Source organism: Hordeum vulgare, chromosome 1H (assembly GCF_904849725.1).
Source record: "Hordeum vulgare subsp. vulgare chromosome 1H, MorexV3_pseudomolecules_assembly, whole genome shotgun sequence".
In the NCBI taxonomy this organism is placed as follows: Eukaryota; Viridiplantae; Streptophyta; class Magnoliopsida; order Poales; family Poaceae; genus Hordeum; species Hordeum vulgare.
In genome coordinates this window covers 70,865,431-70,937,519 of record NC_058518.1, presented here as the reverse complement: position 1 = coordinate 70,937,519, position 72,089 = coordinate 70,865,431, and the positions used below count along the sequence as shown (strand labels likewise).

At 45.9% G+C, this 72,089-nt stretch overlaps 1 protein-coding gene across 1 annotated transcript; it reads left to right on the top strand.

Moving 5' to 3' along the window:
* Positions 1 to 44,164: 44,164 nt before the first annotated feature.
* On the top strand, positions 44,165 to 49,997 carry LOC123424653 (general transcription and DNA repair factor IIH helicase subunit XPD). Its single transcript, XM_045108305.1, has 11 exons — positions 44,165 to 45,093; positions 45,217 to 45,299; positions 45,398 to 45,801; positions 45,885 to 46,078; positions 46,287 to 46,467; positions 47,095 to 47,219; positions 48,121 to 48,210; positions 48,417 to 48,495; positions 48,605 to 48,681; positions 49,299 to 49,407; positions 49,762 to 49,997. The coding sequence occupies exons 1-11, from the start codon at positions 44,270 to 44,272 to the stop codon at positions 49,870 to 49,872; spliced, it is 2,277 nt and encodes a 758-aa protein (XP_044964240.1). The 5' UTR covers positions 44,165 to 44,269; the 3' UTR covers positions 49,873 to 49,997.
* The last annotated feature ends 22,092 nt before the right edge of the window (positions 49,998 to 72,089 follow it).

Below are 72,089 nucleotides of genomic sequence, written 5' to 3'. Positions count from 1 at the left end.
TTTGGCAAATTAGCTTTGTCGTCCTCATTGGGATCTTTGGTGTCGTCCGCTTCAGCGTATCTAGTGAGGGTATCCATTAGCTCCCCCATGTCTTGGACCTTTAGTCGCCCCAACTTCTGCACCAGGGGTTCGTAGTGGCAATTCTGTTCGAGGATCAACATAGCCTGAGCCGCCGTAATACCATCTGATGAATGGATAATTTCCGCGACCCGCCGTGACCAATGGTGGGCCAACTCATCGGGGCGCTGAACGTAGTGCTGCAGATCAACAATCGTCATTGGACGTTTGCAGGTTCCTCGGAAGTTTTTGATGAAGCGCTCTTTCACTTCAGCCCAGGTCTGGATGGAGTTGGGGGGTAAGTTTTTTAACCAAGTACGTGCTGACCCCTCGAGCATCATCGTGAAGTATCTGGCGCAAACTGCTTCGTTTACGTCGAGCATGTCCATGGCGATTTCATAACTCTCGACCCACGATGCCGGCTCAAGGTCCGGGGTGTAGTTAGGCACCTTTATTGGTCCCTTAAAATCCTTGGGCATTCGTTCGTTGCGAAGGGTGGGGGTCAAGCATGGCACCCCCACTCGTCCACCGCTCCCGACGAGAGGGGCTGGGGCGACTTGGATGTTCGGGAGATCCCGGCCCGGCGGGTTTTGATGATCAGGCGGGTTGTCCTGGGGGATGAGTCGCGGTCCGCTGTTTACAGCGGGCTGGTCGTCTGGCCGACTCCTGGTGTGACTCGCCTGGGGAGTGGAATGCAGCCTATCTAGGCTATGTGAGAACTGGGCATTTTGAACCACCGCCGTCTTCAACATCTCAATGGCGTTCCTTGCTTCTATCTCGGCAGGAGTATTGCCGTGAATCGGAAGAGATTCCAAATGGCGAGTTGCAGCAAGGACGTTATCCACTGGGTTGGAAAAGTGACCTTGAGGTGTCCGGAATCGGGGAATGCGATCCTTAATTGGCTGAACCAGCGGGTTAGGTGGCTCGCCCGGTCCTCCCCCTCTGGCGGCTCCGGCCACGGGAGTTCGCGGAGTATCGAACAGGCGGGTCGGGTTGAGATCAGGGGCAGGCGACCCTAGTGCCTCCGCTGATGGACGACGTCGGATGCGCGCTGGTGTCTTTCGAGCCGCCAGTTGTCAGTATTTAAGCGAGTTCTCTCGGTGGTAATTTGAGCTTGCCGGATCTCAATCCTGGCGGACTCCACCCTGGCATCCCGATGAGCCTTTGCCACTGCTTCTCTGAGTTTCGCCAATTCCGTGTTTACTGCCTCCTGGTTTTTCGGTGTGATGGGAGTCGCCATAAGCCTTGTAATTTCCGCTTGTAATTCCACCAAGACGGCGGCCGGTCTTCTAGATGTCTCGCCAGTTCCGTCGCCTCCTGTCAGGTTTTGCGAGGGTTGAGTCGCCCCAGCCATATAAATGGCGATCTGGCGGCGGGTTCGGTCAAGAACTTCGGGGTCCATGGCCAGCGACAAGCCCCCAGGACAATCCCCATGTAGAGACCGGATTGAATCTGAATCGCCCACGAATGATTCGTCATCAGTGTTGATCGGTGTAGTTTCCTGGGTCGCTGAGTATTCTGGTTCCTCTGATCCCTGCGTGAACCCAACAAAGACCGAGCGAGTTAAACTTGGCGTTGTTACTGAGCGGACGTACCTGGCCGGCTCGACGACGTCGGTGGAGATGTCCGTCTCATGCACGGATGATCCAATCATGCCGATGAAGACATTGATCTTGCCGAAGGGGACCCTGTAACCAGATTCTATCAAATCCGCCTCGGGCCCCCATTGCAGGTTGTTGATGTAGTACTTCCCACGGCGGCTCCGAGTCATGAGCCCCGTTGCGTAGCTCCCAAACCCTGGTAGGGCGCCCTTGGAGAACTCAACTCCACCGTGCGCAGGCCCCACGGTGGGCGCCAACTGTCGTGGTTTTGTCACGGCAGATGTCCTCGTGAAAGGACTTAGTATTGGAGCCATCGCACTTTGGTGGCGACTCAAAGGGGTTGAACGGGAGTGAGACGGCGATTTACCCAGGTTCGGACCCTCGTGAGGAGGTAAAGGCCTATGTCCTGCTTTGAGTTGTATTGATGGAGTTTCGATTACAAGGAGGGCGTAACTCGCCAGACCTAGCACTCGATGATTTCTAACCTGCCTTCTTCTTCCCTGGGACTCGCCTTTATATACAGGTCGAGTCCCTAGGGTTCACAAGGGTACTTTCCTTTCTACAAACCGTGACTCTTACGATCTCTAAGTCGCCATCTTCCAAAGCTTGGAAACCTTCCGGAAGTTGTAAACCGCCATACAACCTTCGGTCTTGCCAGGCCAAGGCCCATACCATGCTTAGATGGATCGCCTGATTTGGTGACCCGGCCCAACTAGGGCGCGTTATCAATAGATAATATCCCCAACAGTTCCCGACGATGGAATGCGAAGGACTTGATCGTTCCTCCGCCAGAGTTCCTCCCGCTGCTGCTCGATGAGCGGGTGTGGATACGGCACCTATGGCTGCCGGATCAGGACTCCATGCGCTACTGTGCTGAAATGCGACGTACCTCGCGCGGGGAGGAAGTCGGAGTCCAGTGGCGCATCCTGCAGCCACGCGGAGTCATCGACGATGAAGCTGAGGGAACCGAAGAGGATCTCTCCGTCGAGTGTCATCATGTTGACGAAAGTGTGAAAAATCTCCAACTGCGCTGGATGTGCTAAACACGCAGCCCCAAGGTGGGCACCAACTATCGTGGGAATGATCCTGACAATAGTACCAGGGGTACGAACTAAGGGCGAAGTCTAGCTAGGCGCAGCGGATGAACTCGAATTTATGAGTTCAGGCCCCAGACTGAAGTGGTAACAGCCCTACGTCTCGAGCCCTGAGGCTGATGTTTTCTCATGGGGGTGTAAAAGACTACAAGTGTGAACCCTTGAGATGATGCCCGAGAGTGGCTTATATAGTGGTTAACATGACCGGCCAAGCATCAATACAAGGCAATAAATGGTAATTAAGAAGTAAGTTACTAGAAACGGCAGCCTTAACCCTTGGTGTTACTGGTAACGCGGGTCTTCACTTCACTTCATGTGGTGGATTAAGCCCTTAGCCGTTGCTACCTCTTCTGTGCCTTCACCTTGCTGAGGACCGAGTGATGAGATGCGTCCGAATAACGCCAGGATGTCCGAGTGACTCTGAGCAGGTCGAGTGATGGTTGTCGAACCGAGTGAGGTCGAGGCTTCAACGGTGACTTGTAGGATACGGATGTCCGTAAGGGCTCCTAGGTAGGCCTAAGGACGCGGGTCCATAAGCCTACCCATAATGTACAACCCCATCAGTTGTTGCTCGAGCTGGGTTGCTCCATGCCACGCGGTCATCGAGTGACTCCTGGAGCCGCTCGAGCCGCTCGCGCTCGGCCAAAGTGGTTTGGTGCGTGGCCTCCAAGGCCCTGGTCTGAGTGCTGGTGTGTGTCCGACTGACTTGAAATTGGCCGAGTGACTCCATTTGTCCGAGTGAAACCTGAGTTGCATCGGTGGATTTGGGACTTCAATGACTTTGTGGGGCCCTAGGTGGGCCCTAGATGGCAGGTCGATGATCCTACCCTTAGTAGGTTACCCCATCCCGACAGTCACCATGATGAGGAGGGAGTAGTTCACCCTTGGGCTGAGGGTATGTACCAGTAGCTATGTATTTGATCTCTATCTCTCTCTCATATTCTTGAGATGGCACGATCTTGATGTATCATGGACTTTGTTGATATAGTTGAATCATATGGTGTTCTTACCTTGCTATCTTGATGTGATGAATTGAGTCTTTCCCTTTAAGGTTATGTTATGTTGGATAGAATACTTTGGATTTGAGAACACTTGATGTATGCCTTGCATGTGGATACCTGTGGTGATAATGTGGTTCTCTATTGATTCACTTGATATATGTTTTGGTAATCAACATGCGGATTTCCGGGGTGACAATGGGGCAATCTGCGCATATGGATTGATACACATTTTTTCATACTTTCTCCGATAGAAATCTTAGGATACTCTTTGAAGTTCTTTGTGTTGAATTGAATATGATGAATCTAAAATTGTTTGACATGTCAAATAATCAACTCACGGATACTTGAGGTGACATTGGAATATCTAGGTGACATTAGAGTTGATTGATGCGTATCATAGGTGTTACTTTAGTAAGGACTCTAGGGTTGTTTGTGACACTTACAGGAATAGCTCAATATATAGATCGAAAATGATAAATTTGAGGTGGTTCCACTACCCACAATAATTTCATCTTGTGTTCTCCGCTAGATAGGAACTTTGCAGTGACTCTTTATCACACGTTGCGGGATTTTTATATGATTCAATTACGTTAGGACTGTTGAGAGATTGCACTAGTGAAAGTATTGTAAGTGCATCTAGTGCCCCTTAGTGATTTTGGTGGTTTGAAGACTTATAGGTTAAGTATCTAATGTGTTTGTGAGTGTACACAGGATCTATAAGTCATTGAGGAGTTTGAGATATTTGAACAATATCGACCCCTAAAAATATATGTCTTCAATTGAAGAAATTGATCTGAAGCCAAAGAAATGAATCGCGAGGAATCAGCGATGAAATTGATATTCCTCATGAAGATACTGATATTGAGAAGACCGGTGGTTCCTGAAGAAAATCATTCTGAAGAATTTGAAGCATGAAGATTTACACTTTCTGTTTACTTTCTTCGCATTTGAGTAATAGGAACACCGTACTGTTAAAGGGGGTCGAAGTTACACTATGGAATGAATTTCCTCATGATGCTCAACCCAAGCCTAATCCTACCAAAAGCCTCAAGTGAGGAATATGAGTGACATGAGGACTCTCACAGTTGAGGGTTCTGACCGTTTCGATAACCACGCCAAGTCATTGGTCTTATCCACTCCAACGGTCATATTATTTAAGGGCATTAGTGTCAAATCATGTCGGGATGCTCCCAGGCTATAAATAGCCACCCCCACAACCACTAACTGGTTGGCTTCTCCGTTAGAAACTGACACTTGTCATAAGAGCAACCCAAATTCCTCAAAGTCTTCGAGAGTAATTCATCAGTGAGGAAATACACCATCCACCGAAACAACAAACCAAACCTAGTGATTGAGCATCACTGAAGAAGTTGTTCATGTGTGGGACTGAAGCCTTTTACCTTTGAGGACTGTGCATCCTCCAGACGGTTAGGCGTCATGGTCTAGAACGTTCCAGCAGTTAATTGTGGATCGTCGAGTGACCCAGTTTGTGAGGGTTTGGAAGTCTGCCCTGAAGACTTACCACGAGTGTTGGACGAGGAATGTGTGTCCTTAGCTCAAGGAGAATACGGTAGGAACTGTGTGTCCCGGGACTGGATGTCCTTTGGTTTCAATACCAAGCCGCTCCAAACCAGATGTACGACTGTCACAGCAGTTGGAACTGGGTCATCAACGACTGTCTTCACTAAGAAACGGGTTCTGATTCCTCAAATCTTTACTTTCCCTGTATTATGTGTTGATGACTTTCACTGTGACTGTTTGAAGAATTTGCTGAAGACTTTCTCTGAATTTCTTCAACCCCAAATTCTTCAGATAGTTAATCATCATCTGTATTCTGCATGCCTGCTTACTGTGCAATCTGTTTTCACATTCTTCACTCTGAAATACTGTTGTTGTGAACGTTTGCACATCTGATCCTTTACTGTTTCCGCTGAAAGTTAGTCATCAGTGAGGAATTTCCTCAAAAGGAATTTCCTGAGTGATGAAATTCTAAAAATCTCCTATTCACCCCCCTCTAGTCGATATAACGCACTTTCAAGTATGAACCCTATGCCTTATTTTTGAGCATTTATATACCTTTTTCTCGATGTTTAGTACTTGTTACATTGCTATTTTTATTTATTAAGATTGTAAAAATATATTTCTACTATCCATAGTACATTTGTATCACCATCTCTTTGCCGAACTAGTGCACTTATACAATTTTCCATTTTATTGGGTGTGTTGGGGACACCAGAGATTTCTTGTATTTGATTGCAGGGTTGTTTGAGAGAGAGCGTCTTCATCCAACACCTCCCATGGATTGATAAAGCTTAGGTCATCCACTTGAAGGGAATTTGTTGTGGTCCTACAATACTCTACATGGAGGACCAACAACTTCTACAAGAATAAAGTTGTGTAGTAGACATCATTAGGCACGCCCTGATGCCTTGTGGGCCCCATGTGGCTCCGTCTGACCTAATTCGACCTCCATAAATTATCTAGAATCGTGAAACCAACAAAGAGTCATCTGAAACACTTTTTCCGCCACCGCAAGTGTCTGTTCCGACAGGAGGCCATCTGGAGACCTTTTCTAGTGACCTGTCGGAGGGGGAATTAAATACGGAGGCCATGTACATCAACCATGCTTCCTCCATGATGATGTGTGACTGGTCCACCATAGATCTACAGGTCCAAGGTGCTGAACAACGGAGCATACAGACTCTACAACATTCAGAGGGAGACAGACGAGCCGCACGCATGGAACGGAGACCTCCTCAAACGCTTCTATACGTGATCGTCGACTGAAGCAGTGTAACGAACAAGTTTTGATGAATAATATACAACAGATCAGTTTTTTGCAGATTCAGAGTTCTTCCACGGTCGCAGACTCCGGTCACACACACACAAAAAAAAACTTAGCTGTGGTCAAGAATCACCTAAGTAATAACTTCCTCCGAGTGTGCACTACACGTCGCACTCGGGAACTTAGCTGTGATCAAGTATCACCTAAGTACTAACTTCCTCCGAGTGTGCACTACACGTCGCACTCGGAGACTTAGCTGCGATCCTGAATCGCCTAAGTACTAACTTCCTCCGAGTGTGCTCTAAACGTAGCACTCGGAGACTTAGCCGCGATCCTGAATCGCCTAAGTACTAACTTCCTCCGAGTGTGCACTACACGTCGCACTCGGGGACTTAGCTGTGATCAAGAATCACCTAAGTAATAACTTCCTCCGAGTGTGCACTACACGTCGCACTCGGAGACTTAGCTGTGATCAAGAATCACCTAAGTACTAACTTCCTCCGAGTGTGCACTACACGTCGCACTCGGGGACTTAGCTGTGATCAAGAATCCCCTAAGTACTAACTTCCTCCGAGTGTGCACTACACGTCACACTCGGGGACTTAGCTGTGATCAAGAATCACCTAAGTAAGAACTTCCTCCGAGTGTGCACTACACGTCGCACTCGGGGACTTAGCTGTGATCAAGAATCACCTAAGTAATAACTTCCTCCGAGTGTGCACTACACGTCGCACTCGGAGACTTAGCTGTGATCAAGAATCACCTAAGTACTAACTTCCTCCGAGTGTGCACTACACGTCGCACTCGGGGACTTAGTTGTGATCAAGAATCACCTAAGTTCTACCTTCCTCCGAGTGTGCATTACACGTCGCACTCGGGGACTTAGCTGTGATCAAGAATCACCTAAGTAATAACTTCCTCCGAGTGTGCACTAAACGTCGCACTCGGGGACTTAGCTGTGATCAAGAATCACCTAAGTATTAATCTTCTTCGAGTATGCACTAAACGTCGCACTCGAAACAGCATTCAAACAAAAGAGTAAACGCTTTCATTCCGATTCCAAAAGTCTAGAAAGGATAGCAAACTCAGTGCGGATCAAGCTTACCCACACCGATTTAAAAGTATGACAGCCAACAGAAGTGGCCAAAGTACCTTACAGATAAACACTCGGCATAGCGAGGATAATGTTTTATTACGCGTCAGCTGGGCTGGCGTCAGGACTGGAGGGCTCCATGAAGGTGTCCAAGTCGATTCCATCGGCGATGCTGGTAGCACTCTCAAGGAACGTCTCCATGAAGTCTTCGAATCGAAGCTTCTTCGTGTTGGCGACCTTCAGTGTCTTCAGCTTCTCTTCCCGCACCTCCTTGCAATGGACTCGGACCAAGGACAGGGCAACATCAGCACCGCAATGCACTGCCGATTTCTTCCAAGATTGCACTCGGCTCGGAATCTCCTCCAGTCGCGCCATCAGGGTCTCCATCTCCTGCCGCGACTCGTCTTCTGGCCAAAGTTCCTTGTCAATTCGGCCGACGACTTCTCTCAGTCGACCGATGAAAGGACCCACTTTGCCTACGCGGATATGCGCCCGGAGCAGATCCCGATTGGCGTCCTCGCCGAGTGGCACGTTGTCCTGAATGGACCGCTCAACAGCCGCCGCTTCAGCTTCAGCATCAACACAAAAGTCTGCAACAAAAGGGCAAGTATACAATAAACACCGAGTGTAACGCACACGGTACAAGCCCTCAGCAAAACATAAGACTTACCAGCCAGACGAGTCATCATCTGCCCAGCCCAGTCGTTGACATACTTCTCCTGAGCTATGCATCGTTTGTTCAGGACGGCCATCTGATTGTGCAGAGCAGTCCTCTGTTTCTTCATTCTTTCCACCTCCTCCGTCAACACCTTGTTCGCCTCCCGAGCCTCCTCCAAGGACTTCTCTCGTCCCTCCAGAGCATCCTTCATGCCGGCCATGGCGAGCATAGCCGCATCAAGTTCACCAGTGAACTGGTTCCTCTCCGCTCTCAGGGCCTCATAGGCCGTCCCCATTTCACAAGTTTTCTACCACCAAGAAACAAGGGACAATCAGAAAGTTCAACAGTTAACAGTTTAAGTTCTTCAGACCCCTGCCGACGCAAGCAGTCGACAGCGGTCTCGGGGACTACACCCAGTGGGTTCACTAAGAGTGACCCCACTGGCATGCACCTCAAGCAGGTCTGCTCTATTGAGATGCATGTTATCACCTACGCATCCGAGGCTAATACTACCCGACCTGAGTACAACTTACTCTCGGGGACTTTGCCGTAAGTGCACTCCGACTGCAACAAATACTCGCACTCGGTAATCCTATCTACACACACAACCAAACTCAAGGCAAAATGTATAAAGACAACTGTCGGTGCAAGCACTCGACAGAAGTATCGGGGACTACACCCACTGGGTTCACTAAGAGTGAACCCATTGCAAACAACAGCTGCTATTCAAGAACACCCAGTGGGTTACAGGGGAAAAGTAAATACTTACTAGACCACTTACTCAGATATCATCGCGCAGCTCCAAGCTCCGCTGGTACAAGGTCGCAACGGAGTCATAAGCCCTCTTGGCTTCTCCAGCCATCAGCTCCGCCTGCACCATAGCCCCCTTGGCCGCTCCCACCTACTCCTCCGGAAGACGCCGGATGCTGAATTCAGCATTCAACGAACCTGGAATCGTCGGAGGTTCCTGGGGCATCCCAAGGTCCGCCCCAGTCGGCTCCTCCCCCACCAGCACTAGTTCAGTCAGTGGCAGCGCCTCAGCGCCCCAGTCGGCTCCTCCTCCACCAGCATTCAACCCCCGTTACTCCACCCCTGAATCAGAACCGTTGTGGAGGGCAGCGCACTCTATATAAGCCACCCTCCTCCACTGGTAAAGGGGTTAGCAAATCATTGTATTCCATATTACACTCGACATCAAGCTCCGAGAGCACTGAGACGTAGGGCTGTTACCTCCACCGCAGAGGGGCCTGAACTCATGCAACCTCGCCATAGCTAGGACTCTGCCCATCTCATTCGTACCCTACACATCTACTGTCAGGCTTATACCCACGACAGTTGGCGCCCACCGTGGGGCAGGCGTCTAAGCGACTTCCGACGAGTTTGCGACTACTTCCTTTCGTCATGTCGACCGGTGGGGATTCGAGCATGGGTCACCTGATCTTCTTCGGCGCTCTCTCCTTCACCGTCAACGATTCGGCGTGGCTTCGGGAGGCACCTCTCGACGTCGAGGCGCTTCCCCATCGCGGGGCCACGCACTTCCGTGCTGGCGCCCGCGGCGTTCTTCTTCTCCAACAATCGGCTCCGTTGTCGACTTGCACCTCCGTCATGCGCCGCAACAAGCGGTCCCGCAGTCCGCGTCTCCAACGTTGGGTGCAGCATGCCCGAGCGCGTCAGATCGCGTCTTCTCAAGTGGCAGTTCTGGAGTCTGTTGTGGTTGCCCCGCGTTCCCAGTGCTCGGGCTCAGTTCCGACTGAGTTCCCTTCCGAGTATGCGGGTCGCGGGCCTGCAGCAGAAGTACACATGGCCAACTCCCATGAAGATCCCCGCCAAGCTGGCCGGAGCGAGCGCGAGATCGGTGAAGCATCCGGTGCACGCCGTCCACCTTGCCGTTCTGCCAGTCGGCACACTCGACGGAGCAACGTGGGGTTGTACCGCACACCTCTCCTCAACTTGGCTGCGGCTGCCAAGATTGCAGATTCCCTCCAGCCGACTGATTCAGAGGCAGGAAAGGGAATCGAGCAGATCCGAGCTCTGTTGCACACGGCGCAGCGGTAGAATTCGGCAGTCTCCCAGTCGCACAACCGGATCTACAATAGTTCCGTCCATGCAAACACGCATCGGTCGGTCCACGCCCTGGTTCCCATCAGCACCACAAGGGAGGCAGCCGTTCCATGATCCGTGAAGATCGCCGCCGCTCACGCACCCCTCCGCGGGGTGGGCCCTATGGGTCCCGGCATCATGATGATCAGCGTTCAGTCGGCGACACTTACGACCCAAGACCCGACGCAAGAGGGCGAATCGCCCAGTGAAGGGTCGACAGGGGTTGAGCCCACCGCGATGGTCACGATATGGACCGTCCAAGCGGAAGCAGGACCATCGTGTCCGGTCCCGGGTGTTTTAGTCGAGCCATCCGCTCGGCTGACATCCCGCCCAACTTCCGATTGGCAGCGGGAATCAGTAAATTTACGGGGGAATCCAAGCCTGAAACATGGCTAGACGACTACCGAGTGGAAGTCCAGATCGGAGGAGGGGACGACCATGTCGCTATGAAGCACCTCCCTCTGATGCTCGACGGCTCGGCGCGAGCGTGGCTGAACCAGTTGGCCCCCTCGAGCATTTACAGTTGGGCAGATCTGGCCCGAGTGTTCATCAGGACTTTCGAAGGGACGTGCAAACGCCCTGCAGGCCTTGTGGAGCTCCAGCACTGTGTCCAGAAGCCGAATGAGCCCCTGCGCGACTTCATCCAGCGTTGGACAACTCTCTACCACACGGTGGAGAACGTCACCGAACACCAAGCAGTCTGCGCCTTCAAGCCAGGCGTGCAGTACAGAGAGTTGTACCTAAAGTTGGGTCGGACAGGCGACATCTCCATGAGCAAGATGATGGAGATAGCGGCTCGCTATGCAAATGGCGAGGAAGAAGACCACATCCGGAGCGGCAAGCACAAGACAGTCGGCGATGTCGACGGAGGTAACACTCGGAAGCAGAAACAGAAAGTTCCGCCCACACCGCAAGCAGAAGCTGTAGTCGTGACCAGTGCCAAGTTCAAGGGCAAAGGGAAGGCGCAGTTTACCCCCAAGAAGAAGCCGTTCAACAATCCCATCCTGGACCAGCCTTGTCCAGTTCACACGAAGATGGACGAAGAAGGCAACCCCATATACGCAAAGCATACCACCCGACAGTGTCGTCTCCTGATCCAGGGGTTCAGCGAGGGACAACCGAGTGAGAAGGATCCTGAACAAGATGAGGAGGATAAGGAGGATCCGTTCCCCCAAGTCCATGCAACCCTCATGATTTTTGCTGACATCGAAAGCAAGAGTCGACTGAAGCTGGTGAACAGGGAGGTCAACATGGCCGTTCCGACCAACCCCAAGTTCCTTAAGTGGTCTCAGACTGCGATCACCTTTGACCAGTCGGATCATCCAGCGCATATTCCCACCCCAGGAAGACAGGCTTTGGTCGTCGACCTGGTGGTGGAAGGAGTCCGACTGCGCAAAGTCCTCATGCACGGCGGTAGCGGGCTGAACATCATGTATGCCGACACTCTCAAGGGAATGGGCATTCCGATGTCCAGACTCAGCGAGAGCAGTATGCAGTTCCACGGAGTCGTCCCTGGACGGAAGGCCAAGTCACTCGGCCAGATCGCGTTGGACGTCGTTTTCGGCTCCGACAAGAACTTTCGCAGGGAGAAGCTCACATTTGAGGTGGTGGATTTCCAGAGCGCTTACCACGCAATTCTGGGCCGTCCAGCATATGTGAGCTTCATGGCACGTCCATGCTATACATACTTGAAGTTGAAGATGCCAGGCCCGGAAGGCGTGATCACCATCACAGGCAACCGTCAGCGAGCCGAAGAGTGTCTGCAACAGGGATCAAGAATCGCCGACCAGCAGATGGCTGTACTCGAGCTCGACGAGTACAAGAAGACAGTCGACCCTGCCGACCTGATGCGCTCAAAGAAACCAGCTTCTGAGTCCGCGTTTCAGTCGGCGGGGGAGACGAAGAAGGTCAGCATCCACCCGACGGACGACTCTGCCGCCCCGACGAACATCTCCACCACCCTCGATCCCAAATAGGAAGCCGAGCTCACCCAATTCCTCCGTGAGAACTGGGACATCTTCGCATGGAAACCCTCTGACATGCCAGGTGTGCCCAGGGAGTTGGCTAAGCACCGACTGCATGTGGATCCCGTCGCTCGGCCCGTTCGAGAGCGCCTGCGCCGGTCCACCGCGCACAAGAGGAAGGCAATCGGAGAAGAGGTGGCCAAGCTGTTGGCCGCCAACTTCATTCGCGAGGTTCACCACTCCGAGTGGCTCGTCAATGTTGTCATGGTGCCCAAGAAGGACAAATCGCTCCGAATGTGCATCGACTTCAAGCATCTCAATAAGGTCTGCCCGAAAGACCATTTTCCGCTCCCCCGCATAGATCAAATTGTCGATTCGACTGCGGGATGCGAGCGTTTGTCGTTTCTTGATGCCTACTCGGGCTATCATCAGATCCGTCTGTATGGTCCCGATGAGTTAAAAACAGCCTTCATCACCCCATTCGGGTGCTTCTGCTACATCACTATGCCTTTCGGTCTGAAGAATGCAGGAGCTACCTTTATGCGCATGATCCAAAAATGTCTCCTCGACCAGATCGGTCGCAATGTGGAGGCGTATATGGATGATATCATAGTCAAGTCACGCAAAGGTTCTGACCTGCTGACTGACTTGGCAGAAACGTTCGCCAACCTTAGTAGGTACGATATCAAGCTCAACCCAGCCAAATGTTCATTTGGTGTTCCCAGCGGAAAGTTACTCGGTTTCTTCGTTTCCGAACGAGGGATCGATGTCAACCCCGAAAAGATCGGGACCATCGTCCGAATGGAGAGGCCCGTCAGAATACACGATGTTCAACGGCTCACAGGTTGCCATGCGGCTTTGAGCAGGTTCATCAGTCGACTCGGCGAAAAAGCACTTCCTCTGTACCGACTCATGAAGAAATCAGATACCTTCGAGTGGACAGACGAAGCCCAAGTCGCATTCGACGACCTCAAAGTCCTACTTTCCACCCAGCCGGTTCTTACTGCTCCGCTCAGTAAAGAGCCCCTTCTTCTATATATCGCGGCAACAAATCAAGTCGTCAGTACTGTTCTTACAGTCGAGCGAGAAGAAGAAGGCAAAGCATACAAATTTCAGCGGCCAGTGTACTACGTCTCCGAAGTCCTGACTCCTTCCAAGCAGAGGTATCTCCATTATCAAAAACTTATCTATGGGATCTATATGACTGCGAAGAAGGTGGCTCATTATTTCCAAGACCACTCGGTATCTGTCGTTTCTGATGCTCCGTTGTCGGAAATTCTCCACAATCGAGACGCATCAGGCCGAGTAGCGAAGTGGGCAATGGAGATGATGTACTGTGACATCAAGTTTGAGGCCAAGAAAGCTATTAAGTCTCAAGCCCTGGCTGACTTTATAGCATAATGGGTAGAACAACAGCAACCAACCCACATCTACTCGGCTCATTGGACAATGTTCTTCGATGGGTCTAAGATGTTGAATGGCTTCGGCGCTGGTGTTGTGATCATATCACCAAAAGGCGACAAGCTCAAGTACGTGTTGCAGATACACTTTGATTCCTCCAACAACGAGGCAGAGTATGAAGCTCTCCTCTACAGATAGCGCATGGCCATCTCACTCAGCGTCCGTCGCTTGATGGTCTACAGCGATTCGGATTTGGTGGTCAATCAAGTGATGAAAGAGTGGGACGTCAGGAACCCCACCATGACCACATACTGCAATGCAGTGAGGAAGCTGGAGAAGAAGTTTGAAGGTCTGGAGCTTCATCATGTTCCGAGATTGAAGAACCAAGTAGCTGATGAGTTGGCAAAACTCGGATCCACTCGTAGACCAGTCCCGAGTGATGTCTGCCTCGAGCACCTCCACCTTCCCTCAGTCAAAGAAGATCCCTTCACTGAAGAACCGGTACAACCCAAGAGCTCAACAGATCCGACTGAAGTCGATGTACCTGTTGTGGTTGATCTGGTCATGGAAATTCTGGCTGTCATTCCCGATTGGACTGTGCCGATCATTGCATATATCCTGAGGCAAGAACTTCTAGAAGACGAAGTCCAAGCCAGGCAAATAGTCCGCAGGTCGAAGGCATTCACTGTCATTAATGGTCAATTGTACAAGGAGAGTGTTTCAGGCGTTCTTCAACGTTGCATTTCCCCGGAGGAAGGGCAGTTGATCCTAGAGGATATTCACTCGGGAACCTGCGGTCATCACGCTTCTTCGAGAGCAATCGTCGCCAAGGCGTTCAGAGCTGGTTTCTTTTGGCTGCAGACAAACGAGATGGCTAAAGCTATGGTCGACTGATGTGAAGGCTGTCAGTTCTACTCCAACAAGTCCCACAAGCCAACATCTGCATTAAAAACGATCCCTCTTGTGTGGTCGTTTGCAGTTTGGGGATTAGATACAGTCGGACCATTCAAGACAGGCCAAGGAGGCTACACACATCTGTTGGTGGCAGTCGACAAGTTCACAAAATGGATAGAAGCCAAGCCCATCAAGAAACTCGATGCCTCAACGGCTGTCAAGTTTGTCAGGGACATCATTTCCAGATTCGGGGTACCTCACAGCATAATCACGGACAACGGGACAAACTTCGACTCGGACAGATTCAAAGGCTTCTATGCGAGTCAGGGTATCCGAGTGGATTTTGCTTCCGTAGCACATCCTCAATCCAACGGACAAGCTGAGCGGGCGAATGGACTTATTCTTCAAGGTTTGAAGCCCTGACTCCTGTGAGAGGTGGGACACGCTGCTGGTGCATGGGTCACCGAGTTACCTTCAGTGCTTTGGGGCCTCCGCACCACTCCGAACAGATCACCGTTCTTCCTCGTTTATGGAGCAGAAGCGGTCCTTCCGAGTGACCTACTCCACAATGCCCCGCGAGTCGAACTCTTCTCCGAAGCTGAAGCACAACAAGCAAGGCAAGATGGAGTCGATCTTCTAGAGGAGGAACGCGAGATGGCACTCACTCGCTCAACAATTTACCAGCAAGATCTGCGACGCTTTCATGCGCGTCACGTCAGGAGTCGCACATTCCAAGCAGGCGATTCAGTGCTCCGAGTGGATCAGCAAAGACCCCACAAGTTGGCTCCGGCCTGGGAAGGGCCTTTCATCATCTCCAAGTTGCTGAACAACGGAGCATACAGACTCTACAACATACAGAGGGAGACAGACGAGCCGCGCGCATGGAACGGAGACCTCCTCAAACGCTTCTATACGTGATCGTCGACTCAAGCAGTGTAACGAACAAGTTTTGATGAAATAATATACAGCAGATTCAGTTTTTTGCAGATTCAGAGTTCATCCACGGTCGCAGACTCCAGTCACACACACACACAAAAAAAAAACTTAGCTGTGATCAAGAATCACCTAAGTAATAACTTCCTCTGAGTGTGCACTACACGTCGCACTCGGGAACTTAGCTGTGATCAAGAATCACCTAAGTACTAACTTCCTCCGAGTGTGCACTACACGTCGCACTCGGAGACTTAGCTGCGATCCTGAATCGCCTAAGTACTAACTTCCTCCGAGTGTGCTCTAAACGTAGCACTCGGAGACTTAGCCGCGATCCTGAATCGCCTAAGTACTAACTTCCTCCGAGTGTGCACTACACGTCGCACTCGGGGACTTAGCTGTGATCAAGAATCACCTAAGTAATAACTTCCTCCGAGTGTGCACTACACGTCGCACTCGGGAACTTAGCTGTGATCAAGAATCACCTAAGTACTAACTTCCTCCGAGTGTGCACTACACGTCGCACTCGGGGACTTAGTTGTGATCAAGAATCCCCTAAGTACTAATTTCCTACGAGTGTGCACTACACGTCACACTCGGGGACTTAGCTGTGATCAAGAATCACCTAAGTAATAACTTCCTCCGAGTGTGCACTACACGTCGCACTCGGGGACTTAGCTGTGATCAAGAATCACCTAAGTAATAACTTCCTCCGAGTGTGCACTACACGTCGCACTCGGAGACTTAGCTGTGATCAAGAATCACCTAAGTACTAACTTCCTCCGAGTGTGCACTACACGTCGCACTCGGGGACTTAGTTGTGATCAAGAATCACCTAAGTTCTACCTTCCTCCGAGTGTGCATTACACGTCGCACTCGGGGACTTAGCTGTGATCAAGAATCACCTAAGTAATAACTTCCTCCGAGTGTGCACTAAACGTCGCACTCGGGGACTTAGCTGTGATCAAGAATCACCTAAGTATTAATCTTCTTCGAGTATGCACTAAACGTCGCACTCGAAACAGCATTCAAACAAAAGAGTAAACGCTTTCATTCCGATTCCAAAAGTCTAGAAAGGATAGCAAACTCGGTGCGGATCAAGCTTACCCACACCGATTTAAAAGTATGACAGCCAACAGAAGTGGCCAAAGTACCTTACAGATAAACACTCGGCATAGCGAGGATAATGTTTTATTACGCGTCAGCTGGGCTGGCGTCAGGACTGGAGGGCTCCATGAAGGTGTCCAAGTCGATTCCATCGGCGATGCTGGTAGCACTCTCAAGGAACGTCTCCAAGAAGTCTTCGAATCGAAGCTTCTTCGTGTTGGCGACCTTCAGTGTCTTCAGCTTCTCTTCCCGCACCTCCTTGCAATGGAATCGGACCAAGGACAGGGCAACATCAGCACCGCAATGCGCTGCCGATTTCTTCCAAGATTACACTCGGCTCGGAATCTCCTCCAGTCGCGCCATCAGGGTCTCCATCTCCTGCCGCGACTCGTCTTCTGGCCAAAGTTCCTTGTCAATTCGGCCAACGACTTCTCTCAGTCGACCGATGAAAGGACCCACTTTGCCTACGCGGATATGCGCCCGGAGCAGATCCCGATTGGCGTCCTCGCCGAGTGGCACGTTGTCCTGAATGGACCGCTCCACAGCCGCCGCTTCAGCTTCAGCATCAACACAAAAGTCTGCAACAAAAGGGCAAGTATACAATAAACACCGAGTGTAACGCACACGGTACAAGCCCTCAGCAAAACATAAGACTTACCAGCCAGACGAGTCATCATCTGCCCAGCCCAGTCGTTGACATACTTCTCCTGAGCTATGCATCGTTTGTTCAGGACGGCCATCTGATTGTGCAGAGCAGTCCTCTGTTTCTTCATTCTTTCCACCTCCTCCGTCAACACCTTATTCGCCTCCCGAGCCTCCTCCAAGGACTTCTCTCGTCCCTCCAGAGCATCCTTCATGCCGGCCATGGCGAGCATAGCCGCATCAAGTTCACCAGTGAACTGGTTCCTCTCCGCTCTCAGGGCCTCATAGGCCGTCCCCATTTCACAAGTTTTCTGCCACCAAGAAACAAGGGACAATCAGAAAGTTCAACAGTTAACAGTTTAAGTTCTTCAGACCCCTGCCGACGCAAGCAGTCGACAGCGGTCTCGGGGACTACACCCAGTGGGTTCACTAAGAGTGACCCCACTGGCATGCACCTCAAGCAGGTCTGCTCTATTGAGATGCATGTTATCACCTACGCATCCGAGGCTAATACTACCCGACCTGAGTACAACTTACTCTCGGGGACTTTGCCGTAAGTGCACTCCGACTGCAACAAATACTCGCACTCGGTAATCCTATCTACACACACAACCAAACTCAAGGCAAAATGTATAAAGACAACTGTCGGTGCAAGCACTCGACAGAAATCTCGGGGACTACACCCACTGGGTTCACTAAGAGTGAACCCATTGCAAACAACAGCTGCTATTCAAGAACACCCAGTGGGTTACAGGGGAAAAGTAAATACTTACTAGACCACTTACTCAGATATCATCGCGCAGCTCCAAGCTCCGCTGGTACAAGGTCGCAACGGAGTCATAAGCCCTCTTGGCTTCTCCAGCCATCAGCTCCACCTGCACCATAGCCCCCTTGGCCGCTCCCACCTGCTCCTCCGGAAGACGCCGGATGCTGAATTCAGCATTCAACGAACCTGGAATCGTCGGAGGTTCCTGGGGCATCCCAAGGTCCGCCCCAGTCGGCTCCTCCTCCACCAGCACTAGTTCAGTCAGTGGCAGCACCTCAGTCGGCAGGACGTCCGCGGCGGGAGCAGCAGCAGGAGGAGCAGCCTCAAGAACAGGCTCCACAGCGGGGTCGGCTCTCCCGTGGCCGTCCTCGTCCAGGCAAATCGCCCCTGACAGGCTGAATGACATGACGTCTCAGAAAGAAACAAGCCATATGATAGAATTTGAGACGCGATGGGATAAAACACTCGACGCTCCTATAACGCACCTGGCTGGGACGAAACGACGTTGTCCGTGTCCATGGGGTCGTCCCCTTGGCGGGCCGGAGAGGTGGCAGAGGTAGCGACCCTGTCGAGTGAAATCCATTCGGCCAGTAAACAGAAGTTCACTCGGATAACAGAAAGAACCGAAAGCTGGATACACTTACGTGGAGGTGATAGGGATAGCAACCCTCATTCGCGGCAGAGCCTTCCGAGGCTTAGGCCCACTCGGTTTGGGCGCCTTAGAAGACTGGCTCGCGGGCTCAGCAGCGGCGTCCCTGGCCCTCTTGGTGCTTCGGACACTCGTGACCACCGGAGCAGTAGGTGGAGCACTCGGCGACGCAGGAGGAGCCGAAGGGACGGCGGGCTCGTGTTGGCGCTTGGTCCGATGCTCTGGTCGTGGAGGTGGCGAGTCTTGCTCCTCGTCCTCTTCCTCTTCCTCGCTGTCCTCCTCCTCCGATTCCCTGCTGTCAGAGACGTACTCGGCGCTCTCCATGCTGCCCTCCTGGCTGCCTTCCTCCTCTTCCTCCTCCGGATTCCCATTCGAGACAGGGGAGAACCAGTTGGTCCACGCCTGCATAAAGTTCAGTCGGAAACATTAGACATCACACGGAGATATAGACAAACGACTGGAATTAAGACAGTTCAATGCACTCGACAAGTGCCACTCACCTGATTCGGTGGAGGATGATCCGCGCTGTAAGGCTTCACTCGCCGAGCTCCTTTGGGGTTCTCACAGGGACCCGTGATTTGGAGCACCCACGAGGTCACCCTCTCCTCGGTCACGCCCACCACGTTGGTCCGAGTGGAGTCTTCGGGCCCCGTGTAATGCCACATAGCATGGTCACGAGCCTGCAGAGGCTGGATCCGCCGACCAAGGAAGACTTCCAGCAGGTCTATACCGGTGACCCCCCTCCTAACGACATCCACGAGTGCCTCAACCAAGGGCTGGATGTCGTTCTTCTCGGCCTTCGAGAGCGCGAGCTGCTTAGGCGGGGCGGGCCGATCTAGACTAAAAGGAGGCATTCCAGTCGACGCATTCGGACAGGCGATATCCTGGCAGTAGAACCACGTCGATTGTCAGTTCCTGACCGACTCACTTAATTGGAGAGCAGGATAGCTACTCCAACTCTTCTTCTGGAATCCTAAACCTCCGCAGAGCTGGAGGAGGTGCGTCTTATCATCCGACTGGCTAAGTCGTTTGATAGTTTGGGATTGGGCGGAGAAGATGTGTTTGAACAAACCCCAATGGGGAGGGCAACCGATGAAACACTCGCACAAAACAATAAAGGCAGAAAGATGGACGATGGCATTCGGAGGAAAGTGGTGAAGTTGGGCCCCGAAGTGATTCATGATGCCCTTAAAGAAACGATGCGGGGGCAAGGAAAAACCTCGGTGGACATGGCTGAGGAGCAGGACGCGCTCCCCCTCCCGAGGCGCTGGCTCGACCTCGTCCTCCGCCGGCAGTCTCCAGGACTTATGCACAAGCATTCCGTGCTCCACCAGCTCCAGCAGATCTCCCTCCGTCACCGTGGAGGGGAGGAAGTCTCCTTGGATCCACCCCGCCGGCAGCGGCCGCTGCCGCCGCTGAGCAGGCGCCGCCGCCTTGCCCTTCTTCTTCCTCGCCTCCATCTTGCTGGTCTGACCCTTGGTCATGGAGGCGACGGCGAACCCTCGAGAGGGAGGAGAAAGAAGGAGTGTAGGGGCGCTGGAGGTGGCGAGGAAGACGGAGCGGGCAAGAGCGAAAGATTCGGCGAGCGTAACGAAGAAGCCTCGCCGCCCAGATTTAAATAGAGTTCCGACTGGGTCACTGGCGAGTGGCCCCGAAACCTTATCCGCCCGACCGGCCGCGGCGATATCAGTGGAGGAGTTGAAGGCGCGAGAATCGAGGCGTCAGGCGCTACTCGAACGCGCTGGCGTCATCCCCACTGAGCGCGCGGAACCCGAAATTTGAGATCCCGGAAAATCCGCCGCTGTCAGTTGGCCGGTCGCGTCAAAAGATGCCGCAGAAATACTCGGTTCCCGACAGTCTGTTTCGCAAGCACTTCCACTCGGATCGTTGGTCAGGAAAGATAAAATGGATAGAGGCAAGCAACGCCCAAGCCGAATCTAGTCCAGTCGGATCTGAACTTCAAGCACCGCTTCGTCGTTTCAACCCCAATCCATTCGGGGACTAATGATGGGGTCATAGTCCTAGGGTAGGGTCATAAGCCTGCCATACAGGTCCTACCCAAGGACTACCCCACACGAAGGACAGGACCCTAAGTCTGCCCCGACTGAATTAAGGAGTCCCCATCATCCAGTCGGTAACAGGTCCTGAATCATCCAGTCGGAGACTAGCATTCGGAGGATACCAGGCTAACCGACTGGATACACTTAGTACATCGTAACCTCTCTGGAGGGAAACTGCCGTACATTTCCGGGTGCATTTATTAGCATTTAGGGCATACGTTACCTGTAACATACGCATTCAACCCCTGTTACTCCACCCCTGAATCAGAACCGTTGTGGAGGGCAGTGCACTCTATATAAGCCACCCTCCTCCACTGGTGAAGGGGTTAGCAAATCATTGTATTCCATATTGCACTCAACATCAAGCTCCGAGAGCACTGAGACGTAGGGCTGTTACCTCCACCGCAGAGGGGCCTAAACTCATACAACCTCGCCGTAGCTAGGACTCTGCCCATCTCATTCGTACCCTACACATCTACTGTCAGGCTTATACCCACGACAGTAAATGAAAGTTGTTCGGAGTCCTAAATGGGATTATCGGACGTCACGAGGAGCTCTCGAATGGTCCATAGGTAAATATTGATATATAGGAAAGTTGCATTTGGTACCCGGAAAGTTTTTGGGCATTACCGGTAAGGTACCGGGAGTGACGAATGGGTTCTGGAGATTTTATCGGGAGGGGCCACCCACCCGGGAGAGAACCTAATAGGCCTAAAGGTGGCTCACCAGCCCTTAGTGGGCTAGTGATCCGGCCCACTAAGTCTATTTCGGCCAAGGCAAGAAAAAAAAGGAAAAGAAAAAAAGGAAGGAGGTGGACAAGTGGGGAAGGAGTCCTCCACCAATTTGTATTGGAGGACTCTCCCCCTTGGCTCGGCCGAACCTCTCCTCTTGGAGGAGGAGGCAAGGCAGCCCTCCCTCTTGTTCCTCCTATGTATACTAGAGGTTTTAGAGGTGAGGGCTAACCCTAATTGCCATGTGCTCCCTCTACTTCTCTCTAGATCTGTTTCCCCTCTAGTCTAGTTCGGCGGTGCTTAGGCGAAGCTTGCTGGATTAGTTCACCACCACCACCACCACGCCGCTGTGCTGGAGAACTCATCTATCTCTCCGGCCCTCGTGCTGGATCAAGAAGGCGGTGATCGTCATCGATCTATACATGTGCTGAACGCGGAGGTGTCGTCCGTTCGGCACTAGATCGGGATGGATCGTGATGGGATCGCGGGAAGGATCGTGATGAGATCGCGGGATGGGCTGCGATTTGGATATCAAAGATGTTCCACTATATCAACTGCATTATAAACACTTCCGCTTAGCGATCTACAAGGGTATGTAGATTCAATCTCTCCTCTCGTAGATGATCATCACCATGGATAGGTATTGCGCGTGCGTAGGAATTTTTTTGTTTCCCATGCTACGTTCCCCAACATTGGTATCAGAGCTAGGTTCGTGCGTAGATGATATATTGAGTAGAACACAAAAGAGTTTGTGGGCGTTGATGTTCAATTTACTGCCCTCCTTAGTCTTTTCTTAATTCAGCGGTATTGTTGGATTGAAGCGGCCCGGACCAACTTTACTCGTACGCTTACGAGAGACCAGTTTCATTGACTGACATGCAACTTGTTGCATAAAGATGACTGGCAGGTGTTTGTTTCTTCAACTTTAGTTGAATTGGATTTGACCGAGGTGGTCTTTGGAGAAGGTTAAATATCAATTTCCATATCACCGTTGTGGCTTTGCGTAAGTAAGATGTAATCATACTAGATACCCATAGCAGCCACGTAAATTTTGCAACAACAAATTAGAGGACGTCTAACTTGTTTTTGCAGGGTATGCATGTGATGTGATCTAGCCAAAGACATGACATGATATATTGGATGTATGAGATGATCATGTTGAAATAGTTAAATATAGACTTGCACTTCGATGCTACGGCAACCGGCAGGAGCTATAGGGTTGTCTTTAAACTAACGTTTGTGCTTGCAGATGTTTTTACTATATTGCTAGGTTGTAGCTTTAGTAGTGATAGCATAGATAGCGTGACAACCTTGATGGCGGCACGATGATGGAGATCATGCTGCGGCGCCGGTGACGATGGAGATCATGACAGTGCTTTGGTGATGGAGATCAAGAAGCACAAGTTCATGGCCATATCATGTCACTTATGATTTGCATGTGATGTTAATCCTTTTATGCACCTTATTTTGCTTAGGACGACGGTAGCATTATAAGGTGATCCCTCACTAAAATTTCAAGATGAAATTGCATTCTTCCCGACTGTGCACTGTTGTGACAGTTCTTCGTTTCGAGACACCACGTGATGATCGGATGTGATAAACGCAACATTCACATACAATGGGTGCAAAACAGTTGCACACGCGGAACACTCGGGTTAAACTTGATGAGCCTAGCATGTACAGACATGGCCTCGGAACACAAGAGACCGAAAGATCGAGCATGAATCATATAGTTGATATGATAAACATGGAGATGTTCACCATTGAAACTAATCTCGACTCACGTGATGATCGGACTTGAGTTAGTGGATTTGTATCATGCACCACTCCAATGACTAGAGAGATGTCTATTTGAGTGGGAGTTTTTAAGTAATATGATTAATTGAACTCATTATCATGAACATAGTCAAAATGTCTTTGCAAATTATGTTGTAGCTCGCACTGTAGCTCTACTATTTGATATGTTCCTAGAGAAAATTTAGTTGAAAGATGATAGTAGCAATTATGCGTACTGGGTCCGTAAACTGAGGATTGTCCTCATTGCTGCACAGAAGGCTTATGTCCTTAATGCACCGCTTAGTGTGCTAAACCCCGAGCGTCGTCTGTAGATGTTGCGAACATCTGACATACACATTCACATACAACAGTGCGTAATGTTGTAGAAGTAAGGCATGTGCCCATGTTGAGAGGTATGAGACCTTCGACATGATTCTTTGCCTACAAAGTAAGGGAGAAAAGCTCAATCGTTGAGCATGTGCTCAGATTGTCTGGGTGCTACAATCGCTTGAATCGAGTGGGAGTTGATCTTCCAGATAAGATAGTGATTGACCTAGTTCTCCAAAGTCACTGCCACCAAGCTACAGAGCTTCGTGATGAACTATAACATATCAGGGATAGAGTTGATGATCCTTGAGCTATTTGCGATGTTTGACACCGCGAAGGTAGAAATCAAGTAGGAGCATCAAGTGTTGATGGTTAGTAGAACCACTAGTTTCGAGAAGGGTAATGGTTAAAAGGGATGCTTTATGAAATGGCAAACCAGTTGCTACTCTAGTAAAGAAACCCAAGGTTGAACCCAAACCTCAGACTAAGTGCTTCCAGTATGAGGGGAACGGTCACTGAAGCGGAACTACCCTAGTTACTTGGTAGATGAGAAGGTTGGCAAAGTCGACAAAAGTATATTTGATATACATGATTTTGATGTGTACTTTACTAGTACTCCTACTAGCAATGGGGTATTAGATACCGGTTCAGGTTGCTAAGTGTTACTAACTTGAAATAAAAGCTACAGAATAAAAGGATACTAGCTAAAGGCGAGGTGACGATGCGTTGGAAGTGTTACCAAGGTTGATGTGATCAACATCGCATGCTCCCTCTACCATCGGATTAGTGTTGAACCTAAATAAATGTTATTTGGTGTTTGCGTTAAGCATGAACATGATTGGATCATGTTTATTGCAATAGGTTATTCATTTAAGTCAAAGAATAAAAGGTTATTCTGTTTACATGAATAATATCTTCAATGATCATGCACCAATGTGAATGGTTCATTGAATCTCGATCGTGGTAATACACATGTTCGTAACATTGATGCCAAAAGATGCAAAGTAGTAATGATAGTACCACTTACTTGTGGCACTGACACTTGAGTCATATTGGTGTAAAACGCATGAAGAAGCTCCATACTAATGGATCTTTAGACTCGCTCATTTTTGAATCGTTTGAGACATGCGAACCATGCCTATTGGTGTAAACGCATGAAGAAACTCCATGCAGATGGATCGTTTGGACTCACTTAATTTTGAATCACTTGAGACATGCAAATCATGCCACATGGGCAAATGACTGAAGGCCTCGTTTTCCATTGAGATGGAACAAGATAGTGACTTGTTCGAAGTAATACATTTTGATGAATGCAGTCCAGTGAGTGCTTAGGAACGTAGTGGATATCGTTATGTTCTTACTTCACAGATGATTTGAGTAGATACTGGTATATTTAATTACTTGATGAAACACAAGTCTGAATTATTGAAAGGTTCAAGTAATTTCAGAGTGAAGTTGAAGATCGTCATGACAAGAGGATGAAATGTCTACGATATTATCATAGAGATGAATATCTGAGTTGCTAGTTTGGTACACGTTTAAGACAATGTGGAAATTTTTTCACAACTAATGCCACCTGGAACACCATAGTGTGATTGTGTGTCCAAACAACGTAGCCGCGCCCTATTAAGATATGGTGCATACTATGATGTCTCTTATCGAATTACCACTTTCGTTTGGGGTTATGCATTAGAGACAACAACACTCACTTTAATAGGGCACCATGTAAGTTTCGTTGAGATGACACCGTATGAACTATGGTTTGGAGAAACCTAAGCTATCATTTCTTAAAAGTTTGGGGCTGTGATGCTTATGTCCAAAGGCCTCGGCCTGATAAGATCAAACCCAAAGCGGATAACTGCATCTTCATAAGATATCCAAAATAGTTGGGTATACCTCCTATCTCACATCCATAAGCATAGTGTTTGTTTTAGGAAACGGGTCCTTTCTCGAGAAATAGTTTCTCTCGAAAGAATTGAGTGGGGGATGGTGGAACTTTATGAGGTTACCGAACCAACACTTCAACCAGAGAGTGGAAGGGCGCAGGAAGCTCTTCCTGTGGCGCCTATACCAGTTGAAGTGGAAGCCAATGATGGTGATCATGAAGCTTCATATCAAGTTACTTCCAAACCTCGTAGGCCGACAAGGACACGCGCTACTCCAGAGTGGTACAGTGATCCTGTCTTGGAGGCCATGTTGCTAGACAACAATGAACCTACGAGCCGTGGAGACACGATGGTGGGCCTGGATTCCAACAAATCGTTGGAGGCCATGAAATCCGAGAAAGGATCCATGTATGAAAACAAAGTATGGACTTTGGAAGAACTACTTGATAGTCATAAGACTGTTAAGGACAGATGGATCTGTATAAGGAAGACAGACGATGACGGTGAATGTCATTGTTTAGAAAGCTCGACTTGTTGCAAAGAAGTTTACGACAAGTTCAAGGAGTTGACTATGATGAGACTTTCTCACTCGTAGCGATGCTAAAAGTCTGTTGGAATTATGTTAGTAGTTGCTGCATTTTTCAATTATGAAATCTTGCAGATGGATGTCAAAACAGTGTTTCCTCGACGGTTTCCTTGAGGAAAGGTTGTATGTGATACAACCAAAAGGTTTTGTCGATCCTAAGGATGCTAACAAGTATGCGAGCTCCAGCGATCCTTCTAAGACTGGAGTAAGCATCTCGGAGTTGGAATATGCGCTTTGATGAGATGATCAAAGCTTTTGGGTTTATACAAAGTTTATGAGAAACTTGTATTTCCAAGTAAGTGAGTGGGAGCACTATAGATTTTCTGATTAGTATATGTGGTTGACATATTGTTGATCGAAAATGATGTAAATTTTCTGGAAAGCATATAGGGTTTTTTAAAAGTATTTTTCAAAGGAAAACCTGGATTAAGCTACTTGAACATTGAGCATCAAGATCTATAGAGATAGATCAAGATGCTTGATAAAACTTTCAATGAAATGCATGCCTTGACAAGTTTTTGAGGGAGTTCAAAATAGATCGGCAAAGAAGGAGTTCTTAGCTATGTTGTAAGGTGTGAATTTGAGTAAGACTCAAAACCCGACCGCGACAGAAGAAAGAGAAAGGACGAAGGTCGTCCCCTATGCTTTAGCAGCAGGCTCTATAGTATGATATGCTATGTACCGCACATGATGTGTGCCCTACCATGAGTCTGTCAAGGGGTACGAAAGTGATCCAGGAGTGAATTTCTATACAGCGGTCAAAAGTTATCCTTAGTAACTAGTAGACTAAGGAATTTTTTTCTCAATTATGGAGGTGATAAAAGAGTTCATCGCAAAGGGTTACGCCGATGCAAGCTTTTCACTAATCCGGATGACTTTGCGTAGTAAACCGGATTCATATAGTGGAGAGGTCATTTAGAATAGTTCCAAATGGCACATTGGTAGCAGCACCTACAGGATGACATAGTGATTTGTAAAGCACACACAGATCTGAAACGTTCAAATCCCGTTGAGTAAAAACCTCTCTCACAAGCAAACATGATCAAACCCCAGAACTGTATGGGTGTTAGATTCATTACAATCACATGGTTAGGTGAACTAGATTATTGACTCTAGTGCAAGTGGGAGACTATTGGAAATATGCCCTAGAGGCAATAATAAATTGGTTATTACTCCCTCCATCCCAAAATTCTTGTCTTAAGTTTGTTTAGAAATGAATGTATCAAAATACTAAAACGTGGCTAGATACATTCATATCTAGAAAAATCTAAGACAGGAATTTTGGGATGGAGGGAGTATTATATTTCCTTGTTCATGATAATCGTTTATTATCCAAGCTATAATTGTATTGATTGGAAACTCAAACACATGTGTGGATACATAGACAAATTCATGTCCCTAGTTAGCCTCTAGTTGACTAGCTCGTGTTGGGGAACGTCGCATGGGAAACAAAAAAATTCCTACGCGCACGAAGACCTATCATGGTGATGTCCATCTATGAGAGGGGATTTCCGATCTACATACCCTTGTAGATCGCACAGCAGAAGCGCTTAAGAAACGCGGTTGATGTAGTGGAACGTCCTCACGTCCCTCGATTCGCCCCGCGAACCGTCCCACGAACCGTCCCGCGATCCGTCCCGCGATCCGCTCCGATCTAGTGTCGAACGGACGGTACCTCCGCGTTCAGCACACGTACAGCTCGGCGATGATCTCGGCCTTCTTGATCTAGCAAGATAGACGGAGAGGTAGATGAGTTCTCCCGCAGCGTGACAGCGCTCCGGAGGTTGGTGGTGATCTAATCTCAGCAGGGCTCCGCCCGAGCTCCGCAGAAACGCGATCTAGAGGAAAAAGCGTGGAGGTATGTGGTCGGGCTGCCGTGGCAAAAGTTGTCTCAAATCAGCCCTAATACCTCAGTATATATAGGAGGGAGGGGGAGGGAAGAGGCAGCCTCAAACCCTCAAGGTTTGGCCGAAATTGGAGGTGGAGGAGTCCTACTCCAATCCTACTTGGAGTAGGATTCCACCTTCCCACTTGGAAACTCTTTCCACCTTGTGTTTTTTCCTTCTCAAACCTTATGGACCTTAGTGGGAACTTATTCCAGCCCACTAGGGGCTGGTTTATCTCTTCCCATAGCCCATGAGACCCCTTGGGGCGTGACACCCCTCCCGATGGTCCCCGGCACCCCTCCCGGCACTCCCGGTACACTACCGATGAGCCCGAAACTTTTCCGGTGACCAAAACAGGACTTCCTATAAATCAATCTTTACCTCCGGACCATTCCGGAGCTCCTCGTGACGTCCTGGATCTCATCCGGGACTCCGAACAACATTCGGTAACCAACCATATAACTCAAATACGCATAAAACAACGTCAAACCTTAAGTGTGCAGACCCTGCGGGCTCGAGAACTATGTAGACATGACCCGAGTGACTCCTCGGTCAATATCCAATAGCGGGACCTGGATGCCCATATTGGATCCTACATATTCTACGAAGATCTTATCGTTTGAACCTCAGTGCCAAGGATTCATATAATCATGTATGTCATTCCCTTTGTCCTTCGGTATGTTACTTGCCCGAGATTCGATCGTCAGTATCCGCATACCTATTTCCATCTCGTTTACCGGTAAGTGTCTTTACTCGTTCCGTAATACAAGATCCCGCAACTTACGCTAAGTCACAATGCTTGCAAGGCTTGTGTGTGATGTTGTATTACCGAGTGGGCCCCAAGATACCTCTCCGTCACACGGAGTGACAAATCCCAGTCTCGATCCATACTAACTCAACGAACACCTTCGGAGATACCTGTAGAGCATCTTTATAGTCACCCAGTTACGTTGCGACGTTTGATACATACAAAGCATTCCTCCGGTGTCAGTGAGTTATATGATCTCATGGTCATAGGAACAAATACTTGACACGCAGAAAACAGTAGCAACAAAATGACACGATCAACATGCTACGTCTATTAGTTTGGGTCTAGTCCATCACATGATTCTCCTAATGATGTGATCCCGTTATCAAGTGACAACACTTGCCTATGGTCAGGAAACCTTGACCATCTTTGATCAACGAGCTAGTCAACTAGAGGCTTACTAGGGACAGTGTTTTGTCTATGTATCCACACAAGTATTGTGTTTCCAATCAATACAATTATAGCATGGATAATAAACGATTATTATGAACAAAGAAATATAATAATAACTAATTTATTATTGCCTCTAGGGCATATTTCCAACAGTCTCCCACTTGCACTAGAGTCAATAATCTAGTTCACATCACCATGTGATTCCAACGAATCCAACACCCATATAGTTATGGGGTCTGATCACGTCTTGCTCGTGAGAGAGGTTTTAGTCAACGGTTCTGAAACTTTCAGATCCGTGTGTTCTTTACAAATCTTTATGTCATCTTATAGATGCTGCTACTATGTGCTATTCGGAAATACTCCAAATATCTACTCTACTATACGAATCCGTTTCACTACTCATAGTTATTCGGATTAGTGTCAAAGCTTGCATCGACGTAACCCTTTACGACGAACTCTTGAACCACCTCCATAATCGAGAAAAATTCCTTAGTCTATTTAGTTACTAAGGATAACTTTGACCGATGATCAGTGATTCAATCCTGGATCACTCTATGTACCTCTTAACAGACTTGCTGCAAGGCACACATCAGGTGCGGTACTCAGCATGGCATACTTTAGAGTCTACGGCTAAGGCATAGAAAACGACCTTCGTCTATTCTCTTTATTCTGTCGTGGTCGGGTTTTGAGTCTTACTCAAATTCACACCTTACAACACAGTCAAGAACTCCTTTGCTGATCTATTTTGAATTCCTTCAAAAACTTGTCAAGGCACGCATCTTGTTGAAACTTCTATTAAGCGTTTTGATCTATCTCCATAGATCTTGATGCTCAACGTTCAAGTAGCTCAATCCAGGTATTCGTTTGAAAAACTCCTTTCAAACAACCTTTTATGCTTCACAGAAATTCTACATTACTTCTGATCAACAATATGTCAACCACATATACTTATCAGAAATTCTATAGTGCTCCCACTCACTTCTTTGGAAATACAAGTTTCTCATAAACCTTGTACAAACCCAAAATCTTTGATCATCTCATCAAAGTGTATATTCCAACTCCGAGATGCTTGCACCAGTCCATTGAAGGATCGCTGGAGCTTGCATACTTGCTAGTATCTTTAGGACCGACAAAACCTCCTGGTTGTATCACATACAATGTTTGCTCAAGGAAACCGTCGAGGAAACACATTGTTTTGACATCCTATGTGCAATATTTCATAAATAATGCAGCAACTACTAACATAATACTAACAGACTTTTAGCATCACTACGAGTGAGAAAGTCTCATCATAGTCAACTGTTTGATCTTGTCGGAAACATCTTTGCGACAAGTCGAGCTTTTCTTAATAGTGACTTATCACCATCGTCGTCTGTCTTCCTTTTAAAGATCCATCTTTACTCAATAGTCCTACGACCATCAAGTAGTTCTTCCAAAGTCTACACTTTGTTTTCATACATGGATCCTCTCTCGGATTTCATGGCCTCCAGCCATTTGTCGGAATCCGGGCCCACCATCGCTTCTCCACAGCTCGTAGGTTCATTATTGTTCAACAACATGACCTCCAAATCAGGGTTACCATACCACTCTGTAGTAGTACGCGACCTTGTCGACCTACGAGGCTTGTAGTAACTTGATCCGATGCTCGATGATCACCATCATCAGCTTTCACTTCAATTGGTGTAGGCGCCACAGGAACAACTTCCTGCGCCCTGCTACACACTGGTTGAAGTGATGGTTCAATAACCTCATCAAGTTCTACCACCCTCTCACTCAATTCTTTCGAGAGAAACCTTTCCTCGAGAAAGGATCCGTTTCTAGAAACAAACACTTTGCTTTCGGATCTGAGATAGGAGATGTACCCAACTGTTTTGGATATCCTATGAAGATGCATTTATCCGCTTTGGGTTCGAGCTTATCAGACTGAAACTTTTTCATATAAGTGTCGAAGCCCCAAACTTTCAAGAAACGACAGTTTAGATTTCTCTAAACCTCAGTCTATACTGTGTCATCTCAACGGAAATACGCGATGCCCTATTTAAAGTGAATGCGGTTGTCTCTAATGCATAACCCATAAACGATAGTGGTAATTCGATAAGAGACATCATAGCATGCACCATACCAAATAGTGCGTGGCTATGACGTTCAGACACATCATCACACTATGATGTTCCAGGTGGCATGAACTGCGAAACAATTTCCACATTGTCTTAACTGCGTACCAAAACTCGTAACTCAGATATTCATTTCTATGATCATATCGTAGACAGTTTATCCTCTTGTTACGACGAACTTCACTCCTGAAACAGAATTGAACCTTTCAATATTTCAGACTTCTGATTCATTAAGTAAATACTCTTGTATCTGCTCAAATCGTCATTGAAGTAAGAACATAAAGATATCCACTGCGTGCCTCAGCACCCATTGGACTGCACACATCAAAATGTATCACTTCCAACAAGTTACTATCTTGTTTCATCTCAATGAAAACAAGGCCTTGATCATGTGGTATGATTTGCATGTCACTAGTGATTCAAAATCAAGTGAGTATAAAGATCCATCAGCATGGAGCCTATTCATGCAATTTATACCAACATGACTCAAGCGGCAGTGCCACAAGTAAGTGGTACTATCATCATTACCTCGTATCTTTTGGCACCAATATCATGAACATGTGTAACACTACGATCGAGATTCAATAAACCATTGAGGGTAATTATTCAAGCAAATAGAATAACTATTATTCTTTTAAATGAATAATTGTATTGCAACAAACACGATCCAATCATGTTCATGCTCAACGCAAACACCAAATAACAATTATTTGGGTTTCACCACCAATCCCGATGATAGAGGGAGCGTGCGACGTTTGATCATATCAACCTTGGAAACACTTCAAACACGTATCCTCACCTCTCCTTTAGCTAGTCTCCGTTTATTCCGTAGCTTTCATTTCGTGTTACCAATCACTTAGCAACTGAACCAGCATCCAATACCCTCGCGCTACTAGGAGTACTAGTAAAGCACACATCAACATCATGTATATCAAATATACTACTTTCGACTTTGCCAGCCTACTTATCTACCAAGCATCTAGGGTAGCTCCGCCTCAGTGACCGTTCCCCTCATAACAGAAGCACTTAGTCTCGGGTTTGGGTTTAGACTTGGGTCTCTTCATTAGTGCAGCAACTGTTTTGTTGTTTCACGAAGTATCCCTTCTAGCCCTTGCCTTTCATGAAACTTAGTTTTACTAACCATCAACCATTGATGCTCCTTCTTGATTTCTACTTTCGCAGTGTCATACATCACGAATCTCTCAAGGATCATTGTATCTATCCTTGATAAGTTATAGTTCATCACGAAGCTCTCACAGCTTGGTGGCAGTGACTTTGGAGAACCATCACTATCTCATCAGGAAGATTAACTCCCACTTGATTCAAGTGATTGTCGTACTCAGACAATCTGAGCACACGCTCAACGATTGAGTTTTTCTCCTTTACTTCATGGACAAAGAATCTTGTCGGAGGTCTCATACCTCTTAACAAGGGCACAAGCATGAAATCACAATTTCATCTCTTTAGAACATCACTCATGTTCCATGACGTTTCAAAACGACTTCGGCGCCACGCTTCTAAGCCTGTAAGTATTTTGCACCAAACTATCGCGTAGTCATCAGAAACGTGTATGTCGGATGTTCACAACATCTACAGACGACGCTCGAGGTGCAACACACTGAGTGGTGCATTAAGGACATAAGCCTTCTGCGCAGCAACGAGGACAATCCTTAGTTTTACAGACTCAGTCCGCAAAGTTTGCTACTATCAACTTTCAACTAAATTTTCTCTAGGAACATATTAAAAACAGTAGAGCTATAGCGCAAGCTACATCGTAATTCGCAAAGACCATTAGACTATGTTCATGACAATTAGTTCAATTAATCATATTACTTAAGAACTCCCACTCAAAAAGTACATCTCTCTAGTCATTTGAGTGGTACATGATCCAAATCCACTATCTCAAGTCCGATCATGACGTGAGTCGAGAATAGTTTCAGTGGTAAGCATCTCTATGCTAATCATATCAACTATACGATTCATGCTCGACCTTTCGGTCTCATGTGTTCCGAGGCCATGTCTGCACATGCTAGGCTCGTCAAGCTTAACCCGAGTGTTCCGCGTGTGCAACTGTTTTGCACCCGTTGTATGTGAACGTTGAGTCTATCACACCCGATCATCACGTGGTGTCTCGAAACAAAGAACTGTCGCAACGATGCACAGTCGGGGAGAACACAATTTCGTCTTGAAATTTTAGAGAGAGATCACCTCATAATGCTACCGTCGTTCTAAGCAAGATAAGGTGCATAAAGGATTAACATCACATGCAATTCATAAGTGACATGATATGGCCATCATCATGTGCTTCTTGATCTCCATCACCAAAGCACCGGCACGATCTTCTTGTCACCGGCGTCACACCATGATCTCCATCATCATGATCTCCATCAACGTGTCGCCATCGGGGTTGTCGTGCTATTCATGCTATTACTACTAAAGCTACGTCCTAGCAATATAGTAAACGCATCTGCAAGCACAAACGTTAGTTTAAAGACAACCCTATGGCTCCTGCCGGTTGCCGTACCATCGACGTGCACAACATGATCATCTCATACATCCAATATATCACATCACATCGTTGGCCATATCACATCACAAGCATACCCTGCAAAAACAAGTTAGACGTCCTCTAATTGTTGTTGCATGTTTTACGTGGTGACCATGGGTATCTAGTAGGATCACATCTTACTTACGCAAACACCACAACGGAGATATATGAATTGCTATTTAACCTCATCCAAGGACCTCCTTGGTCAAATCCGATTCAACTAAAGTTGGAGAAACCGACACTCGCCGGTCATCTTTGAGCAACGGAGTTACTCGTAGCGATGAAACCAGACTCTCGTAAGCGTACGAGTAATGTCGGTCCGAGCCGCTTCGATCCAACAATACCGCGGAATCAAGAAAAGACTAAGGAGGGCAGAAAAACACACATCACCGCCCACAAAAACTTTTGTGTTCTACTCGAGAAGACATCTACGCATGAACCTAGCTCATGATGCCACTGTTGGGGAACGTCGCATGGGAAACAAAAAAAATTCTACGCGCACGAAGACCTATCATGGTGATGTCCATCTACGAGAGGGGATTTCCGATCTACATACCCTTGTAGATCGCACAGCAGAAGCGTTTAAGAAACGCGGTTGATGTAGTGGAACGTCCTCACGTCCCTCGATCCGCCCCGCGAACCGTCCCATGAACCGTCCCGCGATCCGTCCCACGATCCGCTCCGATCTAGTGCCGAACGAACGGCACCTCCGCGTTCAGCACACGTACAGCTCAACGATGATCTCGGCCTTCTTGATCCAGTAAGATAGACGGAGAGGTAGATGAGTTCTGCCGCAGCGTGACGGCGCTCCGGAGGTTAGTGGTGATCTAATCTCAGCACGGCTCCGCCCGAGCTCCGCAGAAACGCAATCTAGAGGAAAAACCGTGGAGGTATGTGGTCGGGCTGCCGTGGCAAAAGTTGTCTCAAATCAGCCCTAATACCTCAGTATATATAGGAGGGAGGGGGAGGGAAGATTCAGCCTCAAACCCTCAAGGTTTGGCTGAAATTGGAGGTGGAGGAGTCCTACTCCAATCCTACTTGGAGTAGGATTCCACCTTCCCACTCGGAAACTCTTTCCACCTTGTGTTTTTTCCTTCTCAAACCTTATGGGCCTTAGTGGGAACTTATTACAGCCCACTAGGGGCTTGTTTATCTCTTCCCATAGCCCATGAGACCCCTTGGGGCGTGACACCCCTCCCGATGGTCCCCGGCACCCCTCCCGGCACTCCCGGTACACTACCGATGAGCCCGAAACTTTTCCGGTGACCAAAACAGGACTTCCTATATATCAATCTTTACCTCCGGACCATTCCGGAGCTCCTCGTGACGTCCTGGATCTCATCCGGGACTCCGAACAACATTCGGTCACCAACCATATAACTCAAATACGCATAAAACAACGTTGAACCTTAAGTGTGCAGACCCTGCGGGCTCGAGAACTATGTAGACATGACCCGAGTCACTCCTCGGTCAATATCCAATAGCGGGACCTGGATGCCCATATTGGATCCTACATATTCTACGAAGATCTTATCGTTTGAACCTCAGTGCCAAGGATTCATATAATCCTGTATGTCATTCCCTTTGTCCTTCGGTATGTTACTTGCCCGAGATTCGATCGTCAGTATCCGCATACCTATTTCAATCTCGTTTACCGGTAAGTCTCTTTACTCGTTCTGTAATACAAGATCCCGCAACTTACACTAAGTCACAATGCTTGCAAGGCTTGTGTGTGATGTTGTATTACCGAGTGGGCCCCAAGATACCTCTCCGTCACACGGAGTGACAAATCCCAGTCTCGATCCATACTAACTCAACGAACACCTTCGGAGATACCTGTAGAGCATCTTTATAGTCACCCAGTTACGTTGCAACGTTTGATACACAGAAAGCATTCCTCCGGTGTCAGTGAGTTATATGATCTCATGGTCATAGGAACAAATACTTGACACGCGGAAAACAGTAGAAACAAAATGACACGATCAACATGCTACGTCTATTAGTTTGGGTCTAGTCCATCACATGATTCTCCTAATGATGTGATCCCATTATCAAGTGACAACACTTGCCTATGGTCAGGAAACCTTGACCATCTTTGATCAACGAGCTAGTCAACTAGAGGCTTACTAGGGACAGTGTTTTGTCTATGTATCCACACAAGTATTATGTTTCCAATCAATACGATTATTGCATGGATAATAAACGATTATTATGAACAAAGAAATATAATAATAACTAATTTATTATTGCCTCTAGGGCATATTTCCAACAGCTCGTTGATCAAAGATGGTTAAGGTTTCCTAGCCATAGACAAGTGTTGTCACTTGATAACGAGATCACATCATTAGGAGAATGATGTGATGGACAAGACCAAACTATAAACGTAGCTTGTGATCGTGAATTCGTTGCTACTGTTTTCTGCATGTCAAGTGTACATTCCTATGACCATGAGATCATGTAACTCATTGACACCGGAGGAATACCTTGTGTGTATCAAACGCCGCAACGTAACTGGGTGATTATAAAGGTGCTCTACAAGTATCTCCGAAGGTGTCCATTGAGTTAGCATGGATCAAGACTGGGATTTGTCACTCCGTGTGATGGAGAGGTATCTCAGGGCCCACTCGGTAATACAACATCACAAACAAGCCTTGCAAGCAATGTGACTAAAGAGTTAGCCACGGGATCTTGTATTACGGAACGAGTAAAGAGACTTGCCAGTAACGATATTGAAATAGGTATTGGGATACCGACGATCGAATCTCGGGCGAGTAACATACCGAAGGACAAAGGGAATGTTATATGGGATAAACTGAATCCTTGACATAGAGGTTCAACCGATAAGATTATCATAGAATATGTAGGATCCAATATGGCCATCCAGGTCCCGCTATTGGATATTGATTGGAGAGTGTCTCAGGTCATGTCTACATAGTTCTCGAACCCGCATGGTCTGCACACTTAAGGTTCAGTGACATTTCGATATAGTTGAGTTATAGGTGTTGGTAACCTAAAGTTGTCTAGAGTCCAGGATGATATCCCGGACATCACGGGGAGCTTCAAAATGGTCAGGAGGTAAAGATTGATATATAGGAAAGTTGCATTTGGCATCCGGAAAGTTTTCGGGCATTACCGATAAGGTACCAGGAGTGACGAATGGGTTCCGGGGTTTTACCGGGAGGGGCCACCCACCCGGGAGAGAACCTAATAGGCCTAAAGGTGGCTCACCAGCCCTTAGTGGGCTGGTGAGGCCAGCCCACTAAGCCTATTTCAGCCAAGGCAAGAAAAAAAGGAAAAGAAAAAAGGAAGGAGGTGGACAAGTGGGGAAGGAATCCTCCACAAATTTGTATTGGAGGAGGACTCTCCCCATTGGCTCGGCCGAACCTATCCTCTTGGAGGAGGAGGCAAGGTAGCCCTCCCTCTTGTTACTCCTATATATACTAGAGGTTTTAGAGGTGAGGGCTAACCATAATTGCCATGTGCTCCCTCTATTTCTCTCTAGATATGTTTCTCCTCTAGTCTAGTTCGGTGGTGCTTAGGCGAAGCCCTGCTGGATTAGTTCACCACCACCACGCCGCTGTGCTGGAGAACTCATCTATCTCTCCGCCCCTCTTGCTGGATCAAGAAGGCGGTGATCGTCATCGAGTTGTACGTGTGTTTAACTTGGAGGTGCCATCCGTTCGGCACTAGATCGGGATGGATCGTGATGGGATCGCGGGAAAGATCGTGATGAGATCGCAGGACGGGCTGCGATTTGGATCGCGAAGATGTTCCACTACATCAACCGCGTTATAAATGCTTCCGCTTAGCGATCTACAAGGGTATGTAGATTCAATCTCTCCTCTCATAGATGATCATCACCATGGATAGGTATTGCATGTGCGTAGGAAATTTTTTGTTTCCCATGCTACGTTCCCCAACAAAAACTATGGCCCGGGGTCTACTTACACATATTTACTAAACCCTAAAAATACCTCACTGACTTTATTTATTTGTTTTTATTATTTATATTTTCTATATCTATCAGAATTCATCCTTGCAAGTAATGAGTTCAAGGGGGCTTGACAACCCCTCTTGCCCGCGATGGGTGCAAGTGTTTGGTTTTGTGTGTAGGTGTTGTTGAAGGGGATTTGCTTGATTCTCGTCTTGGTCTGATAAACTTGGTTCTCACTAAGAGAAATACTTATCTCTATTGTGCTCCATCTCCCCTCCTCTTCGGGGAAAATTTCCAACGCAGTTTACAAGTAGCACTTGGCACCTTATCCATCAGTCGGGCAGCTCGTTTCCTCCCTCACTCACTCACCCCTCACACTCCCTCGCTTGCTCTCGTCAGTCGCCCGTCACCTGCCTCTGTTGCTCGTATGATCGCTCCCTGTTGCCCCTATCGACCTCCGCCACCGTTGCCCGAGCTAGGTATATCTCCCTCCTCCCTCCCCCCTCCCTTCTCCCTCCTTCATGGATGGATTAGACATTTTCTCTTTGAATATTTAGAAATAGGTTTAGGTGTTTCAAATATAGAAATGTTTTAGCTATTAAATAGAATATATTTTTTAGGTATTTACATTAACCAAATACCTTTAAATATTTCTTTTTGAATATATATGTAGATGGATGTATGTTTGTTAGATGGATGGTTATATGAATGGATGCATGGATGAATTATTCATTGTTGCACTTTTGTTTTATGTTGAAAAAGCCGACAAAATGGATGCATGGATGCATTTTGCTGGGAACAAAAATCTGAGTGGCCTATGTTGTGCTGAAATGTTGATTCATTTCCGTTTCGATAAATTTCAAGCGCTCGATACATCCTCTTTTTAGCAAAGCTCGTGTCAAAAATTTCCGTGATTTTTAGCATGACTTGTACATGAAAGTATGACATATCGAGCGTTAGGAATTTGCCAAAACGGAAATCAAACGATATTCTAGCAAAAAAGGGCATTTTTATGTCATTAATCAATATATGTAATGTTAATTGACTAATCCTTATGGCAAAAAATCCTTGTGTGTTCCTACCGCCGGACTTGTTCATCGAAGGAATAATGATCTTCGTGTCGTCCCTAGAACCCAAGGGAGCTGTCGATCTAAATGAAATTTATAAGCCCAATAGTAACACAAGGAAATTGTACTCTTAAACTGGCTCCTTGCTTAACTGCCTACTTGGCTCATTGGCTTGTATTACATCATGTAATCATAGTCTCATATTTTTTTCAAAGATTGGTGTACTTTATTTGTAGTAGCGCGAGAAAGAAGCACACCACCACCACACTAGCGAGAAATTGACGAGGGCGCACACATGCGAAACCGTTTGCACCTGTCGATTTGTGTTGTGATCCATAAATTTGTTGCAACTTATATTTGATGAAAAATAGTTATACTCTGGATACCAAATAATATACTTGTACTAATACTTCATGTACCCGTTTCTGTACGTTGCTTTTGTGTGCATTCTTTCCGTCTTCCGATATGTTCTCACTGGGTCCTTATGCTCTTTTGGGTTCTTATTATCCATTGTTTCTCTCCACTTCTTCTTCATTGGCTGATGTTACGGAGTGATGGACTGTCTGGATGCAATTTTGACTTTCCTATCATATGGTTCCTCCCTTCTGATTAATTCATTATCTTTTGTCACAAGTCATTTTACATTCATCGAAGTATTATCCTATTCTTGTTTTGTCTATCCTCCCCTTTGTTCTCAGATGGTCCCCTGGCCCCTTTGTTTGGTTTTTTATTCATTATTCCTTTTCATATTCTTTTTCTTTGGTCCATGTGGTGCACTGTTACTATGCTAATACTCTTTGCCATTCTTTTTGTGCTATGCTTCATTCCTTCGGCTACTTTCATCATCTTCGTTCTTAACTTGTATTATATTCTTTCAACTATTATTTTCTTCCTTTTCTAACGGATCGCCATGCAGTTTTTAACTACAAATTCATCGACTCTTGGTTGCATGTGTTTATTGCGGTACGGGAGAGTATGCCATTGTGCTCATAATCATATTTCTTTTCTGAGCACATTAATTACATATACCATTGCAATTACATTCTTCCACATGCACTTCTTCTTTTCCTATTTGATATTTTTCTTAGGGTAAGCTATTAGGTCTTGCTTTATTAAGTTGTGTTCTACTAAACTTGCCTTTCGTTCAGTTGGTATTATTTACCTTTAACTCTTAATTTTACGGCTCCGAAACTTGCGAGACGGGAAGAATCAACCCAAGGTTTCATCTCACGAACTCGTCGTACAAGAAGGGTATTAGTTGTCATAATGATATAGGATGACACGAATATCTTTAAGAATATCATATCTCAAGCAATATATAGAACAAGATGGGTATTCTATCATGACTATATAGGCCTACACAATCATGTTTTATCAAGAATATCATCACCTATGCAATTTTTATTTACTTTGATACAGTGTTTCTCACGATCATAACAATCTATCCGCCACAACGCATAATCCGGAATTATTAGTCTCTCTGTATAAACTAGACTTGCGTTGGTAATCCAGGAAGAAACAAAGGCAATTACAAATTTAAGTAGTAACAGTCAAGCCAAATTACGAAACTCTCATCATCTTCCTGTTATGGTGGATCGCAATTTCATCTGATGGTTCTTCGCATCGCAATTTCAATGGCTCTTTATTCCATATCTTTGTTGTCATAGGACATATTATTCCAACTGTCATAGCCTATTCTGGTCTACACCTTTTTACCTTGCAAATAAACTTTGTTGGCTTTCTTGGGAACTGCAAGGATAATTTTTATATTTCAATTGTTCTTGCTCATAACCTATTACTTATTGTTTCCTCAAATTAGGTTATAGCAAACTTATATTGTAATTTGTCTTCCATTATTTTCTATGTGCATACAATTTAATGTTTAAGTTTTGTCCTCCCCAACTACCTTCATGGAAATAAACCTCCCATGCCACGGCCCCGGCACCAACACCGGCAGCGCATAATACATGATGATGCTTCCTTCAGCAAAAACACCCCTCACTAGAGTACTTGTGGTGAACGGTCCATCCCATGTAAAAGCTACTTCCACCAGATTTTGTGAAGCTTCTAGAATTTTTTGACCATTTTTTTCTTTCTCCTTTTCTCTGACTCCTCTACTCAATTTTCACTCAGGTTTGGTCCCTTTTATTTTTTTTCTTATTTTTAGTATTCCTTACCAATTTCCTTCTTTTTCAAATTCATTTTTTTGATTTCATCAAATTTATGATTTTTTTAAAATTTTGAACTTTTACTGAATTTGGGAACATTTTTGGATTTTGCGTTCCAGATTTGTGAACATTTTTGCTCAAATCATTGAACTTTTATTCAAATCCCTGATGTTTAAAATTTTGATATCATTTTCATATCTATTTACATTTTAAAAATTTCCCAACGTTTCTAAAATTTGCAGACTTGTTTCCAAATTCTAGACCATTTTTTATCCATGAATTTTATTAAGTCGGTGAACACTTTAGAATCCATAACATTTTTCCTAATTCAGGCCATTTTTAAAATTTATCACATTTTTCCATATGTGAACATTGTTTTTCAAATTTAACATTTTTATAAATAAATCAGCATTCTTAAAAAAATGTGATTTTTATATATACATAAAAAGGTACCCATTTTTTCCTGAATGAGCGAGCAGACTACCAACAGAGAAATAAAGCTGTAAAAAACTACCAGGTGAGGAAGGATCGACCGACAGACTATTATTTGTGTTGAAGGCCACGAGCAAGCGTTGCGAGCACCATCTCTATTGGCGGTGCCAGAAGCGCCAGATATGCGTTGCTTAATGCGATCTGCAGTTTGCGCTCGCCTACAGCAAACGTGCGTGCGTGCATCACGTCTATTTTTACATTGTTAGAAGCGCCAGATAGGGGGATTTATGGGCAGGCCGAACAAACATGCGTGCATCAGCGCCTCACGTCTATTTTTACATTGTTACACATTTTAACATTATATAAACTTTTTCAAAACACAAGTCACATATATTCTTTCAAGGGTATGACACACTTGTTGAGGTTTTAAACTTTGTTCCCATTTTTAAAGTTTACACAAAGTGTTTGCTCTTTAGAAAAAATCTGATTTCAAAAAAAATGTTTCATAAAGTGTTTGCTTATTAGAAATTGATTGTTTGTCAAAAACTAATTGTTTTTTAAAGTATTCAGAATTTTTAAAAAGTTACCACTCTTTATAAAATGTTCGGACATTCTGAAATTGTTTACATTTTCAATATTTTTTCCCAAAAAATAAGTTCGAAGTTCGTTGCTTCAGTGTTTTTCAAAACACAAACAATTTAAGAATTTGCTAAAACATTATTTGTAAAATATTACACAATTTTGGAAAGTCCTTATCATTTTTCGTAGCATCTGAAAAACTGTTGGAATTCTGATGTTTTTTGACAAATATGATTTTTTTTGTATATAACAGATAGTTTTTAAAAAATGCGAATAGAATTTCAAATTCCAAACATATTTTAAAAAACAAAAAATAATTGAATTTGTGCCAAGAATAGAAAAAAGAACATTTTTTAAATTTCTGGATAATTTTAGAAATGCGCAAAAAAAATTCTAAACTTCACGAATTCCTGATGTTGTAAAGTGGATCAATCCAAATTCTCGTACGTGAGAGTAGCAGGTAATTCCGGTCGGTTATAGTATTCCCAGCGTGTCAAACAAGTCTATGGTCTAAAATAGACCGAGATTACAAGTTCAGAGTGTCAATTTCCGGATTCAAAGGTTAGGATTTGATTTAGCTTTTGTCTATAATTGAGTTTGTTTTGGACTTTTTCCTTTGCTTTGCATCAAGATTTGTCCGATATAGTCTTATTATTGTGTAGAAAAGTATTTGGTCCCTCTGACAACGCCTGGGCATATGCCTAGTAATATTAAATATGTATTTAAAAAATGTTAAACGCTTAAAAGATCCTGATGCATGCGAAAAATGTATGATGTGTATGAAAGATGTTGACATGTGTTGAAAGAAAGGAGAAAAAAACCAAGAAGTAAGAGAACAATGAAAGCAGGTGAAATTCGAAGAAAACAAAGAAAAAGAAAAAACAAAACTCAAAGAAAACTTATACACACTTGTAACATAAAGCAGAGAATTTTACGAAATCACTAGTCAACGAGTACACTTTCAACGATTATTCTCTCCTTCACACATTGCGACAAGTGACGCACTGCATAGCGTGCCACTTGTCGCAACCTGAGAGTTTTCCCTTTTTCCGTAGATCTGTATTTTCAAAACGTTTTATCTTCTAATAATCTGTGCGTCCAAATATGGAACCGTTTTCACCGTTGGCTTTCTCGCGTCGAGATCTTCAAAACTAGAATCTCATATTGATAGGTTTTGGCTATCTTTTTTTTTTCATGAAAAAAACCCGGAAAAAAAACGGACGATAAAACCATGCCTTTCGCGATGGATAAAAAAAAGAAATCACGTTTTTTCCCTTTCCGAAAGTCAGGGACGTGCCTCTCGTGAAGGCAAAACCGTGTCTCTCGCGAGAAAAAAAGAGAGCACAAAACACGTTTTTTTCCTTTCGAAAGTGGCACGGGCGTGCTTCTCGCGAAGGCAAAACCGTGCCTTTCACGGAAGCAAAACCATGCCTCTCGCAAAAAGAAAATAAAAATAAAAACATATTTTTTCCCTTTCCGAAAGGCACGGATGTGCCTCTCGCGAAGGCAAGACCGTGCCTTTCGCGAAAGTAAAATCGTGCCTCTTGCCAAAGAAACGCGTTTCCCCCTTTCCGAGAGGCACGGACGTGTCTCTCGCGAAGGCAAAACCATGTCTATCACAAAAAAAAAAGAAAAAACGCGCTTTTTCCTTTTCGAGAGGCCCCCTCGCGAAGGCAAAACCGTGCCTCTCGCAAAAAAAAACAGGAAATATGTTTTTTCACGTAAAAGAAGAAAAACGGTTTTTTCGCGAATGTTCTTCTAGTCCAAAAATTACAAAAGACCGATGAAAAACCGGAACAACAAAAAAAATCAGAAAAAAAAACACTCAAAAGAAGCAAAAAAGCATGCAAAACAATAAAAAAATAAAATCCAAAGAAAACACTCAGAACGTCACACGTGACGGTAACTGGGAACGTGCCAAGTGACGACGCGTGAAAGTGATCGTTGAAATGCTTGTGAGAAAGTGCTCGCTAAGTAGTTGATTCGGAGAGAGAGAGGGAGTTAGATGGACCTATGTCACGCAGCGGCGAGAAATAGGAGCTCTCGGATTATAGGCGGTTATCGGCCCAGTCCAGACGCGCCAGCAGGCCTTCTTAGGTCGAGGCATCCCCTCCTCCGCCTTGCGGAATTCCACCGAACACCTCCCGAGCTTTACTCCCGGCGGTGGCGGCGGCTCCGGCTCCGGCTCCGGCGACTCCCAGTCCCGCGGCTTCCATCCTCCTAGCCACCACGATGAAGTTCGATCTTGAAGGCCTGACGGTGCACTTCCCGTACGCGGCGATCTACCCGGAACAGCACGCGTACATGGGCGAGCTCAAGCGAGCCCTGGACGCGCGCGGCCACGCGCTGCTGGAGATGCCGACGGGCACCGGCAAGACGGCGGCGCTCATCTCCCTCATCACCTCTTACTCCCTCGCCAACCCCTCCCGCCCGCTCCGGCTCATCTACTGCACCCGCACCGTCCACGAGATGGAGAAGACCCTCGCCGAGCTCCGCCTCCTCTTCTCCCACCTCCCGCCCGAGGCCTCGCGCTCCCTCCTCGCGCTCGGACTCTCCTCCCGCAAGAACCTCTGCGTCCACCCCCAGGCCTCCGCCTCCGCCGCCCGCGATTCCGTCGACACAGCCTGCCGCCGCCTGACGGCGTCCTGGGTCCGCGACAAGGCGGCCTCCGACCCGGAGTCGACCCCTCTCTGCGAATTCTTCGAGTCATTCGACCGGGCCGCGGCCGCCGGCGACCTCTCTTCTTTCATGCCCCCTGGGGTCTACACTCTCGCCGACCTCCGTTCGCTCGGCCGTGAGCGTCGGATATGCCCCTACTTCCTCGCCAGGCAGATGGTCAAGTACGCCAATGTGGTGGTCTACAGCTACCAGTACCTGCTCGACCCAAAGGTGGCCAGCATTGTGTCCCGGGAGATGCAGAAGGAGTGCGTGGTCGTGTTTGATGAGGCGCACAACATCGATAACGTCTGCATTGAGGCGCTGAGCGTCAGCGTTCGCAAGCAGACACTGGATGGTGCCGAGCGAAACTTGAGGCGCATCTCGCAAGAGATTGATAGGTACTGAGCATCGAAGAAGTAAATACTTGCTCCTTTCAGGATTGTGGATGTTTCCTTTAGAATCATCAAAAGTTTACATGGATATGTAAAGGTTGCTCACTAACTAATTTATTTGGTAGGAAGGTTCAAGGCCACCGATGCCAATAGGCTTCGTGCTGAATACAATAGACTGGTGGATGGATTGGCACAGAGGGGAAATCTGCCAAGTGAGTATCTTTATTCCTCCTCACTATCTGATTTTTACATTGTTGATTATGTGGTCTTACCGGGGACAGTTTACAATAATGTGTTTCTTGTGATGCAGTATCTGATGCTTGGCTTGCGAATCCATCCTTGCCTGATGACATTCTGAAGGAGGCTGTACCTGGAAATATCAGGAAGGCTGAACATTTTCTTGCTGTCTTGAAGAGACTAGTGAAATTCTTAGATGGGCGGCTTGAAACAGAGAATGTTGAGAATGAAATGCCTGTTTCCTTTGTTGCTTCAATCCATTCCCAGGCTGGAATTGACCAGAGAATGTTGAGGTTTTGTTATGACCGCTTACATTCTCTATTGCTTACATTGGAGATAACCGACACGGATGAATTCATGCACATCCAGACCATTTGTGACTTTGCCACATTGATTGGAACTTATTCACGCGGTTTTTCAATCATAATTGAACCCTATGATGATAGAATGCCGGAAATTCGTGATCCTGTGATTCAGGTATCTAACCCACTCTAAAAGATTGTGGTGCAGTTGTTACAAGCTGCAGTGTCAATGTGCTAATGTGGTTGTGTGTGTTCCAGCTCAGTTGTCATGACGCTTCACTCGCAATACAACCTGTTTTCGAGCGTTTCCAAACTGTTGTCATCACTTCGGGAACTCTGAGCCCAATCACTCTGTACCCTCGTCTTCTGAATTTTCAGCCTGTTATAAGCAGGAGCTTCACAATGTCCCTAACAAGGGATTGTATATGTCCCATGGTGTTGACACGAGGAAGGTATGATCTGTATCCATTTGTGCTTTCATATTTCAAGTTTGTATATTTGGAAACACACTTATGGCATGCTCCTTATGCTAGTAGAATAACATGATGCTAGTGCTAAATTTATGCAACTGGTTTAGTTGTCTCTCAAAATTCTTATTTTACCTTTTTATGTTATGATATGAATTCAGTTGTGTAATGTTAACCATTTGATCATTTTCAGTGATCAGCTACCTGTGAGTACAAAGTTTGATATGCGCAGTGATCCTGGTGTTGTGAGGAATTATGGCCGCCTCTTGCTAGAAATGGCTTCTTCTGTTCCTGACGGCATCGTCTGTTTCTTTGTCAGTTACAGTTATATGGATGGCATTGTCAACAGCTGGAATGAAATGGGTATTTTGCAGGTTATTTCCATCACCAGCACATTATTCTTATGTGGGGATGTCTAGAATTTAGACTTTAGATTGTAATGTGGCTTTGTAAATTGACCATCTCAATTGTTCGTATGTGGAGATGTCTAGAATTCAGACTTTAGATTGTAATGTGGCTTTGTAAATTGACCATCTCAATTGGATAAGTATACTAGATCTTCTGGAACAATATATTAATCTAAATAGTGTTTACTGTTTAAGCATTTTAGTGTCATATATTTTCTTAATGATTGAAAAGTTCTTCACGCACCTGTATATCATTAAGCAGTGAATGATCTGTTGAGCTGGGTTGACATTAAAGAGTATCAACTACTCTGTAGTCTTACTATCAGCAGCATGCATATGAAGTTGGATAGGTAGTAGCCACTACACAGATAATGTGTAATGTCTCAGCCAAGAATAATAATTGTGTCCGTCGTGTACGTGTAGAGATAAAACTTTATTAAAATCTTGCTCCATTAAGTTTCTATACACGCTGTGCATCTTGATGGCATCCATTCCTTTTTCCTCTTGTATGATCCTGGATGTGCCTCATGTTGTGAAGATAAATACAACGGAATTGTTCTCTAAGAATGGCCATCTTATGATGTTATTGTGCAGGATATTATGCAGCACAAGTTGGTATTCATCGAAACACCAGATGTTGTTGAGACAACATTGGCCCTTGATAATTACAGAAAAGCATGTGATTGTGGTAGAGGTGCTGTCTTCTTCTCAGTTGCCAGGTTTGTTCTTTTAACTTTAGTCTGAGACCACCCTTCAAAATTCACCATCAGTCTACAGTTGAACTCATGATAGGATTGCTTGAAAATTTGGCAGCATATAATTTAGTTTTGACTTTTGACACCGATCAAAGTAGTCATTACTATATTATTATGATATTTTGATCAGTAGTGTTTTCTATATCCAACTATATTAAGAAAACTGCCTAGGGAACATTAGAAAGAGAGTAAGATGCATTCACAAAACAATTAGATGGCCTTGTTAGTAGGGGTGGTAACTCATCAAGATGCATGTCAGCACTTCCAGTTTGTTAACAAGTCAACTGCCAGACCCAAATCAAGCAAACTATCACATTCAGCAACTCAAACAGCAACCAACATGTGTGTTTATGTGTTAATATGAAGGACTCTTGTAGCGCTGTAAGATTGCATGCAAAATTGTTTTGATTGGGCCTCATTGCTTCAAAGGGTATTTTGGTGGATTGGAATCCTTGGAAGTTTCTCTATGGTGTTTGTTCATTTCATAGGATTGTTATCTCAATGGGACTTTTCCCAAGGACTCCGCTACATTACATTTCATAGGAATTTTCCTAAAAAAATCATTTATTTTTCCTGCAGTGCAACCAAACAAGTTTTGGTGCAAACCCTTGTAGGATTCAAGAGGGCATGCCATTGTAATCCTACGTTTTTCTTTTACCTTTTTTTGGAATTATGTGAATCAAAGAGGCTTTCTTGAATTGTCATAAAAGAATGATCTCATTATTAGCTCATTTTCTTGTGATTTGGAGGTTATAATAAGCAATTAAGCATTACTCAGTTAGCACTATGAGCTATAATATGTACACACATAATAATAAATTATCATAACAACCAGTCACTCTTGCTAACAGAATGACCTTTCCAGGGGCAAAGTTGCTGAAGGCATTGATTTTGACCGACACTATGGCAGACTTGTGATCATGTTTGGAGTTCCATTCCAGTACACACTCAGCAAGTGAGTACCAACTGTGCTTTTATTTGGATTTAGTTTTCTGCACCCCTTGGTCTTGGCCTATAAGATAGCATTACTTTTGGTTCATCATATGCATACCAGGATAATAATGCTGTGTCGATTGAATGACATTTATGTCCCAATGTTCTGGCCTGTGATGGTTACCTTCTAACAGCCATGTTTTATGCATGTCTTGTGTCTATGTGCAGGATATTGCGTGCTAGGTTGGAGTACCTAAGAGAAACTTTTCAGATAAAGGAGGGTGATTTTCTGACATTTGACGCATTGGTACTAATCCTACTTCGGTTATAAGGGAGTAAAACATACTGTTTTATATATTCTGTAAAATATCTTATAACAAAGTGTTCTCTACATTTTGTAATTTTGTGATTGTCAGAGGCAAGCTGCTCAATGTGTTGGCCGTGTCATTCGTTCGAAAGCAGATTATGGAATGATGATATTTGCTGACAAGAGGTACTTGATACTGCCTTGATGTGAGAGTCCGAGTGAGCCTAGAGGAAACTCAAATCTTGTGCCCTTTAAATTGGCCTAGCAATTTTCAATCTGTCTATTTCTTTCTTAAATAACAAGTTCAAAATTTGTTGCATTGAACATGTGATGGACTTGTGGTCAACTAGCAAGAAACTGCTTAGTTTAATCTGATTTAATGAAATTCCCTTGGGAGTTATTATATATATATATATATATATATATGCTGCATAAAATTGGGCTTTGCTACTAAATAGTGTACTTTTAGTCAATGATTGTGGCAAATAGAACAGAACTACTTCCTCCATCCCATAATATAAGACGTTATTACATTCAATATGCTCACATATTGAATGTAATAACATATATTATTTGATGGAGGGAGTAGTTATAGTCATTGCTTCATTTGATACTCAGGTGCTCTGGGCCTGGGTGCACCATATATCAAACATAGAGTGCTCATCAAACATCAATATATCTTGCCGATCTGTTATATGTATTTTTAGGGCCGAGGTCTTTTAAGTTCATCATTTCATCCCATATCAGTCATACAGTCATACTACTACTGCCTGCTAAAGTGCCATGCCATTTGTGACTCGCAGATACAGTCGGCATGATAAACGGTCCAAACTGCCAGGATGGATACTGTCACACTTGCACGAAGCGCACCTGAATCTGAGCACCGATATGGCTCTGCATACAGCCCGTGAGGTATGCCCCCTTGCATCGCTCTACTCAATTAGCAATTGCTTGGGGATATTACAACATGGATGCTTTCAAAAGAGCAAGCCACCGTCTTGGTTGCGGATAAGGCAATGCCGCCATCTTCCGGTCAAGCAGCAATACCTAAACATGCACAGTTTCCATGCTTCCAACTGCTTGCAATGCAACCTGTTATAGCTGTGGCCACCTGCCAGCATATTTTGTAATTCTTTTCCATGTCTGCATTCATGGATTTTGTTTGAATTTGTAGTGTTTTTTTCTGGAGGATATTCTCACCTCAGTTCAACTAGCCATCTGTTTTGGTCACAAAATTAAGTATAGCCGTGTTTTGTTCTGTGACAGTTCCTCCGGAGGATGGCGCAGCCATACGACAAGGCTGGGAGCGGCGGGGCGAAGACGCTGTTGACGGAGGAGGACCTGCAGGACATGGGTCGGGCCCCCATGGAGACGTGAACCCAGAGAGTGTGCTGTAGCCTGTAGGTACACAATAGTCAAAGTTGCTGATGTACACATTCTTTGGCTACTCGTATGATCACGCTGAAGCATAAATTCAGTTTTTAGCTGCAGTTTGCATGAAATCAATCGGCTCGGAACTTCACCAGAGGTCCTGGAGTGGAGGGTAATAAATGCACTTGCAAATGGTGGGGGCCTGAGCGTAGGGTTTAGGTAAGACAGCTGTGAAGAAGAAAGCAGTTCCGGGCTGGCTGTTGGCCTCGCTCGTGCTGGGCTTCACGTACTGTAGAGAGCAGAAATTGTAGATACGATTGACAATTGACAAACGGATCAATGAGCGGGTGCTATTGATGAAGGGCCGTGCTAGGGATCAGCCGCCCGGTGTGTCTACGTGTGGAACGAATACGAATACGAGACCATAAGGCATGTTTGCTTGCCTTCATTATCTCTACAGCCACACAGACCCAACGAATACGAGAAAAACCTGTTTAGTTGCGTATAGGGAGGCTTGGTTTGCATCCGCATAAACCTTAGAGCATCTTCAATAGATAATTCAAATGTAAAAATAACTAACTTTTGGACCGTCTGGGGCAAAAAAAAGCATCTTCAATAGATGATTCAAATGTAAAAATAACTAACTTTTGGACCGTCTGGGGCAAAAAACGGTGCTCCAACAGATGGTCAATATGCAAAAAAAATGGACCGCGGCCTCCTCGTGTTGTAAAATCCAACACCTCGCGGTGCAAATTACATCACGAGGTGCATCTGATCCAAAACCAACTGCCGCCCCTGAACGCTCAACCGTCACTTCCTTTCCGTTCCCGCCCGCGCCCGTCTGACCGTCCGAAGACCAGCCGTCCGGGATCCGTCACCGCGACCGCCGAAAACCACGTCGTCGGCGCCGTCACCACCCCAAATCCCCGTCGCCGCCGTCGCCTCCCTTGCCGGTAGCTGGCTCGCGGCCGCCCGGACGCCGCCGAATCGGGACGCAGTCGGCGCGGGATTCGGCGCCTTCGGCGGTCCGGCTGTCGCGGTAGGCCTCCGTCAGGTCTAAGGCTGTCGCCGACCTCGTCCTCGTCGGCCGTGAGCCTGTTTACGACCGTTGCGCCGGCCGCACGACCGTTGCACGAAGCCCTTCGCCCGGCTGCCGAAGTACTGTTCGCCGCCCGCCGAAGTACTGTTCGCCGCCTGCCGAGCTCCTCTTGGCCGGCCTCGAAGCTCTTTTCTTATCACCGCCGCCGTCCGGAGGAGCCGTCCGCAGCCGTCAGCAGCAACCAATCCAATCGGCGGCCATCTTCTTCCACCGCGCGCACTAGGTGTTCGACGGAATTCCCCAAGGTAAAAAAAATGGCGAAACTTGATGATTTAACTTGGGATTGGATAGTATGTTTGACGGTGGTTGTGTGCAATGTAGATGAGCTCGGTTGACTCCTCTTTCGTGGATGATTCATCGTCGGACGAGGAATTTGATTTGCATGAAGAAGAGGAGGTTGCTATGCTAGTGGCCATGCACAAGAGGAAGAAACCGAAGAACGGTGGTTCCGTTTATGGTCATGCGTTCATTCGGAGAGAACGGATTGATGCGCACAAACGGTTGATGCGCAACTACTTTGCATCATCACCTGTTTTTCCGGAGAATTACTTTCGACGCCGTTTCAGAATGTCGAAAGACTTGTTCTTCCGCATTTGCAATTCCGCGAAGCAGCATAATCCAGTCTTCGAGCAGAGAAGGAACTGTGTCGGGTTGCTTGGCCATAGCATTGAGCAGAAGGTCACTGTCGCTTTGCGCATGATGGCATATGTTGTTCCGACAGATTACATTGATGACAACTTGGCGATGGCAGAGAGCACTTCTATCTTCTATGTCAAGCATTTCATCTCCTGGATCTGAAGAACTATGTAATAATTTGATATTGTGGACATGAATTTTTTTATGTTGTTTCAAAACATGTTTTTATGCAATATGTGCGGCTGTATAGTGGCTGGACAACGGTTGAACAGCAGACGCGCGGCTGCTGATCGGTTTTGGACCATGAATTTGGACCATCTATTGGAGTTGGTCTTTTGGACCATGAGAATTTGGACCATCTGTTGGAGTTGGCCTTTTTACGAAGCTTCAAAACGCACTTTTTGGCGGTCCAAATTTTACAACTTCGATTTTAAACCGCCAAATTTTGAACCATCTATTGAAGATGCTCTTAAAGTAGCATATAGCCTGACTCATTTGGAACATTTGAATTGGTCCAGCAAATCAGGTTGAGTCGGGCGTAAAAATAGGTCACGGTGATCGGTGCGTGGAGATCGCGCGCATCCGGTCGTCGCTGCCGGAGACTTCACGGAACCTGCTGAGGTACGCCCCTGACAGCAACACGATGTGGACGACGTACTTCGAACGCCGCCACGCCAAGTAGCATGCCGCCACCAACGGTGCCGACCCCTACGACCGCTTCAACTCCGAGGGGCGATGCCAATGGTGAGGCGTCCCCGACCGCACGTTGGAGGCCGTCCTCGAGCACATCGAGGGCGGCAACTCATCGCGTTTTGAATACCCGCCCCCTCCTTCTTCCGCCGCCGCAACAGTTCTTGGACGTCGAGGCGCATGGTGACGACATTTTCCTCCTCGTCTTGGTCCCGTTCCCGCTCCTCCGGGTCGTCGGCACTCCTCCCCGTCAAGCCAGAGCCACTCGAGACCCCGCTCGGGCGGCGCACGCGCAGCAACGACATCGTCATCAACGAGGGCGGCTGATACGTCCATTTTGCATCATGCTTTCATGTTGATATTTATCGCTTTATGGGCTGTTATATTACCTTGTGGTGCCATACTTATGCCTTTTCTCTCTTATTTTGCAAGGTTTATTTGAAAAGGGAGAATACCGGCAGCTGGAATTCTGGACTGGAAAAGGAGCAAGTTTGAGTCCTTTATTATGCACAACTCCAAATGCCCTGAAAATCAACGTGGAATTTTTTGGGAATATATAAAAAATACTGGGCGAGAGAAGTACCAGAGGGGAGCTACTAGGGCCCCACAAGCCTGGTGGCGGCTACACGGCTTGTGGGCTCCCTGACGGCCCACTGGCCCCCTCTTTTGCTATATGAAGGGTTTCGTTCCAGAAAAAATCGAGGAGGAGCTTTTTCGTGGTTTCGCCGCCGCCACGAGGCGGAACTTGAACAGATCCAATCTGGAGCTCCGACAGGACGATCCTGTCGGGGAAACTTCCCTCCCGGAGGGGGAAATCGTCGCCATCGTCATCACCAACACTCCTCTCGTCGAAGGGGAGTCATCTCCATCAACATCTTCATCAGCACCATCTCCTCTCCAATCCCTAGTTCATCTCTTGTAACCAATTTCCGTCTCGCGGCTCCGATTAGTACTTGTAAGGTTGCTAGTAGTGTTGATTACTCTTTGTAGTTGATGCTAGTTGGATTACTTGGTGGAAGAGTTTATGTTCAGATCCTTGATGCTATTCATTACACCTCTGATCATGATTATGATTATGCTTTGTGAGTAGTTACTTTTGTTCCCGAGGACACGGGATAAGTCATGCTAATAATAGTCATGTGAATTTGGTATTCGTTCGGTATTTTGATATGATGTATGTTGTATTTTCCTCTAGTGGTGTTATGTGAACGTCGACTACATAACACTTCACCATGTTTGGGCCTAGAGGAAGGAATTGGGGAGTAGTAAGTAGATGATGGGTTGCTAGAGTGACAGAAGCTTAAACCCCAGTCTATGCGTTGCTTCGTAAGGGGCTGATTTGGATCCACTAGTTTAATGCTACGTTGTCTTAATTCTTCTTTCGTAGTTGCGGATGCTTGCGAGAGGGGTTAATCATAAGTGGGATGCTTGTCCAAGTAAGGGCAGTACCCAAGCGCCGGTCCACCCACATATCAAACTATCAAAGTAACGAACGCGAATCACATGAACATGATGAAATTAGCATGACAGAAATTCCCGTGTATCCTCGGGAGCGTTTTTCCTCCTATAAGACTTTGTTCAGGCTTGTCCTTTGCTACAAAAGGGATTGGGACACTTGCTGCACCGTTGCTACTACTTGTTACTTGTTACTTTTCGCTTGCTACGTTTTACCTCACTACACCATCACTTGTTACCGCTACTTTCAGTGCTTGTAGTTATTACCTTGTTGAAAACTGTTTATCAGAGCCTTCTGCTCCTCGTTGGGTTTGACTATCTTACTTATCGAAAGGACTACGATTGATCCCCTATACTTGTGGGTCATCAAGACTCTTTTCTGGCGCCGTTGCCGGGGAGTGAAGCGCCTTTGGTAAGTGGAATTTGGTAAGGAAACATTTATATATTGTGCTGAAATTTATTGTCACTTGTCACTATGGAAACTGTTCCTTTGAGGATTTTGTTCGGGGTATCTTCACCACAAACGGAAGCACGAGGAGTTGTTCCTCAACCTGAGGTACCTACTGAAAATATCTTTTATGAAATTCCTTCGGGTATGCTTGAGAAACTGCTGGCTAATCCTTTTACAGGAGATGGATCTTCACATCCAGACTTGCATCTCATCTATGTAGATGAAGTTTGTGGTTTATTTAAGCTTGCAAGTTTGCCCGAGGATGAGGTAAAGAAGAAAGTCTTTCCTTTATCTTTGAAGGATAAGGCGTTGACATGGTATAGGCTATGTGATGATACTGGATCATGGGACTACAATCAGTTGAAATTGGAATTTCATCAAAAGTTCTATCCTATGCATTTAGTACATCGTGATCGGAATTATATTTATAACTTTTGGCCTCGTGACAGGGAAAGCATAGCTCAAGCTTGGGGGAGGCTTAAATCAATGTTATATTCATGCCCCAATCATGAGCTCTCAAGAGAAATTATCACTCAAAATTTTTATGCTCGACTTTCTCATGAAGATCGTACCATGCTTGACACTTCTTGTACCGGTTCTTTTATGAAGAAGGATATTGAACACAGGTGGAATTTATTGGAAAGAATCAAACGTAACTCTCAAGATTGGGAGCTGGAAGAAGGTAAGGAGTCAGGTATGAATTTCCAGTTTGATTGCGTTAAATCTTTTGTTGAAACAAACACTTCTAGAGATTTTAGCGCTAAGTATGGACTTGACTCTGAGATAGTAGCTTCTCTTTGTGAATCTTTTGCTGCTCATGTTGATCTTCCCAAAGAGAAGTGGTTTAAATATCATCCCCCTGTAGAAGTCAACATAGCTAAACCCAATCTAGTTGAGGAGAAAGTCATTGCTTTTAGTGATCCTGTTGTTCCTTGTGCCTACGCTGAGAAACCACCTTACCCTGCTAGGAAAAAGGATTATTCTAAAGCTCCAACTATGATACGTAGGGGTTACATTAGACCACTTGCACCCCCTGAGGAAATTAGAGTTGAACCTAGTGTTGCTATTATCAAAGATCTCTTAGCCGAAGACATAGACGGGCATGTTATCAAATTCTGTGAGGACTCTGCTAGAATTGCTAAACCTCACGCGAAAGACAAATACGGACCTGTATTGGCCTGCCCGTTGTTTCTGTCAAGATAGGAGACCACTGTTACCATGGTTTATGTGATATGGGTGCTAGTGTTAGTGCAATACCCCGTTCCCTATATGATGAAATCAAAGATGAGATTGCACCTGCTGAGTTAGAACCCATTGATGTCACTATTACGCTAGCTAATAGAGACACTATCTGCCCTCTGGGAATTGTGAGAGACGTAGAAGTCCTGTGTGGTAAGATGAAGTATCCTACTGATTTCCTCGTCCTTGCTACTGCACAAGATAGCTTTTGTCCCATCATATTCGGTAGACCCTTTCTCAACATTGTCAATGCTCACATTGATTGCATTAAGCAGACTGTCACTGTTAGTTTCGAGGGTGTGTCTCATGAATTTAACTTCTCCAAGTTTGGAAGGCAACCCCATGAAAAAGAGTCGTCTGGTAGGGATGAAATCATTGCTCTTGCCTCTATGGCCGTACCTCCTACGGATCCTTTAGAGCAATATCTGCTTGAGCATGAAAATGATATGCATATGGATGAAAGAGATGAGATAGATAAAATTGTCTTAGAACAATATCCTATTCTCAAGAATAATCTACCTGTTGAACTGCTTGGGGATCCTCCCCCACCGAAGGGTGATCCTGTGTTCGAGCTTAAACAGTTGCCTGATACTCTCAAGTATGCCTATCTTGATGAGAAGGAGATATATCCCGTTATTATTAGTGCTCTCCTCTCGAATCATGAAGAGAAGAAGTTACTAAAAACTTTGAGGAAGCACCGTGCGGCTATTGGATATACTCTTGATGATCTTAAGGGTATTAGTCCCACTCTATGTCATCACAATATTAAAACTGACCCTGATTCTAAACCAGTTGCTGATCATCAAAGGAGATTAAATCCTAAGATGAAAGAAGTCGTGAGAAAAGAAATATTAAAGCTTCTGGAAGCAGGAATCATTTATCATGTTGCTCATAGTGATTGGGTAAGTCCAGTACATTGCGTACCTAAGAAGGGAGGTATCACCGTCATTCCTAATGATAAGAATGAATTAATCCCACAAAGGATTATTACTGGCTATAGGATGGTGATAGACTTCCGGAAACTGAACAAGGCAACTAGGAAAGGCCATTATCCTTTGTCGTTTATCGACCAAATGCTAGAAAGGCTATCCAAACACACACACTTCTCCTTTCTAGACGGTTATTCAAGTTTCTCGAAAATACCTGTTGCACAATCTGATCAGGAGAAAACCACTTTCACCTGCCCCTTCGGTACCTTTTCTTATAGACGTATGCCTTTTGGCTTATGCAATGCACCTGCCACCTTTCAAAGATGTATGATGGATATATTCTCTGACTTATGTGAAAAGATTGTCGAGGTTTTCATGGATGACTTCTCCGTTTACGGGTCTTCCTTTGATGATTGCCTCAGCAACCTTGATCGAGTCTTACAGAGCTGCAAAGATACCAACCTCGTCTTGAATTGGGAGAAGTGCCACTTTATGGTTAATGAAGGCATCGTCTTAGGACACAAAATTTCTGAAAGAGACATTGAAGTTGATAAGGCTAAGGTTGATGCAATTGAGAAAATGCCTTGCCCCACAGATATCAGAGGTATACGAAGTTTCCTAGGTCATGCTGGTTTCTATAGAAAGTTCATTAAAGACTTCTCTAAGATTTCCAGACCTCTTACCAACCTCTTGCAGAAGGATGTTCCTTTTGTTTTTTATGAGGATTGTGAGGAAGCTTTCGAAATACTTAAGAAGGCCTTGATAACCGCACCTATTGTTCAACCACCTGACTGGAACTTGCCCTTTGAAATCATGTGCGACGCTAGTGATTATGTTGTTGGTGTTGTTCTAGGATAAAGAGTTCACAAGAAGTTGAATGTTATTCACTACGCTAGTAAAACTCTAGACAGTGCCCAAAGAAACTATGCCACTACGGAAAAGGAGTTTTTAGCAATCGTGTTTGCATGTGAAAAGTTCAGATCTTATATAGTTGACTCCAAAGTCACTATTCACTCTGATCATGCTGCTATTAAGTACCTTATGGAGAAGAAGGACGCTAAGCCTAGGCTAATCGGATGGGTTCTCCTGCTACAGGAATTTGATTTGCACGTTGTTGACCAAAAGGGTGCTGATAACCCTATAGCAGATAACTTGTCTAGGCTAGAGAATGTCCTTGGTGACCCACGACCTATTGATGATAGCTTTCCTGGTGAGCAATTAAATGTCATCCGCACTTCACATAGTGCACCGTGGTATGCTGATTACGCAAATTATATCGTAGCCAAATACATACCACCCAGTTTCACCTACCAGCAAAAGAAGAAATTCTTCTTTGATTTGAGACACTATGTTTGGGATGATCCTCACCTTTATAAGGAAGGAGTAGATGGTGTTATTAGACGTTGTGTGCCTGAACATGAACAGGGACAGATCCTGCAGAAGTATCATTCCGAAGCCTACGGAGGACACCATGCTGGAGATAGAACTGCTCATAAGGTATTGCAATCAGGTTTCTATTGGCCCACTCTCTTCAAGGATGCCCGTAAGTTTGTCTTGTCTTGTGACGAATGCCAAAGAATAGGGAACATCAGTAAGCGTCGGGAAATGCCTATGAACTATTCACTTGCCATTGAACCATTTGATGTGTGGGGCTTTGATTATATGGGACCCTTCCCGAGTTCCAATGGGTACACTCACATCTTAGTTGCTGTGGATTACGTGACTAAGTGGGTAGAAGCTATCTCCACTAGAAATGCTCATCACCACACCTCTATTAAGATGCTTAAATAAGTCATTTTCCCAAGATTTGGAGTCCCTAGATATCTGATGACTGATGGCGGTTCACACTTCATTCATGGTGTTTTCCGCAACATGCTTGCTAAGTATGATGTCAACCATAGAGTTGCATATCCTTATCATCCTCAGTCTAGTGGTCAAGTGGAGTTGAGTAATAGGGAGATCAAATTGATCTTACAAAAGACTGTCAATAGATCTCGAAAGAATTGGTCTAGTAAACTTGACGATGCACTATGGGCTTATAGGACTGCTTATAAGAATCCCATGGGCATGTCGCCGTATAAAATTGTTTACGGTAAGGCATGTCATTTACCTCTTGAGCTAGAACACAAGGCTTATTGGGCAATCAAAGAGCTTAACTTCGATTTCAAATTTGCCGGTGAGAAACGGTTGTTTGATATCAGCTCATTAGATGAATGGAGGGCCCAGGCATATGAGAATGCCAAGTTGTTCAAGGAAAAGGTTAAGAGATGGCACGATAAAAGAATACAGAAACGAGTGTTCAATGTAGGTGATTATGTCCTGCTATACAATTCTCGCTTAAGATTCTTCGCAGGCAAGCTTCTCTCTAAATGGGAGGGTCCTTACGTTGTCGGGGAAGTATATCGTTCCGGTGCCATCAAAATCAATAACACGGAAGGAAATTTTCCTAGAGTGGTAAATGGGCAAAGAATCAAGCATTATATCTCTGGTACTCTCATAAATGTTGAGACCAATATCATCAATATCATAACTCCAGAGGAGTACATTAGGGATGTTTATCAGCCTGTTTCTGACCCTGAAAACGAAGAGGTATCTGTTTCGGTAAGTAATTGGACTCCGAAGCTTTTCCAATAGGAAATTTCCTCCGTTTTGGAATTTTTGGAAAAATAGAAAAATAAAAAGCAGTCCGGAGAGCGCACGAGGCGGCCACAAGCTTGGTAGCCGCCACCTACCCCCTGGCGGCGGCTATAGGGCTTGTGGGCACCTCGTGTGCCTCCCGGACTCTATTTTCTTGCGGAGCACTCCTTCTGGTCCAGAAAAAATCATTATATATATGCCCCGAGGGTTTTGATCTCCGTATCGCGCAGTTTTCCTCTGTTTTCTTTCGAGCCCGTTGTCTGTCGCAGATTTAGGTCAAGATGTCTTCTCAAGATTCAGATGGGGAGAACTATGTGGCTGATTACCTTGCTAACCCCAAGGTCTATGGGGACTTGGAACCATACGGCTGGACCACTAACGAGGAAGAGGACTATGATCCCAAGGGGAAGGAACAAACGAGTTCCGATGAAGAGGAGGATCCTCTACCTCAACCTGGACGCACTCACGTGGAGTTCAAGAAGTCAAGCCTCCCTAACCAAAGGAAGAAGCCTAAGACCTTGTTTATCCCTTCTCGTTTCCTGCAGGAGAGTAAGCAGGAACTTTGCCATAGAGTGTTGAAGCTTGAGGAGGAAAATGACGATCTGAGGGAGCATAACTTTATGCTCAAGAGGAAATTAGACAAGCTCAAGACTGCTTCAACAACTCCACCACCATCACCACCAAAGGAAGATAACTGAGCATTGGTATGGGCAATCCCCTTGTATTTTGCCAAGCTTGGGGGGAGTTGCCCTGGTATCGTATCACCTTTATATCTTTTGCTTTTACCTTTGTTTTACTTCTTTCCTTTTCAGTTTTTATTTCTTCTCTTAGTGGAATAAGTCTTTATTGTTTAGTTTGAGTCTTTTGCTTTGTGTCTCCCCCGACGTATTCGAGCTTGCGAGCTATATAATAAAGAGTATCTTAGTCAAGGGCTTTGTTTTGTGCCGTGATCAAAAGCATGAAAAGAACGATAGCATGAAAGATCATGAGATGATCTTATGGAAAGTGATAGCTTCACATATGACAAGTATGATGATTGAAACTTGTTGAGAATAAATCAACATAGACCCCAGTCATTGTTGCAATTAATAAGAAGGGATAAGGAAAGAGAGGTTCACATATAAATATATCATCTTAGACACTTTCTATAATTGTGAGCACTCACCAAACTATTACATGCTTAGAAGTAGATGTTGGACAAGGAAGACAACATAATGAATTGTGTTTGCTTGGTTCCAAACAATGTTATATGATTAGAGATCCCTTAGCATGTGACGATTGCTTCCACCTCATATTAGCCAAAACTCCCGCACCAAGTAGAGATACTACTTGTGCATCCATAAACCTCCAACCCAATTTTGCCATGAGAGTCCACCATACCTACCTATGGATTGAATAAGATCCCTCAAGTAAGTTGTCATCGGTGCAAGCAATAAAAATTTTCTCTCTAATATGTATGATCTATTAGTGTGTGGAAAATAAGCTTTATACGAACCTGTGATGAGGAAGACATAAAAGCGACAGACTGCATAATAAAGTTCTTTGTCACAGGAGGCAATATAAAGTGACGTTCCTCCGCACTAAGAGGACACGCATCCAAACCTCAAAAGCGCTTGACAACCTCTGCTTCTCTCTGCGAAGGGCCTATCTTGTACCTTTACTCTTTGCCCTTGTAAGAGTCATGGTGATCTTCACCAATTCCCTATTTCGCCTTTGTCTTGGCTATCGTCGCATGTTTGGGAAAGATCTATATTCATATATCAACTTGGAGATGAGTACTTATGCTTTATTATTGTTGACTTTACCCTTGAGGTAAATGGTTGGGAGGCAAAACTATAAGCCCCTATCTTCCTCTGTGTCCAGCTGAAACTTTGATCCCATGAGTACCACGTCAGTTGTAACAATTGTGGAAAACAAAAGAGATGATCGAGTATGTGGGTTTGCTTTACAAGCTCTTATTTGACTCTTTCTGATGTTATGATAAATTGCAATTGCTTCAATGACTATGGACTGATTGTTGGCTACTTCTCGGTAAGGTTTTTGCTTCATACTTTGCTTTGTGAAGGAATTGTTACTTTCCCATAAGAATCTTTATGATGTATTGCTGTTCTATGTGTGATCATGATGCCCTCATGTCTGTATTTTGTTTTATCGACACCTTCATCCCTAAACATGTGGACATTGAAAGGATCGATATGGTTGGCTAGAGGGGGGGGTGAATAGACAACGACCACTTTTTAATTAATCTTAGCAAGTTAAGGTAAACAACATACGGGTTCACAAATATTACGACAATGAGGTGAACCCTAATGGAGCTAACAACGAGAGCTATTAAGACAAGTAATATATAGTTAATAACATAAGCATACACAAAGTAAAGGTTAGAGATAACCACAAGTGGAACCGATGGAGACGAGAATGTGTTACCGAAGTTCCTTCCCTTTGACAGGAAGTACGTCTCCGTTGGAGCGGTGTGGAGGCACAATGCTCCCCAATAAGCCACTAAGTCCCCCGTATTCTCCTCACGCCCTTGCACGATGCAAGGTACCGTGATTCCACTATAGGTGCCCTTGAAGGCGGCGACCGAACCTTTACAAACAAGGTTGGGGCAAACTCCACACAAAGCTTGGAGGCTCCCAACTAGACCACGAAGCTTCATCACAATGGAATATGGCTTCGAGGTGACCTCAACCGTCTAGGATGCTCAAACACCCAAGAGTAACAAGATCCTCAAGGGATTGGTGGGGGAATCAACTTTTCTCTTGGTGGAAGTGTGGATCTAGGCCTTCTCAACCAATCCCTAAAGAATCAACAAGTTTGATTGGCTAGGGAGAGAGATCGGGCACTTTTGAGCTTGGGGCGCAACAATGGAGCTTGGGAAGGTAAGAGATGAGGTTCCACAGCTAGAAGAACCCTTTATATAGTGGGGGGGGATCAGACCGTTTTCCCACTCTTTGCCCGAGCTCCAGCGGTACTACCGCTGGCCCCTGGTAGTGCAAAAGCACTACCACCGCCAAGAAAGTCTTCGCAAAAAGGTCCGTCCACGAACAACCGCTAGGCAGGCGGTACTAAGCTCCTGGAGCGGTACTACCGCTGACCAGGGGCGTTACTACCGCCAGCCAGCGGTACTACCGCTAGCATTCCAGCGGTACTACCGCTGGGGACTATTTTGCAAGGAAGAAAGAAACAAAGTGGCGGGGGCCGCTCCAACGATGAAGGTAAGGGAGAATATGTGAAGTGTGCGCGTGCAAAGATAGATTCCACCCAAACCTCTCCACTACGGTTCCCCTCTTAATAGTACGGCTTTCCTATGACTCAAATAAAGAGAATCATACAGAGCGCCGTGCTTTCGTTCCATGAATGAGGAGGCGAGTCATCTTGTGCCGTTGACGTATGTTATCTGAAACCTTAACACACACAGTTAGTCCTTTACGGTACTGTCATCAATCACCAAAATTACTTAGGCATAAACTACGCCCCAACAATCTCCCCCTTTTTGGTGGATTGATGACAATACCGGATTTGCACAAAGAATAATATGAGAACAAAAAGATGGAGATATATGACAATACGGGGCATATGAATCACAACATATGATGGAAATAAATCTCACATAAGTTCATGTCTCACAAACGATAGCAAACTAGAAGCAAACCAAGTTCGAAGCAAACCACGACAAAAAGCAAAGCAAAGCAAAGTTCGACTATGAAAGCAAATCCAGCTCCTAGACTCTCTCCCCCTTTGGCACAAGACACCAAAAAGGGGCACACCTAACGCCAAAGGTGGTTACTCCTCATCCTCAGCATCGCAAGACTCGTCGGTACCCTCCTGATCGTCCTGCTCCTCCTCTTCCTCCTCATCGCCAGACCACTGGTAACCTTGAGCCTGCATCCAAGCAGCCTCTGGAGTGATGTCGTCCTCTGATCCGCTGGAGATGTCCACATCAAGAGTCCTGAGAACACGCTTGTGCCTCTGGCGGCTCTCCTTCTGAGCCACGTGCGTCTGGTACTGACCCTTAGCCTACATACAGAATAGAGTCTTCATCTTATCCTGCAGTTTGATGGCCCAAGATGGCATGGCAGAAGAGCGGGACTGAGAGGTGGTTCCTTTGTCAGCAGCAGTCTCTGTGTCAGTATCCATGTGCTGAGAGGAAGTTGACGGGTTGGCCCATTTATCCTTGACGCGAAGCTTGATCGGGTCGTGCACAACGTAGTCAGACTGAACGTAGAGCATCTCCTCCGGATAAGTATCTTGCCACTTCTAACGAATATAAGCGAACAGATAGGGCCCGTAGATGGGAACCTTACGCATGATGATGCAGTTCCAGAGCTCCGTGAACATCACATCAGAAATATCAAGAGGGGCAGACTCCTTAGTCATAGCCTCCTCACAAAGTAGCAGCATCTCAGCCAAAGAGCCATGAACCTCGTCGAAGTTACCAATGCGAGGGAAGAGGGTGTTGCGGAGGATCCGATGCATGATGTCCAGATGCTTGGGGAGCACACCCTTCCTCGCATAGAGTTGCTGCAATCTGTCCTTTGCGGGGGGCCTATCGGTGGGGGCTGCAACATGAGGACACGACCCAAGTGGAGTGTCAGCTCCCTGGAAGTCAATCTTGAGGAATGTCATGAATTCACGCCAGGTACCGGTCATCTTCTGAGTCCCAGTCATCCACACCATAGAGCGCTCTTCATCAGCAGAGAAGTGGACCATGACATAGAACTGGGCAATAGCTGTGGGGTCAAAATCTGTCTTGAAAGTGATGATGTCCTTGATGCCCAGTTTGTCAATCAGAGAGAGAGCATCACCAAAATAGTCCAGGTTCCGCTGAAGATGAGCTAGGTCAATCCACTGAACGGGGACATAGTTCTTCTTGAAATGCATGACAATATCACGGTAGATCCTGCAGTGATCCTTTGCCCAAACATGGTCAACATTCTTGATCACAGCCTTCTCTTTGAGATAACGGTTCTGAGTGCGAAACCGCAGTAAGTCCTTGGGGGCATTGTTCGGACATTGATCCCCTTATCCTTGTTCGCGGTCTTCTCGAAGGACTGCTTTTTGGGTTGCAGACCTGAGGTGGCAGACCCCTCTGGAGCTTCTGGGTTGCGATATTGCTTTGACCGCGTGTCCCGTGGAGGGTTCGAACGGCGAGAACCACATGTGACACAAACACACAACGAAAAGAAGTGATAAAAAGAGTCAAGGCAATGAACTAGAAAAAGAAGAAAAATAAACACTCATTGCCAAGCACATGAAAAGAATGCACAGTGAATCCTCCTGGCGGTAGTACCGCTACCCCTAGCGGTAGTACCGCTGGGGTCCTAGCGGTAGTACCGCTACCCGTGGCGGTAGTACCGCTGGGGTTTGATTTTCAGATCTGACAGATAAAATAGACCTCATGCATAGTGCTACATGATTTTTACGAGGGGCATAGGCTGTATATGAACACTAAGAACTCCACCACAGCCCTACTCACATGAGGATCACAGGTATCACCGAAATAAGTACATGCCTAGGCAAGAGAGAGCAAGTTTTAGATCTAATCCAAACATAGTTCAAGTGCTTGATCTAAAACAAGTAAATCCTAGGGCATGGCAAAATAATCAGCAAGGATTCATAGGACCTACACTCCCCTCAAATATCTCCTTCATGCCATCCAAGAACACGGCACAAGATCAAAGACATGGATCCAATCCCCCAATGCTCCTAACCCTAGAACAAGAACATCAACCAATAGAAGAAGGGGAGGAGCTTTACCGCGATTCATGGCCCTTGGAGGAGGAAGGATAAGTGGAGCAACTCCTCCAATCCAACGGAGAGAAGGAGCTCCACCAAAAGAGATCAAAACAGTGGGATTTCAGGGTTGGGGAGGGAGGAACCGCGAGGAAGAAGAAAGAACCAGAGAAACACGGGCTCCCCCTCCTTTATATAGCCCAAGGGGTACGGGCTAGCGGTAGTACCGATGTGGACCTAGCGGTAGTACCGCTGCCTGGCGGTAGTACCGCTGGGGTCCTGGCGGTAGTACCGCAACCCCTGGCGGTAGTACCGCTGGGGTCCTGGCGGTAGTACCGCTACCCCTGGCGGTAGTACCGCTGCAAATGTCACAACGCGGCCTAGGATAAGAGAAGAACTTGGGCAAATGACAAGTAAGTAAAAAAGAGATAGCACCTAGAAAAATGTATTGACTTGTCATTGTATATCCTTTCGTCTATACAAAAGAAAGGTGGGAGGGGCGGTGGCCGATGCCACCTATGTTTGAGACAATGGTATGACACCGCGAAGAATTATCCTTGGGCTCATGACCAATGCTCGTCTTTGAAGCACAAGTGCCATTTGACAATGGCTAAAGTGAAAGACTAGATTGATTTATGCATAATGGGGGGAGGGAAAGTTCATTGAGAGAACAACACTCCCCCTATGTCCATGCCTACATCTAGACCAAGATGGAATGCAAAGTGAGGTGCAACATGCCTAGTTTCAATCCACATTACTTGAATCAATGATATTTAGCTCATGCCTTAACTCCCGGAACCTTGCTTCATCTAGAGGCTTAGTGAAAATATCTGCAAGTTGCTCTTTAGTGTGGATAAAATGAACCTCGATATCACCTAGCTTGATATGTTCATGAATGAAGTGATGACGAATATCAATATGTTTGGTTCTGCTATGTTGCACTGGGTTGAGGGAAATCTTGATAGCGCTTTGATTGTCACATAGAAGAGGCACTTTGTCACAAGTGACACCATAATCCTTTAAAGTTTGCCTCATCCATAGCAATTGTGCACAACAACTTGCAGCTGCCACATACTCAGCTTCGGTGGATGATAGGGAGACACAATTCTGCTTCTTTGACGACCAACTTACCAATGAGCGACCAAGGAATTGGCATCCTCCAGACATTGACTTCCTCTCCACACAATCTCCTACCCAATCTGAGTCAGAATAGCCAACTAGATTGAAGTTTGCTCCTTTGGGATACCAAAGGCCAAAGCTTGGGGTATGAGCCAAATATCGAAAGATTCGCTTAACAACCATGTAATGGCTTTCTTTTGGTGCGGATTGAAATTGTGCACATATCCCTACACTCAACATAATATCCGGTCTAGATGCACAAAGGTAAAGGAGGGATCCAATCATGGAGCGATATACCTTTTGATCCACTGTTTTACCATTGGGATCACTGTCAAGCTTGCACCTTGTTGGCATGGGGAACTTGACCGGTTTGACATCTTCGAGCTCGAACCGTTTGAGCATGTCCTGAGTGTACTTGGCTTGTTTGATGAATGTCCCTTCTAGACCTTGTGTAATCTCTAACCCAAGGAAGAACTTCAACTCTCCCATCATGGACATCTCAAACTTCTCAGTCATTAGTGCAGCAAATTCTTCATTGAAGGAAATGTTAGGAGAGCCAAAGATAATATCATCAACATAGAGTTGGCAGATGAACAAATCCCCTTTAACCCTCTTAGTAAAAAGAGTGGGATCTATCTTCCCAATTTCAAACCCACGATCTTGTAACAACTCAGTAAGATACTCATACCACGCGCGTGGGGCTTGTTTAAGGCCATAGAGTGCCTTATTAAGTTTGTACACATGATTGGGGAGCTTGGGATGTTCGAATCCCGGGGGTTGTTTGACATAGACCAACTCATTCAAAGGACCATTAATAAAGGCACTTTTCACATCCATTTGTTGTAATTTGAAGTTATGATGAGAAACAAATGCAAGCAACATGCGAATAGATTCTAGACGAGCAATAGGGGCAAAGGTTTCACCGTAGTCGATACCCTCGACTTGGGAGTAGCCTTGAGACACCAATCTTGCCTTGTTTCGAATCACAATCCCATTGGCATCTTGCTTGTTCTTGAATATCCATTTGGTCCCGATGACATTATGTTCCTCCGTTGGCCTAGGCACTAAATCCCAGACTTGGTTGCGCTCAAAGTTGTTAAGTTCTTCGTGCATGGCCATAAGCCAATCCTCATCATCGAGCGCTTCCTGTACCTGTTGAGGTTCACAATACGAAACAAACGCGTCATGCTCACAATAATTCCAAATCTGTTGACGGGTGGATACTCCCCTTTTTATACTGCCAAGTACATTCTTCATAAGATGTGACTTGACTCTCAGCTTGTTCGCAATCTTGGCTGCTCGACGCTCCAAGAGTTCTTCATTAGATAACGGGGGAGCATCAACTTGTTTCCTTTGCTTGCCCTTGCGTCTTGAGCCGGCTGTTGGTGCTCCAGAAGGGAATTGTGAGACCGTCTCCTGATCATCTTGTCCTTCGACTTGAGCAGGTTCACTAGTTTGTTCTTGTATTTGTGGTTGCTCTTGATCTTGATCTTGTGCTTATACTTGGTCTGGATCTCGGGGTTGCACTTGATCTTGATCATGAGCAGGTTCGGAGTCTTGGGATAGTGCTTGAATATCCTGAGACACATCATCATTGTTGGGTAATTTATCTTGATCTTGAGCTTGTTTATTTTGTTGAGAGTCTTCTCTTTGTTCATCAGAAGCGTGTGGGGCTTGTGGAGGTGATGGCTCCACTTGAGTAGAGCATTGTCCTTCTCCTTCGGCCACAAGGGGTTCCTCAATGGGGGAGTATTTGACCAATCCCCATTCTTCTTATGGCTTGGGGAGGAATTTCATCACCTACATCACAAAGACCACTTTGCTCCACTTGGGAGCCATTATTTTCATCAAACTCTACGTTACACGTCTCCTCAATTAGTCCAGTGGACTTGTTGAGGACACGGTAAGCATGAGAGTTTGTAGCATAACCAACAAAGATACCCTCATGTGCTCTAGAATCAAATTTAGCTAACCGTGCACCTTTCTTGAGAATGAAACACTTACAACCGAATACCCGGAAGTACTTGAGATTGGGTTTGTTTCCAGTTAGAATCTCATACGGAGTCTTGTTCAAGCCTTTGCGGATGTAGAGCCGATTGGATGCATGACATGCTGTGTTGATGGCCTCTGCCCAGAAGTTATATGGAGATTTGAATTCTGCCATCATTGTCCTTGCAGCATCTATCAAGGTCCGGTTCTTCCTTTCTGCCATGCCGTTTTGTTGAGGGGTATATGGTGCAGAATATTGGTGTTTTATTCCCTCATCACCTAGAAACTCATCCAAGGTGTAGTTCTTGAATTCGGTGTCGTTGTCACTTCTAATCATCAAGATCTTTGCTTCATGTTGATGTTGCGCTTCATTAGCAAAGTTGATGACCGTTTGTTGAGTTTCACTCTTCTTTTTAAAGAAATATACCCAGGTATATCTTGAGTAGTCGTCAACAATCACTAAGCAATACTTTCTGCCTCCAAGACTATCAAATGATGGAGGACCAAACAGATCCATATGGAGAAGTTCCAATGGCCTCTTAGTGTAGATAAGAGTCGTTGGACGATGAGCATTTTCATGAATCTTTCCTTCAATGCAGGCACTGCAAACACGATCTTTAGCAAAACTCACATTTGTTAGTCCACGAATAGGGTCCCCTGTCAGAAGGTTTTGCAAAGATCTCATATTGACATGAGCTAAACGGCGATGCCAAAGCCAGCCCACATCAACTTTAGCCATTAAACATGTCGCAGTCTTAGTGGGTCGCTTTGAGAAGTTCACCACATAAAGACCATTTTCGACATATCCAACATAAGCTACTTTAAGAGTCTTGCTCCTCAGGAGGACCACAGTATCAAGATTAAAGAATGTGGAAAAACCCATAATTGCGAGTTGACGAACCGAAAGTAAATTGTAGGCAAGTGACTCAACAAGCATGGCCTTCTCAATAGATAAATCTTGAGAGACGGCCACCTTACCAAATCCCAATACCTTTGAAGAGGATGCATCGGCGAATTGGACATGGGTGGGCATAGATGGAGAAGGATGCACATCCACCACTAAGTCCTTGCTTTCGGTCATATGATTTGTTGCTCCACTATCGAGCAACCATGACACCCCACCGAAAGCAAACTCCTGCAATAGATCAAGGCTTGGTTTTAGGTACCCATTTTTTAATGGGTCCTTTCATGTTAGAGACAAGGGTCTTAGGAACCCAGATAGCCCATTCAATATCCTCATCGTAGGAACCAACAAATCTGGCATAAACATGCCCATCACTAGCACAACATAAGACATAAGAAAGATTGAGTTTGCCGGCTGTGTTAGTAGGAACGGTTTTGCCCTTCTTGAGGTTCCCATAGTCCACCTTGTTCCTGTTCACCTTCTGAGTCCCCTCACCCTCTTTGACAAAGATGTCCATGAGGGTGGGAGATCGTTTGTTCTTGTTCCTCCTTTTACCTTTTGACTTGGAGGTAAGTCCAAGTCCTTACTTTCCTACAACACCCTTTTGAGTGCTCAAGAGATCGTTCAGACTCTTCTCACCTTGTATGCATGCCACAAGGCCCTTCTCAAGTTTCTCCCTTAACTTGGCATTTTCCTCCACAAGATGTACATGCTCACAACAGGGGTTAGTTGCACAAGCATTATCAATTAACACAAAGGGAGGACAAGTAGAGATCTCCTTGGTAAGCTTTGCTTGGAGTTGATCATGAGACTCTTTCAGAGACAAATGAGCACCTTTCAAGGCCTTGTGGGCCTTGTCAAGTATGTCAAACTCATCTTTGAGTCTGTCATGGCCAACCCCAAGAGCATACTTTTCAGACTTAAGCATACGAGTAAGAACAACATCATGATCTAGTTTCTTTTGCATTTTAGCGCAGTCATCGTTATATGACTCCTCAAGAGCCAAACGAAGAGTGCGCTCCTTTTCTAGAGCATTAGATAATTCAGCAATTTCATCGGCGTAGTCACGACTGTGTCCCTGAAGTTCGGAGATGGTCTTCTCATGAGACTCAATGAGGTTAGTGGCCTCACCCAGTTGTTCCAAGAGAGCAACAAAGTGCTTCTTGGGTTCTCCCTTAATAGTGCACATAAACTTGTCAAGATCATGCTCATTAAGTTCCCCAACATCACTATCTTCAACACAATTTAACAATGAAGGGGCGGAAGCAATGTTGGTCTTAATGATGGGAGTTACCTGATTGATACCTTTTGCCATGAGGCACTTGGTGATGTGGTTCTCGTTGGGGGCGTTGAAGAGAGACACCTTCTGGGGAGAGGTAGTGACAATAGCAACAGTTGTCGTTGCCAGTGTATCATCATCATCATCATCATCATCGGAAGGATACTCTTCAAGGGCCACCATCCCTTTTGGGTGAGGTTTCTTCACAAAGTTGTTCTTGATCGGAAATGATTTGGTTTTGTCTTTGCGAATGAGCTTGCCTCCGTTGTCTTCCCTTTTCTCATAGGGACATTCGGCCACGAAGTGACTCACGATACCACAGTTATAACATGTCCTTACTCGTTATTTGGGTTTGAATCCACTCGAGTTGTTCTTGGTGAAGGTGGGTCTTGAGTTCCTCTTGTTGCCCCAGAATTGCCTTGATGCAAGGGCCATGTGCTCATGATAGGCATACTTTGTGTCTTTAGGACAACCCTCCTCTTCCTCATCTTCTTCGTCTTCTTCAAGCATTGCTTTTGCTTTTAACGCAAGGTTGGGTGAAGTTGTCTTTGATCGAACACGAGCAAGTGCATTGTCGGCTGTCTCGTTCATGATTGACATAGCAATGAATTCATCCAACACCTCACTAGAAGACAAGGAGTGGAAGTTTGGCCGCTGATGAATAACAGATGACATGGCTTTGTTGAAAGACATGATGGCTTTAAGGAACTTGCGCTTGACCCATGTATCATCCACATCCTTGCTCCCATGATCCTTGAGTGCCACAGCAATAGCAGTCACCCTCCGATAGAGATCACGAGGGTCCTCGTCTTCCTTCATCACAAACTCATCGGCCTTATCAAGTATCACTTCATAGTTGGATCGTTGAATGCTTGAGCTTCCCTTGTACAACACCATAATATGCTCCCAACAATCCTTGGCCAAAGTGAAGGGACGCAAGTGAGGAAGATCTTCAGGTGGCACTGCAGACTGGAGAATAAACAAAGCAGAGTGATTGTATTGATTGTGTGCATCTTCTCTTGGAGTGAGGTTGCTTGGATCATGGGGATAATATCCTTGCTCGATGATTCTCCACAAGTTTGTTGAGCTGTGATTCAAATGAGACTTAATAGAAAATACCCAGCTAGCAAAGTCACCTTTCACAAGCTTAGGAGGAGGACCAACAGGATTAAGACGAGGTGCGGGAACGGATCCTCCATAGACCATGGGGGGTGGAACTAAGGCATATGTTCCAGTCCCATCCTTTTCGTGAGATGAGGAAGGTCGCATACCTTTAGCCGCTTCCTTAGAGGAGTTGGCCTCCGAATCGGTGACGGTGGGTTTAACCACTATAACCGGTTCGGGTGAACTTTTAAATCCCTCAATTAACTCTTTAAGCATGGTCTTGACTTCGTTCGTCAAGGACGTCTTGAGGGAGGCCATAGCCGTATTCAAGTCGTCCCTTGTGACCGAAGTCAAGTCCATGGCCTCGGGTTGCCCATGGTTAATTCCCTCTTCGCCTTCCATACTCTTCGGGTGGTTAAACCCTTAATAAAGATACGTTGCTCTGATATCAATTGAAAGGATCGATATGGTTGGCTAGAGGGGGGGGGGTGAATAGACAACGACCACTTTTTAATTAATCTTAGCAAGTTCAGGTAAACAACATACGGGTTCACAAATATTACGACAATGAGGTGAACCCTAATGGAGCTAACAACGAGAGCTATTAAGACAAGTAAGATATAGTTAACAACATAAGCATACACAAAGTAAAGGTTAGAGATAACCACAAGTGGAACCGATGGAGACGAGGATGTGTTACCGAAGTTCCTTCCCTTTGACAGGAAGTACGTCTCCGTTGGAGCGGTGTGGAGGCACAATGCTCCCCAATAAGCCACTAAGGCCACCATATTCTCTTCACGCCCTCGCACGATGCAAGGTACCGTGATTCCACTATAGGTGCCCTTGAAGGCGGCGACCGAACCTTTACAAACAAGGTTGGGGCAAACTCCACACAAAGCTTGGAGGCTCCCAACTAGACCAAGAAGCTTCACCACAATGGAATATGGCTTCGAGGT

Bases quoted from the DNA above. Each gene is read 5' to 3' on its own strand.
- LOC123424653 (XM_045108305.1), top strand. From the start codon at position 44,270: ATGAAGTTCGATCTTGAAGGCCTGACGGTGCACTTCCCGTACGCGGCG. The intron at 45,802-45,884 runs GTATCTAACCCA...TGTGTGTTCCAG, and splicing joins TTCGTGATCCTGTGATTCAG to CTCAGTTGTCATGACGCTTC. The intron at 48,682-49,298 runs GTACTTGATACT...TGTGACTCGCAG, and splicing joins ATGATATTTGCTGACAAGAG to ATACAGTCGGCATGATAAAC.